The sequence below is a fragment of the Marmota monax genome, unplaced genomic scaffold (assembly GCF_021218885.2).
Source record: "Marmota monax isolate L192 unplaced genomic scaffold, Marmota_monax_Labrador192_F-V1.1 WCK01_AAM20220418_F8-fsc00010, whole genome shotgun sequence".
Taxonomy (NCBI): Eukaryota; Metazoa; Chordata; class Mammalia; order Rodentia; family Sciuridae; genus Marmota; species Marmota monax.
Window position 1 is genome coordinate 8,350,699 of NW_026692321.1, and position 72,089 is coordinate 8,422,787.

Consider the following 72,089-nt stretch of genomic DNA (forward strand, 5'->3'; position numbering starts at 1 on the left):
AGACATGAACACTAAATACAATCTGTACTCCTGAGTTGGATTCTGGACTAGAAATGGGACATAATACAATCTGTGCATAATAATCAGATTGTGTCATTATTGTTCTTTTTCTGGATCAGAATACAGTTTAGGAATGAATGTATTGTATCATGGTTATTTTCCTGATTTGAGGTTTCATAACTGGACATTCAAATGTTTATAATGTATACGTGGTTAAATGTAGGAATTTCTTTTAGGTAGATGCATTATTGCATGAAGGGGTGTCCATAGGCATCGCATGCCTTACATGGAGTACCTGGGCTTCAGAAGAAGGTATCCTAGTAAGCAGTAGTTCTGAATTCTGTCTCCCACTTCTCAGATCAGTGCTATTTCTTCTATATTCTATTTCGTAGAAACATTCAGGCCTTAAAAATGTATTGTGTCCGTTAAACACAGGGGCTTTAATGAATTAACAGAAGCTAGGTTGCTTAAAACAATGGACATTTATTCATTTTCAGTTCTGAAGGTCAAAAGCCAGATGAGTTTCACTGGGATAAAAAGTGATAGCAGAGCTGTGCTCCCTCCAGAGGCCCTGGGCAAGAATCCCTTCCTGAGTCCTGTGCCGCTTCCAAAGCTGCAGGCCTTGCTTTCCTTGGTCCTACACCCTCTTCCTCCATCTTCAGAGCCAGCATCTTCCTATTTTCAAATATAGGCTTCCCACAATATTCGCTTCCCTTCATTTACCTTCAAACCTCCTTTGCCTCACTCTTATAATAACCCTTGGATTTCATTTAGGACCAGCTTGGATAATACAGGATGATCTCCTCATTGTAAAATCCTTAGTTGAATGGCAGCTATAAAATCCCCAATGCCATATAAAGTAGTGTTCACGGGATCCCGGGATTAGGACATGGATATCTGTGGGGGTCTTTATCCAGCCAGCCACAGGCATAGAAAAACATCCACATTTTTATAGGATTGTTATTTTTCATTCATAGATTCAAACAGGCATTGATTGCTATTCAAGCTGCAGCTAAAATTAATAGTTGGGAAGCAGATAATTCTGAGTCATTTCTCTATCAGGAAAATGACATGGTCTCATAGTGAGAGCACATAAGTTCTGAAATTTTGGTAATCTGCTTACATGTTTAACTGCTGAGCCTCTTTAAGTGCAGATGCTTTAAATGTTTCATATGTCTTCAGTATGGTAGGCTAAATATTGTCTACAAAGATATCCAGACCCTAATTCCTGCAACTTATGAGTGTTATCTTCTATGGCTAAAGGAACTTTCACCATGAATAAAGAATTTTGATATGCAAAGTTTATTCTGGATTTATCTGAGTAGGCCCTGAATGAAGTCACAAGTGTCATCACAAGAGGGAAACAGAGGAAAAGAAGGAAAATGGACACAGAAGTGTAAAAGCAACATGAAGACAGGAACATAGGGTGGCAGGATAGGGTCACAGGCAAGGAAGAGCAAGGCCACTGGAAGCCAGAAGTGGAGAGAAAAGATCTCTCCCGGAGACTCCCAAGGGAGAATGGTCCCACTAATACCTTGATGGACTTGTGTGTCAGACTCACTTTAGCATTCTGATTTATGACCTCTAAAACTGTTTGACAATAAATGTTAGTTATTTTAAGCCAGGAAATATGTGGTAATTTGTTAAAGCAGTAACAGGAAACCAATGTGTCTAGAAAAGCACCTGACACATAGTAGGAATTCAGCCATGCATGGTAAATTTAGAAAGAATATAAAAAGAAAGGGAGGCAGGGGGAATGGGTTAAAGAAAGTCAACATTTTGGATATTAAATTAGCATTTGCCTTATTTCCCTCGAATGGGGAGATAGAACTGACCTCCCCAGTGAGGACACTTGGGATTCTTTCCTCTACTCAATTATGAGGTGCTGTGTTTTCAAACTCCACATCTGGGACTAGCAGGGTAATGCCAGGTTTCATCTCAAGAAGACTTTGCAGCTAAGCTAAGAACTTCTGCAAGAAGAGACTGCAGAGAAAGCTAGACGGTCCCTTTTCTGCAAGAGACTGACCAGCCTGCTACAACAATGGGAAAGTGGGTGGAATTCAGAGGTGGAGGCACAGCCCCTCACTGCCTTAAGGGACCCATTCATTTATGTCTGAAATTTTTAGGCTAAACACCACATAACCCCAGGCAATGTCATTTTCAAGATGTCTCCATTTCTATTAGCTGCAGAAAAACAATTAGTACTTGATAGATTTAGTGATACATGAAATATCAGAGTCCACATATACAGCTTTAGAAATAGAATGTGCTGACCTTATTGAACTCTTTAATCTGGTATTTAGTGAAAACCTGCAAATGACCTGAAGGGAGTGAGCTATGTCCATGGGAGTGGTTTCCATTGGGTAGTTCACTCAAGTGTTAAATTAAACAAAGCTGAAGATGGGAAGGTTGAAGCAATTAAGTTCTTATTTTGCAGACCTCCTTCTGTAGGTCCCATGCTAGAATTCAATTAAAATAGACTTTTTTTCTTACCCCAAATTACCATTGACTTATCGAGTTTGACAATACTCAACAATGCTTTAATGTCTGTGCAAGTGAGAAGAATCAGTGTTCTGTCACAGAGATAAACGAGGCAAACTCATTGAGGACCCAACTCAATAAGAATATTGATGACGTTCTGCTTGGATGCATAAACCTTCAGTAATGAATGACTTAGACATCCAATATGACTTTTTGTAATGGTTTATTTAAAACAACTGTAAAAAAAAAGACATCTAAGGTCCCCATCTTGTGATTCCTTCAATAATTTTTCAGTGTTTACAACATATTTCATTGTAAGTTGCATGAAATGAGTCAGTGTGTAAATAAATAAACAAGCAAATAGACTACTGAGCTGAATCCAGCTTGATTATTTGCTCTCTTTTAATTCAAATAATATCCATCATTTAGACTTTCAAACTATGCTCATAAACTATGCACATAGTACTTTCCCCAAACTCTCAAGAAAATAATTTAAACATTTTTTCTTTACACACACACATACACATATTTATAGACAGCACACAATTATGATAGCATGTGGATACATACTATTTCTTAACATGTAGTTGCATTTATTTTGCTTTTCAATTTGCCTACTTCCTTTTTCTTTCCTCTCTCCCCACCCATTTCACCTCCCTTTCAGGTAAAGCATGCAGCATCTTCCAGGGCTCTGTACTTAGCCATACCAACACACATCGCAAATACAGATGCATTTGGACAAAGACAAAAACCTAAATTTCAAAATGTGTGTACGTGTTTGAAACACGACTTACAAGAAACTAAAACACGTTATACCAATTTTTCTTCGTCTTGTTTTCTTCATCTTCTCAATACCTGACAAACATTCCTTGAGTAAACAGATATAATTCAAATCCTCAGTGGTTTTATCCCGCAGTAAAATTATGCCATAATTTATATAACCAATTATTTTTTTAATATTTTATTTTTTAGTTGTAGTTTAACACAATACCTTCATTTTATTTATTTATTTTTATGTGGTGCTGAGGTTTGAACTCAGGGTCTTGCGTGTGCTAGGCAATACCTGAGCCACAATACCAGCTCATATAACCATTATTTACTGATGGATATTTTATTAACATCTTTCTATCTGGATAATAATGCAAGAAAAATCCTTATTACATAGATCTTTGCTTACTCATCATTTGGTTTCTATAATGTACATTTCCAAGTATAAAGTATTGCTGGATTCAAAACTATATGTACCTTAAATTTTAATAATGTCTTCAAGATTGTTCAATAATAACAGGTATAACAATACATATTCATACCAGCAGGTGTTAGAGTGTGATTCTCCCTTTATTTCAGGGAAGGTCTAAATTCTTGTTGAATCCAAAGGAGGCCTATGCAGAATGGGAATAAAAATTCTCTATAAATTTTGTACCACTTTTTCTTGGTAGTTGTTTGATTAGTCAGGATTTGAACATCGATGCGAATTTTGAGGAAGTCCAACCAGGATAACCCTACTATTTTAAATCCATATACATAAAGAGTTGACTCATTATATCTATTTGCCGATTTTCAATTGTTTTTGCAAAGAGCTACAGGGCAAAAATCTGATTTCTTTCCATAGGAGCTCATTTAAACAGGAATTAGTGACATTTAGCATATTCAGAATTCTTTTCTTCTCTAAGTGTCTTCACTTATTTCAACTGTTCCTCAAAAGAAAATAAAGTCTTCCCACCACAGGTGCTTTCTGTTTTCTTAACTATTGGCAAATGTTAAAATTATTCCAAGATTTAAGTAAAAACAACAAATAAGAACATCACACGACTTACTTGTAAGGAATACTGATCGCTATTAGCAGGTTTCACCAGGTTTGTGTCTGGACATGGGGAACAAGACTGGCTTCCTGGGCTTCCAGAGGCAGATACCCCGACTGTGCTCCAAGCAAGAAGAACTGGAACTTGCAGGGGCTGGGCCCAAGGAGCCTGTGAGCTCAGCTTCCCCAGGTATCCCGTCCCACTCTCAGAGGAAAGGCCTGCTTTCAAAGCCTCTGTCCTTCTCTTCCCACCTGGGCTGATTTACGACTTCATTCAGCTGTCAGTTACCAGGAAGAAGAAAGGTGCTAATTACCTATTAAACATCTCCAAGTGACTCTGTAAGAGTGACTTTTCTTCTTTTCCTCCTGAGCAGGCTGCATTTTGCTGCTTTGCAGGAACCTCAACCCCTTGAGTGCTTTATTCCTGCTGTGAGACTCTAGTTAAAATAAAGGTTTCTTTGCATCTTAATTGACTTGCTCCCACTCTTTCCTTAGGAATATTTTTGTAATTTTGCAATTGGCTTCTTAAAGGTATCACACACATTTTAAGAAAAGTTGATGTGCAGTAGCCAAGCTATCTGAAGAGCAAACAAAACCATAAAGGTTTTGTCATAAAAGCAAATGGCTTCTTAAAAGCTGATGAATGAATCCCAATTCAAGCTTGAAGATGTGCAAAAATATATTCTGATGTGCTTCACATTACATACACAGGATGACTTTAGAAGAACCCGAGTAAAGATCTCCTTCAGTGTCATTTTGGCCTTCATTCTTCTCAATATTCAGGCTTTAACTATTTTAAGGCACTCTTTTTCATTTATCTATGTTTTCCAGGTCCCTAACAAATATTACCTTAGCCAGCTAATAATTGAGAGATTTCCCAGAAATTAAACATGAAATTTGCCACAGTCCGGCTGCAGCAAAATAACCAGGGGGTGACAAACAACTTGTGTACATTGATACAGCAGGAGTGGGAGCCGTTTATTGTAGGACAGGAGGGGTATATATACATTCCACACAGCTTATCTTAATTAACATAAACTAGATACAGCAGTCAACCAATAAGGAATCTCCACACTTAATGGCTCGCTGGCGTTACTTCACAAACCACTCCCTCTGGCAAAATGCCAGGCGCCATCTTGACTTGTTTACAGACCCTAACAGAAATTAAGGTTTTAGTGGAGCCAGTGCAGAAACTAGGGGATCAATGTTTCTAGATAGATATTTACTTTACAGACTTATCTGCAGTGTAGAGGACTTGGAGTTCAGATTTGAGAAACCTGGTTTCCAAAGGTTCAACAAAGTTCTCTAGGTGTAACTTTGTGAGTCCTGAGTTCTACTTCCCTGTCCATAAAGTGCAATAACAGTTTCCTCCCATCACAAACATTAGAAATGAAAGTAGTCACAATTTTTTCACTTAAATCTGGAATCCCAGGTATCAAATCTACCCACTTCTGCTAACTCTTCTACACGACGGAAAACTTACACAATTCTCGTCATGTCAACTTACTTAGGCAATCTTTAAAGCACTATGCGAATGCTTAAAGAACAGGAAGTTTATGTTGACCAAATATATATTTAACCTCGAACACTGGTTAAATGAGATCAAAGATTCTGCAGAAACCGACCCTGACATGAGGATCTGTATGCCAGTGATTCTGAAGAAAGTGCCCTCTGGGAAACAAGTCTGGACATGAGAGATGGAGGACAGAAGGTGGGAGAAGTCCAGCAAGGTTGAGGTTTCAGGTATAGTCCCAGCAATAGCCTAGGGAACATAGGGATATAAACAATTACCCCTTTGGAATTTGTTCAGCCTGGAAGCAGGGAAACTGGGCTTTCTTACTTCAACAATAAGCCTGTCTCTGAACAAGGGACGAGGTGCTTAATGAGAGACATGACCTCACAGGCACACAGGCTTTCTGTGAGTATACTTGATCAAGAGGTTCCAGGAGTCCAAGGGTGTTCCCATGAAGAGAGTGTCAGGTACGAGGCAGGAAAAGCAAGCCACACCTTCCAGGGTAAGGAACCTAGTGCCCAGAAGAATAGTAAAGCTTTCAATATTTTAAGGCACTCCAGTCATTAATCTGTGTTCCCCAGTCCCTAACAGATCCCCAGAGGGATCTGGGTAGAGCCGCTTGGGTTTGCAAATGTCAGTACTGAGACTCATGACATTAGGTAGCATCCCTAAGTTCACAGCTGAGAGTAGCACACCTGTTCTTCCAGCTCAAGACTCCCAGCTCAGCTTTCCTTCCACATCGCCAGAATGCTGGTGGCTCTCCAGTAGTATCACTTCTGATGTTATGCACACCTTCTCTGTCCTTAACCTTTTATTCTTGTCTGGAAAGATACTCCACTCCAGTACAAAATTGATATGTACCCACCATCACAACAGGCAACTGTTAATAAGGTTACAAATAACTCAGGAAATAGCTGCTGAATGCAGATCCCCCTGAAAACACTTCACTGACTAGAAATGCTGTCCTTGTTATTAAATAATAAAAGACAGAACAGTGCATGTTCCCTTGAATGTAAGAATTTTTAAAAATCAGTATTTATGAAACAATTGCAAGGTTTTATGTGTCAGGCATTTCCTTACCACCCATTAATATGGACCAAAATCATTTCATTAAAAATGAGAATGGAATCCTCAACATATTGAACATGAACAAATAGCCTAATAATCTTGCTGCTTGGGAGAACCAAATCCAGTTGTTTCATATTCAAAAAAAGAATGTAATGATTACTTCTGATGCTGAAGGGAAAAGAACAAGGTTTCTTTTTTGATGACAACACTAAAACAAATCAAAGATTTGTACTGGTCTGAAAAGAGGGAAGCAAATTTTCAAGACAGATTTTTTTTCAGTGTTTTCCTGCACTGCTCCAATAACTTGTCCCGAAGAAGCAGCAGTCTGCAGGATGCCTACCAAATGGTCGGCTTCCTCCCAGTGTGCCAAGGTGTGTCTGAGATCCTGGAGCAGGCAAGATGATGTGTATTTAATTACAAAGGACAAATGATTATGGAGTCTATCTCCAAATATTCACAGAAGAATCACAATCAAAAGAAACTCAATTGAGAACCATGGGTCATTTTCCCACATGGCTGGATTGACCACTCTCTTCTGAATCTTCTGAATTGTGCCTTCATTTTCCTTCATCCAATGACAGTTCAAAATTGAAGAGAATAACTAATGGTGGTACTCTAAGAGTCAAAGGTTACTACATTAGAGAAGAGACGGATACATCTTCTTTCCCTCCAGAATCAATCAGACCAAGAGACAGTGGAAGGGAGAAACTGGTTTAAGCTCCACAGTATTGTGCTCAATAACTATGACCATTAAATAAAAAAACTGGGAGTTAGTCCCCCAAATTGTCCAGTGTATTCTCTACTACATGCTTTATATACCATTACTCAACAATTCTCCAAGTTTTCCTATATCCATTTTAAATAATGAGTAAATAAAAATTGCAACCGTTTTCTGGATATGAATGCCCCAAATCTCAGTGCCCCAATATCCCCTATTCTCTGCAGTGCAAAGCCAGGTCCTGAGACATGCTTTCTGATGTGGAATTAATTTTCTAAAAAGAGACTTTCAGAAAGAAGCAGAAAAAGTGAGTGTTCAAGCACAAGCAGAATGCTTCCAAAACAGATTCAGGTGGAAAAAGAAAAGAAAAGAAAAAAAGAATCATTGTCCATGTCCCATCAGGGAAGGACTTGAAAGAGAGAAAAGCCAGGAGGAGGATGTGGCCATTAGAAAGAAACAACCAGGACCTGAGGTTGTGGCTCAGTGGTAGAGCACTTGCCTAGCATGGGTGAGGCACTGAGTTCGATTCTCAACACCACATATTAATAAATAAATAAATAAAGGTCCATCAACAACTAAAAAATATATCAAAAAAAAAAATAGAAAGAAAGAAACAACCAGTTAACCATCCTCAGAGTCTGTCCCCTCAGAGTCTATTTGGTTACACTTCAGAATACTTAAAAATGGATCAGCATCTGGAATGAGCAACACCACAGCTCTAAACCAAACAGGCACTTGAGCAAACAGAACAAGTTCTACTAACTTTTCCTGCCTACTCATGCAAACACACTCCACAGCAGGTGATGTTTGTTTTCTGTTTCCCTCAAATCAGCAGTCAAGTCAGAAGTTGCTCCATCATAACACCCTGGATTCAATCATGAAGCACCATCAGGGGGTTTACTCAGGAGTCCAAGCCCACAGCTATCCTAAATCCATTCCACACACTGAGTTTTCCTTATACTTGGATGGTTCCTACAAATCCAACTGAATTTTCTCAGTTCTCTCAATCCAGTCTCAAAATAAGTCTGTAGACTAGAAAAACCAGGGATATTAGGATCATACATTGTAAAAGCTATCTAGGCTAAGCCCTAGGTCAACATCATTCTAAAGAGAGAAAAAGTAAAAGCATTCCCCCTTAAAACTGGAATAAGATAGGGATGCCCTCTTTCACCATTTCTACTCAACATAGTCCTTGAAACTCTAGCCAGAGCAATCAGACAAAAGAAATTAAAGGGATATGCATAGGAAAAGAAGAACTCAAACTATCACTATTTGCTGATGACCTGGTTCTATATTTAGATGATCCAAAAAACTCCACCAGAAAACCTCTAGAACTAATAAATGAATTCAGCAAAGTAGCAGAATATAAAATCAATCACTGATGAATCCACTGCAAGAGAAATTAGAAAAACTACTCCATTATTAACAATAGTCTCAAAAAATACAAAATACTTGTGAATCAATTTGACAAAAGAGATGAAATATCTATATAATGAAAACTATAGAACACTAAAGAAAGAAATTAAAGAAGACACTAGAAGATGCTCCAAGCAGAATTGATATTGTCAAAATGGCCATACAACCAAAAGTGTTATACAGATTTAATGAAATTCCTGTTAAAATTCCAATGACATTCTTCATAAAAATAGAAAAAGCAATCACGAAATTTATCTGGAAAAATAAGAGACCCAGAATAGCAAAAGCAATGCTTATCAAGAAGAATGAAGCAAGAGGCATCACAATACCAGACCTTAAGCTATACTACAGAGCTACAGTAACAAAAACAGCTTGATATTGTCACCAAAATATACCTACAGACCAATGGTACAGAACAGAAGACACAGAGACAAACCCAAATAAATACAGTTATCTCATATTAGACAAAGGCACAAAAAACATACATTGGAGAAAAGACAGCCTATTTAACAAATGGTGCTGAGAAAACTGGAAATCCATATAAACCAAAATGAAATTAAACCTCTTTCTCTCACCATGCACAAAAATCAACTAAAAGTGAATCAAAGACTTAGGCACTAGAGCAGAGACACTGTGCCTAATAGAAGAAAAAGTAGGCACAAATCTTCATCATTTTGGCTTAAGACCTGACTTCCTTAACAAGACTCCTAAAACACAAGAAGTAAAATCAAGAACCAATCAATGGGATGGACTCAAACCAAAAAGCTTCTTCTCAACAAAGGAAACAATACTGTGAAGAGAGAGACTACCCAATGATAGAAAATCTTTATAATATGCACCTCAGATAGAGCACTGATCTCCAAGATTTATGAAGAACTCAAAATAATTAACACCAAAAAAAACCAAATAATCCAGTCAATAAATGGGCTAAGAGACTGAACAGACACTTTACAGAAAAAAAAAATACAATCAATCAACAAACATATGAAAAAATGTTCATCATCTCTAGCGATTAGAGAAGTGCAAATCAAAACTACTCTAAGATTTTATCTTACTCCAGTCAGAATTGTAGTTATCAAGAATACAAACAACAATAAATGTTGGCGAGGTTGTGGAAGAAAAGTACACTCATATACTGCTGGTGGGACTGCAAATTGGTGCAACCACTATGGAAAGCAGCATGGAGATTCCTCAGAACACTTGAAATGGAACCACTCTTTGACCCAGTTATCCCACTCCTCAGTTCATACCCAAAGGACTTAAAATCAGAATACTATATGGACACAGCCACATCAATGTGTATAGCAGCTCAATTCACAATAGCTAAAATGTGGAACCAAACTGAATACCCTTCAATAGATGAATGGATAAAGAAACTGTGGTATAGATACACAATGCAATATTACTCATCCTTAAAGAAGAATGAAATTATGGAATTTGCCTGTAGATGGATGGATCTAGAGAATATAAGTGACATAAGCCAAACCCATAAAATCAAAGAATGAACATTTTCTCTGATAAACAGATGCTAATCCATAATGGGGGGTGGAGAATGAACAGACTTTGGATTGTGCAGAGGGGAGTAAGAGGAGGGGAGGGGGTGTGGGGACAGTACAGACAATGGAATGAGGTAGACATTATATCTATATCTATCTATATATCTATATATCTATATATCTATATATCTATATCTATCTATCTATCTATCTATCTATATATATATATATATATATACACTACAGGTGTGACTCTGCACCATGTTCAGCCAGAGGAAGAAGTTGTGCTCCATTTGTGTACAATGTGTCAAAATTCATTCTACTGTATGACTAAATAGAACAAATTTTAAAAATTCTCTGATTGGGCTAGATATTTTTAAACTGGGGCATTTTGGGCAATAGAAAGCTTTATTACCCTTTAACATGGAAATAAAATTTCTTAACTATTTTAGATCTGACTTGAAATTCCAGCATTGGTCTGAGAGTCAAACTGTTTTCTGCACACTGTTTATACATGAGAGTGGCAATGGCCAAAATGTCTTTACAAGTGTTTAACACACGACTGAAGAATTCAGAAATGCACAGGGCTATCTAATCCAAGTCCCTCTTACCCTTGACTCTTCACTAAATTGACTCAGGACTTTGAAGTTGGAAGGAATCAAGGAAATTGACTTACCCACATCTTTGTACACGTAAGATAAATGTTGAGAGTGGGAAAGAGACTTCCCCAAGGTCACAGGGTGACATGGGGACAAAGACCTGAAATCTAGGTCTAATTCTCAGTCCACAGCTTTTCTCCCACCACTTCAGCTCTCCATGTCCACGCACCTGCATTCCCTCCAAACACTTTCAGAGGAAAAAAGACATTCTGATCTGAAAATAATATTATCATTCCCTACTCAGCAACTCAGTTAAGAAAATACCATCATCCTTTGGCTTTTCTTTTACAAATAATTCCACCAAGACAAATGAAGCTCAGGACTTAAGCAGAGCCAGCCCAACCTGGGTATTGTTGATCTCCAGCCCTCCCATTGTGTGTCTTGGAGGTTTACATCTGAAAATGACCTTGTCCAGTGCCTGACTCCCAGAGTATGTGGCACGGCCTGGGGAAAATGTGTATAAAGATACAAAGTACTGGTAGTTCCTGCAGTCTCCTGTATTTGATTTAACCAGCCTGAGATATGCGAGATGATTAGAGTATCAAGATGGCTCCCAGCATGAGCACAGTTTATCTAAAATCACACCTTAATGAGATCTGTGAAATTTCACTAAGACCAAAGCTGAAATATCATCTCATCAAAAAAAAAATTCATTTCTGAAATTCAATCTATTTTGAAAACTTGCTTTTATTGAGAGATGAAATGAGATTAGAAATTTGTCACTGGTTTTTATCCTAATACCCATAAACAAAGCAAATAAATCTCCATATTCTCCCATGGCTACTGGTCAAGACCCTGAGCCTTTTCTAGTCTGGAACTTTCAAGCAATTTTCTTGGACCTTGAGACATCCCCGGGCTGTTTCTATACCTTGCCTTATTGAACAGTTTACATGGACAAAGCATTGAGGATTTCTCCCCAGGCTCCCGCATCCACCCACTGCCTTTAGACTTAATAGGGGAGTAAAAGTCATACTATAGGCCAAGAACTCTGAGTCAGACCTGGGATCAACTTGTGTCTGCCTAGTTTGCCTCCTTGTGAAAATCAACAAATATTTTGTTTTTGTATAAAGTAGGCAAAAAGTTACTTCATCGGCGATTATTGTAAGGTAAAACGAGAACGTGGTTTATAGATTTGCTCTTCTTAGTAGGCCCTGAATGCTCTGCACCGCAATCTCATGTGAAGAAGTCATATGAGAGTTGGAGGCATTTGGGAGAAAAATTACAGTATTTCGCCCTTTATTGGCCTTCTGTCTCCAGCCTAAACCAAAGGTTGGGGATAGCTGAGAAGAGGAAAGTACTCCTTTAAGAGAAAAGAACCCTGAAGTATCCAAAGCCTAGGGAAAGGAGCTTTCCAGAGACCCTTTAGACAACCTCCTTGCTCCGCCCGAAGAGACTGAGAGGTAGAGTGGGCTTGTGTTTAGCCACAGATAGACACAGAACAATTCAAATGGAGAGAATGCATCTGGCTAGCTAGGCTGACAGCAGGTAGCTGCAGTGAAATTATCCTTAATGTGAAATTGTCAAAGCAAAGGAATGAGAAGGCACCACTTGGGTCAGTTGTGTTGCTTCCTGGGACAGAGGAGCCTGTGTGAACACGGAGCAAGAGACCTCACCTCAGCAGAGAGAATGAGCACAGCTGAATGGCTAGCAGTCAGAGGAGCTGTAAGGAGCCTTTCATACAGAAGGAAATCTACCTGGCAGCATTAGGAGTAGAGTATGTGTGTTTCCCTGTAAAGGTTGGGAGCAGGTCTTAGAAGATCCACAAATGCCATCCTGTGTGAGAAAGAGTAATTAAACACCTGCCCAGCTCAGGGAGACGGATCCCAGCTCACAGCAGCACCAGAGACTCTCCACACCCTGCATGTTCCCTCCTGTATCATTCCCCCCATCAGGACCATTGACCCCCAGCACCCAACATTTAGAACAAGTTTGTTTATTTTTTTATTATCACACCAGATTGGACTGTTCCTATTACCTGAAAGTAAGCAGAAAAGTAATTCCACCTGCCATAAATTGCACTCATAAAGAATCTTCTGGGCTGGAAAAATTCTGCTTCTTTGCCACAGTCACTCTGTGATAAATCATTGAACTGTACAGTCCTGATTTCTCTATTTTTCTGTATTGGTTTTATGTTTGCAATAAAAAACAGAAAAAGGAGAATCGTATTTATTGTTAATTGTCATCACTGACAAAAATTCTTCATATCTCATTCTTCTTGCCTTTGCATTTACTAATTAATATTTCATTTACAAAATAATAATGATAAAAATACTCAAAGGATATTTACCACCTGCAATGTGTTACGCTAGATACTTTTAATGACTTATTTCAGTGATTCCTGGCAGTAATCTCAACATTTGGTTTACAAATGGTACATATTTCTTATTATTTTTCTACTTCTCATTAATATAATTAATGCAATATTGAAACAGTTTTGAAAATATGAGTTTGCATTAGATTAAAAAAAAACGACAATAAAACAAGCATTGTGAAATCCCTAATATTTCTAATTTGGGGATCCCAAAATACAAAAGGGGGGATTATAAATTCTAGAGAAGGTTATGATTGTCCACAGGTTGTTGATAGTATTGAGTGAGATAATTCAAATGAAGTCTTAATAATAGATTAATAATTCTACAAATTAGGATTTTGCCCAATTCTATTCAATGTGGCCATAATGTGATCAGCATGTGTATTTAACTAGCAGCAACCATATATAAAAGATTTGTTTTCTCTGCAGTGGAACACTGCTGTACCATGTTTGATTGGGTCAGAAAGCAAGGAAGCATTTGATATTGTGGCTCACTGGCTGGTGCGGAGGAAGACTGTATCATGTGATACTTCCACGAAGGGTTTGTGGTAATTCAAAAGCCAACTTGGAAACAGCAATACACAATTATGGTGAAAAATGTTATAAACAGACATATGTTACACATCAACAACCCTAATGACTTGAGTCCATCAACCCTCCAAAGAAAAAGCATGAATATAAAGAAGAGATGAATAAAAAAAAGTATCCAAAAATTAAGTATTTGAAATTTTAGTATTAACAGCATAGGATTAAAAGCAGATTAAATATCTCAAAAGAAAAGATCAGTGAACTTGAAGACAGAAATAGGGATTGAAAATGAAGTGTTAAAACACACACACACACACACAAGAAAAGAGAAGAAAAAGTTGGACAAAGTTGTGAAAATACCAGATATTTGCATGAGCATCCAGCCCAAAAGGGGAGGGTAGGACACCCCCTGAGAAGCAGTGGTTGAAAGTTATCAGCATGTAATGGGAACTGTATCTCCAAGAAGTTCCATGAGCTTCATCAAAGAAGCCAAGAAGTTCAAATATAATCACATAGTTGAAAATCAGAAATAAGAATAAAATCTTAAAAACAACTTTCTGAGCAGAAAGACAAAGAGAATAATAAGCAAAAAAAATGTGAAAAGAAGACAGTGGAATCATTTTTAAAGTGCTAAACATCAAAAAAAAATTAACAAGCCATTATTTTATAGCAAGTTTGACATATCTCTCAAAAATGGAGGTGTTAAATTATATTGTTACATTGTGTGCATGTACAAATGTAATGTAATAAGGCCTTCCACTCAGTGCCTAACTATACAGTATTAATAAAAAAGAAAGAAAAGGGAAAGTATGGAGTTTTTTTTTTTTTTTTCAGACAAATAAGAGCTGAGGCACTTTATTTTCAACAGATCTGCATGGCAAAAAAAAAAAATCAATCACATTAATTGAAGTTGCTCAAATCAAAGGAAAATGCTATCAATTGGAAATCAGGATCCACACAAAGAAAAGAAGAGTGGAGGATACAATAAACGTGTAAGACTGAGATTTTTTTTTCATTTTAAAATTTCTTTACAAAGATCACTGAGTTTTAAAAATAATTATAACAATAATGTACTGTGGAGTTTATAACATCTGAAGTTAAAAACTATGCAACAATACCACAAAAACTGGAGACAGAATTGGAATTGAAAGTCTATTATTGGACAAAGAAGTATAATATCCTCTGAATATAAAAATATTACAAATCAAAGGTGAATTTATTGAAGATTATAGCAATCAGAAAACAATAAAATGAAAAGTTACAAGCAGAAAGTCAGTGGTAGTGATAAAATATAATCTGAAAAAAATATTGAAATAATCTTTTTGGCAGAAAAAGAAAAAGATCAAAGACCGGATGGGGCAAGTAGACAGCAACCAGCATGCTGGTGGTTATAAATCAAATAGATCAATGATTGCACTGAGTAAAATTGTCTCCGTGTTCCAATCAAAAGACGTATCTTATCAGACTGGATACCAGGCAAGGTCCAGCAAGCTGGCTACATGATAGCCAAAGTAAACGTAGAACTGCAACAGGCTAAAAGTGAACACGTAGGAACAGGCAGTCAGTCCACGCACCACCAGGACAGCTGGCCACCTGCACTAGAATGACAGAGTGAACCTTGGAGTCAGAAAACGCACCAGCGCTGAGCGGGAGAGTTCTCAAGGTAAAGAGAGGCACTCACTGAAGGACAGACAACTCCACACTTTTCTGCCTTCCATATTCATTCATTTTTCCGTCTCCCTTGATCATTACAAGAGCTGTAACCTAGTCAGTTTGTCCTGATTTGAATGGAATCACAGGGTGGTACCCACAGGCAGGAGGGCCTGGCTGTGGGAAGGTTGCTCACCAGGTGTGCCACTGGTCACACACCTTGTCCCTCTGGCTTGTCTCTCTGTCTCTGTCTCCTGGCTGAGGCAGCTTCCCTCTGTGGAGCCCCCCAGCCATGATGCTCTGCCTCACCCAGGGCCCAGAGTGATGGAACCTACTCATCATGAACTGAAATTCCTCTGCATTGTTTTGTTTGGTATTTTGGTGACAGCAATGAAAAGTTGACCAACATGGGATGTTTGTAGAAAATCTTTGAATTAAAAACAATTCTAGTAGTCATCAATAATGTAAAAATATATAACTCAATTATAAGATAATAAATTCAATTAAAAATTACGATTAAAAAATCTTAATATTTCTCAAAAGCAGAAACAGTGAGTAAACTTATGAAAAGATGTTCTCCATCATTGGTCATCCAGAAATTAATTTAATATCACAATGAGATACCCCTCCACATGCAGAAAATACTTATAAAAACATTTGCCCAAGAGAAATGAAAATATGTTCAATAAAGAATGATGCATAAATATGCATATCTTGAATAATAGCCCCAAAGCTAGAAGACAGCTAAATGTGTTAAATGGAGAGGGTGTTGACAAACGAATAAACAATTTGTGCTCATAAAAAAATTACTCACACACAGGCTCACACCTGTAATCCCAGGGACCCTGGAGGCTGAAGCAGGAGGATTGCAAGTTCAATGCCAGCCTCAGCAAACTTGGTGAGGCCCTACGAAACTTAGCAAGACCCTGTCTCATAATTTAAAATAAAAAGCACTGGAGATGTGGCTCAGTGGTTAAGTGACCCTGGCTTCAATCCATAGTACCAAAAAAAAAAAAAATTACTCTGCAAGAAAATGCTTCATGAGGGATTCCACCTCTTGGGTCCCCTTCTTCCTCAGGGAGAAGTCTTTTCTGCTGTCCTTTAATAAACTTCTAATTTCTACTCTGAAAAAAAAAAAAAAAAGAAAATGCTTCATGAGGGAACCCAGCACCAGAGTACACATTCTATGATTCCATCTGTGTGAAAGTCTACATAAGAATGCAATCCCTAGTAACTGGAAGGAGGCACAAAGGGAGTGATTGGGGTGATGGAAGTGTCTTCTCTCTTAAATTGGTAATGGTTTCACAAATTAGCAAATCACATTGAAATATTCACGTAAGCAACGAATTTTGTGTTTGTTGCTTACAATTCAATATAGTTGATTGAAAACAGTTTTTAAAGCCTGGATATGCTGCCCAACCATAAATCCAAGATCCTTTCTGATTCTCCAGAACAGGGTGACCTTCAATTGTTCATAACAAGAACAAATGAGTTGCTTTAACTTACTTCCATCTGGGTAAAGAGTTTGCCCTTTAGTGTGATTTCCACTGATTAGAAACGGCTAAGGATCTGTTTATCATGCTCCTCTTGTTATGGTCTTTTTGTTTCCTTTGAGGTACAGTAAACACTTGTATTTTAACCAGGTATTTGAACATTTTCCACTTCTTTTTTTTTTAAAGAGAAAATGTTATAGAAAAGGTAAAACATCTGCATGTAGGAATATGCATTGAAAAATTATAATTAAAGATCTGGCTCTGAAGTTATCATGCATTATCAGTGGTCAGACCAGGTATCGATGCACATTTTTCTTCATTACAGCTGCCTGTTCAAGTCTTTTTGTCTGCCTCTGTGATAGCACAGGTCTGGGGTGATTTTTCTGAAAGCTTTCCTGTTTGTGCTGCCTGTATATAGGTTTGTGATCTCTTTATCTCCACCATTTGACCCAGCTATCCCACTCCTTGGTCTATATCCAAAGGGCTTAAAATGAGCATACTATCGTGACATAGCCATACCAACGTTTATAGCAGTTACCCTTTTCTCTTGATGACCTTGGTTTCAGCAGAGCTCCTCGGGGCAGCCTGACTTCCGGAATTCTATAACTTACTTAATTTTGATCGCAGACTGCCCTGGCACTTTGCCACAATCTGGCATTGTAAGAGGTAATTTGAGGGATGGACCATGCCATATCCGACTTCCACAGAAAGTCCCCAAATGATATTCCCTCTGCCTAAGTATATGCATCATTTTTTTCTCTTTCAATAATTAAGGGAAATAAATCTGACTTTTAAAAATTAGAGCTCTGATTCCCAGTTTTGATCAATTCTAGAAGAGAATTTTCTATTTTTAAATATTTTTTTTCTATTTCTGCAGGATGCCACTTCTGTCTTTCATTTTGTTCTATTTCTCAACCATGTAAAACCTAAATGTGAGTAAACATGTCCTGGCTTAATTATCACCGGTCGTTCTCTACTTATATTCCATTCCTCAGAAAATGTATAGGAGCTAAAATTTACAGCCAGGCTTAGAAAATTACTAAATATTCTTATTATGGATCCACTCTTGGGAACTCTTATAAACTGTTTAAAACACATTTTCTTTGGAAATAGTCCAATTGAAGCTCTGTGCGGACATATTTATTGCACATCAGCACTCACAATTTGTGTAGATGAGTGAGGTTGGACTAGTTTTGTGATAAGGAAGTTGAAGGATACAATCAAAGAATAAAGAAGAAAGACTCTGGCAATAAGAAACACAGTGAAGAGAAATCAGGTTGCTCAGAGGGGACATAGGACATGACTTGCCACTTAGTCCAACTAGCCAAGGGATGTACTAGTCTCACCTGTGTTCTGCTGTGGCAGATTCCACAGTGGTCCCACATCCTTCCTACTCAAGCTGCTTTACGTGAGGTTTCGAGCTTTCTCCCTCCAAGAGGCAGAGTTTACCTCTTCACTCCTTGTGACTCCTGCTTTGATTAATATCAGGAAATAAGATAAAAGCAGAGAACTAAAACACATCTGTGCGAGGTGCATACCCTTCTCTTGATCATGGATCTTTGTAACCAGGTGAAAAAGCTCCAGCTAGCCTGTTGGATGATGAGAGAAATGTACCCGGCTGTCCCTGTTACTCTGGCCAACATCTTGTGTCATGTTAACACACACATGAGGCTGTCACACGTCATCCAGCCATCACATCATCTTGACCTAACAGCTCATCATGAGACCTAATTAAACCAGCAGAGCTCCATCGAGCTGCCCCAGACCAGAAGAACCACCCAACCAAAGTCTGAATTGCAATCTAAATAAATGATGGATGATGCTGAATCAGCAGCAGAAGCTGACCGATACAAAACGAAAAAGTCAATGATCCCAACTGACCATACAGGTCAAGTTAAGCATTTCACTGAGAAACACTCATATAATCTAAGTCCTATAACCTCTTCTCAATTTAACAAATACTTATTGTTACCTAGAAAATGTACAGTTAAATCATAAGACAGACAAGTTATAGCATTCTATTTGCATTAATATAATATGAAGTATATCCATTCTTTTACTTTTTATTCATTTTTTATTTATTTTTTTTTAATTATAAATGACAGTGGAATCTATTTTGATATATTTATACAAACATGGTATATATCTTATTCTAATTAGGACCACAGTCTTCTGGATGTACACAATGTTGAGATTAACTGCTGTTTATTCATACACGTACATAGGAAAGTTATTTCAGATTCATTCCACTGTCTTTTCTATTCCTAGCTCCCTTCTTCCCTTCATTTTTCTTTGTCCAGTCATCCGAACTTCTATTCTTCCTTTCCCCCAACCCCTTGTTGTGGGGTGGCATGCACATATCAGAGAGAACATTTGACTTTTGGTTTTCTGAGATTGGCTTATTTCACTTAGCATGATAGTCTTCAGATCCATTTACCAGTGAATGTCATAAAGTCATTTTTCTTTATGGCTGAGTAATATTCCATTGTGAATATATACCACATGTTCTTTATCCATTCATTTGTTGAAGGGCATCTATGTTGGTTCCATAGCTTAGGTATCGTGAATTCTGCTGCTATAAACATTGTTGTGGATATGTGTCACTGTAGTATGCTGTTTTTAACTCCTTTGGATATTGTGTCAAAGAGTAGTATAACTGGGTCAAATGGGGTTTCCATTCCTAGTTTTTTTGAGAAATCTCCGTACTGCTTTTCAGACTGGGTACACTAATTTGCAGTCCCACCAACAACGTATGAGTACATTTCCTGAATTGTTTTCAAATATATTCTAAAATGACTTCAAAATAACAATCTATATTAAAGATCTGCTTGAAACACTAGTGAAAATGTTCACCTGTCCCATGGCTTTGGAAGAGAGGAGGTAAATGGGTGATGTTGCTGGTCTCCCAACAGAGACATGTGTGTTTTGCCTAGAGATGGTATTCAATATGGATACAGCTGCCTCCATTATCAGGCACACTTATCTTTCATGAAAGTGGAGAAGCTGTTTAGAATGTGAGTGGTCAAGTTCAAGCAGTACAGCCTCACCATCATCCTTTGTGCCTCTTCTTGGCATCACCAGAGGGAAGCTGGAAATGCCAATTGTCAGAACCTCTTCTCTCTCTCCATTTCAGCCAGGGCAAGCCACTAGAAAGATATTTGGAAACAGCAAGAAAGAAAAGCTCTCTGCCCACTTCAGCTGCAGGAAGGCCTTGACACCCATGTTGGATTCCTTGGACACCCATGTTGGATTCCTTGACACCCTGAAGTCCTCCCTGGGGAGAAACAACAGAGACCACATCTACCCTTCCCATGCAGAATGGCCTCACTTGGCTTCCAGGGAACCATCCACGTGGGTCCTGGGCTCAGCTGGAATCCTGGACCACAGCTCCCTCTAAGCCTGGTAATTCTGAATTTCTTAAAAAGCACACTCTGACCTTCACCCCCGAAATCTTTCTAATGATTGTATGAGTTTATAATTTTATATGTCAAATTTATGTCCAATAAAATTACCTAGTATGTTTTTCTTCATGAAATGTTTCAACTCATGTTTTTTGTTACTGTAACTGTTTCAGGGAAATGGAATCTTTAGAAGAATATAGGAATCAATCTTCCTACCTGCTTAGAACCAAAGAACAACCACACAGAAATGGATGGCAACCTACTTATAATGTCACGGCCTATGTTACCTCCACGTTTCCCTACAAGGCAGAGCGTACTGAAGGCAAGTGACAGAGAGATCAAGTTGCTCATGATAGACTGCTATAAAGTGACCACTAAGTGGGCCGCTTCTAGCTGCTCTCAAGAGCTCAGAAAACAGGTAGTGCCATAGCTGCTTGAAAATGTGTGTGAGCTACTGATTCTCACCTAGACTGGTTTCAGGGCTCACACAGATAAGAAATATGACAATTTCAGGAGCAAGAAAATTCAGAGGTGATTATGCAAGTGAGAAAAAAATGCATTTTTTTCTTTTTTTTTTTTTTTTATGTGTGTGTGTGTGTGTACAGGGATTGAACTCAGAAGGCCTTTACCACTGAACCACATTCCCAGACTTTTTAAAATTTCTTTATTTTGAGACAGGGTCTCACTAAGTTGTTCCCTAATTAGCTGAGGCTTGCCTTAAACATGAGATCCTCCTGCCCCAGCCTCCTGAGTTGCTAGGATTACAGGCATATGCCACCATATCCCAGTACAGCTTTTGAAAATATAAGATTAACCAACCTCTAACTCCAACGAGGCAGCAGCAGATCTAGATTTATATTTTGCCTTTGATACTAACAGTGGGTATACGAACTTGAGGTTATTACTTAATATTCCTGTGACTACTTTTAAAAAGTACAGAGACAAAGGTAGGCGGGTCCTTCTTTGAACTCAGAAAGAGAACTTCAAAGGGATCGAAGAAGCATCCCCAGCCATGAGTTCCAACCGGAATGGCACTACCAAGTGTTCCCCAGAGGGCAGATTGCACTTCTCACACTCGTGACCACCCTTCCCTTCTGGCTTGCCACTCCTGACAGATTAATCCTCTAGGAGCGTAAAGCCTCTAAATCATTTCTCTCTTCAAAACACACAATGGTTTTCTGCTGAGCACAAAATAGGCCGTAACTCTGCATCCTGGTGTTTAAGGTTTAAAAGATGGAAATTACTGGATTGAGGCATTATTATCCAAACTAGCTTTGGAATATAGCCACATATTAATTGGTTCTCTCAATAATCTATTTAATCACTCAAAATACATTCATTGAATGTCTCCAATGTGTCAGTTACTGTGTGAAATACTAGGGAACAGAGTCAATGAAGCACAGTCTCTGCCTTCAAAGACTGGCCTCCAGGTGAGCATGGAGGGCAGAAATACAGGGGGAAGCCATCCCACAGGGTGACCGTTGTTATGACGTAGGTGTGCACAGGAAGTGACAGGAGACAAATGGAGAATATCTAGCAAACCACAGCAGCATGTGAGAGGGAGCCTGGCCAGGGCCAGAGGTTTGAGGTACAGAAAGGGGGCACCAGTAACCCCAGCTACTCAGGAGGCTGAGACAAAGACGGCAAGTTTGAGGCCAACCTGCCCAACTTAGCAAGACCCTGTCTCAAAAGAAAACAAAACTAAAAGGGCAGTGGTAGATTGCTTGCTGAGCATGTATGAGACGCTGAGTTCAATTTCCAGTACAGAAAAAAAAAAGAAAGAAATAAAAAGAAAACAGCAGGGAGCAGGGTGTCAGGTGGGAAGCTGGATATTTCTGAGCAGCTAGGTTATGACATTTGTAAAACACAGAGGCCGGAGGATTCTGGAATGTTTGAGAACGACTTCATCGTGGCTAGAATTCAGGACACTAAAGGGACCTGATAAGAGGAGAAACCCAGGAACACTCTCAGATATACAACATAAAGGCTGCAGCGTGTACGTTGGGTGTCTGAACTCGGTGGTGAAGGTAACAACCAACCATGCCATGGCCCCAGCACACAAGCGCTCGTCGGGCTCCTGACACCAAAATATTCCATAGCAATATGGAAATTAATCTCAGGAGAGGGATGCTGAAGAAAGATGGAGAAATTGAGATGCTTTCAACTATAGGAAAGAAACTAAGTCTTGACAATTCCACTAAGGATGGAAGAAAGAGGGCTACCTTTCCCTTAGCCCTGGCTCTCGGCAGCCACTGGACCCCTGCACTGCTGATGGCTTGGGTGCCAAGTAGCTGCTCAGTCCACTCCACTCCAGAGGACACAAGTGCATCTTTTGTGACTCCCCACTCCTTTCACTACCAAAGTCCCTAAGCCTTAACATATATCATCTGCACCGCATTCCTGCCAAGCTTTAACAGGTAATAAAGGAGGACCGGTGCGATTTATAGGACTAACATAGACTGCTTAGGCACTCCCATTGCAAGCCTCAAATCATCTGACCCCTCCTCCTGCCTACTGAATTGTGTTATGAGCAAGCTGTGGTACAGTATCTCAGAACACTAATCCCTATCCCCACATCAGTCGTGAAAATATTAAATTGAGAAAAAGGTTGGTTTGGGGGTGAGTAGAAGAAATCACTCAGTTAGAAAGACAGCAGCAATTGAAGGAACCCAAAACTTTGAGTTATTTAATTCCTTAGAGGAATAAGAAGACCATCTGTAACTTTTAAAAATAAAAAGCATTTTGAACCCATCACTCAAATACCATAGCAAGTCGTACACTAAGTTTAGCAAAAGTAATTAATTAAGAAATCTGTTAGATGTTGGAAGCTTATTTTGAAATAATATCATTATTTTATTATTCTTAAAGGATATTGGGAATCTGAAGTCCATTTAGAAGTAGGAATATATATATATATATATATATATATATATATATATATATATACTTATGTGTGTGTAGACATATATGTATATGTGCACACACACACACATACACACACACATACACACATACACACACATACCCATCAATTCAGTACTTTACCAGATAGGACTGGTATTTGAAAATGTGTAATCTTGTATTGCAGTTGCATCTAAGGAACTAAGGAGATACAACTAAGGATTTCTGAAACCTCAAGTAAAAAGCACAGGTAGACTGGGCTTAGTGACCCAAAGCTGTAATCCCAGCTACTCAGGAGGTTGAGGCAGGAGGATCATGAGTTCAAAGCTAGCTTCAGCAACTTAGCAAGTCCCTAAGCAACTCGGAAGACCCTGTCTCTAAATATATTTATTACAAAGGGCTGAGGATTTGGTTCAGTGGCTTAACGCCCCTGGGTTTACTCCCTGGTACTAAAAAGAATGAAACACGAAAGTGTACCAATAAAGAAAAATAAAATAAAAAACACAAGTACCAGAGAGGTCATGAACTTCAACTCTTTGTCACCTTTCCACATGGAATGTATAATTTTATTCTGAACAACAAAACTTTCCCTCCATATTTTCTTGTCATCAACAGTGATCTAAGTGCACGTGCACTCTAATCAACATAAGTGGTGAGAACATCAAATATGTGGGCTAGAGTCACCTGTGCCTGAGGGCATGGCACTTGGGTAAGTCCATGACAGGTGGCTGGACCAAGGATAGAGCATTTGTACACTTCCAGGTTAAGACTGGAGGGGTATTCCTCTGATAAAGACAGGCACAGGAAAATGGTGCAGACGTCAGATAGGCACCTTTTCCACGTCAGAGCTTTAAGCACGAGTCACTCTCCACACTCCCAACTATGGATCTAACTTAGAACTTTGCATTTTGTTTGATAATATGTCTCCTTTCACTTTTTTATATTTTCGTTTCTGAAAAGCATATCAGAATCAGATAGAGGTTGGCAAACTTCCCTGGACAGTTAGCAGGACTCTGCTCAGTCTCCCTTCTACCTGTCTCAGGTATACGATCAGATCATTTGCCTTATATAATAGACAGAATGGGCACTCGTAACTGTGAGTTGAATAAATGTATCAATTAACACATTAAGTAATTAAATTTTTGGCAAAGTGAGAAAGTGTAAAAATGTAAATGAAAATAAGATAGAAAGATAGTTATTTCATTCCAAGAAGACCCTTCAGCAGTTCATGGGGTCAACTTGAAGACTTATCCTACACATAAGTTCTAAAATGCATTGACTGATTTCCTCAAAGCTGATCATAGAGTCTGGAGTCTCAGATTATGGATATAGTATGTAATATCCTTGTGATTTCTGCCATCTTTGGCTAGTCCTGTTGGGGAAGAGCCTCTTTTACAGAATGGTTTTTCCAGTCTTTGTCCAAAATTTCACTTATATGCTTCTTTGAGTCTAAAAGACTCACTAAATGATCATCACAGACATGGTCACTCACGGCAGAGTTCCCGATGGCAGAAGTTCCTTCCACTCTCCAGATGTTTTTGAGTGAGTTTATAGTTCACCTTTCCCATAAGACATTCCCATGAGAGGGAGGGCGTCCTAGACTTTGGGTCTTTGAGACACAAAGATGGCCACTGTGGGACTATCCAGCTTCTACTCATGTAAGCCAAACTAATAAATCCCCTTTTTATAATTATATATAATACCCACATATACGATGGTCTTGGTGATTCTGTTCCTCTATAGACCCTGATATACCAATCATTATCATTAACTCTAAAAATTTTAAAAGCCACGTTATCTTCACGGTGACTCCCTAGAATGATTGTATCTGATACTCAGCACCTTCCTGCACACATGCCATGGCTTCCTGGCCCCTCTAAGGGGAGATGAAGCTCTCACAAGGCTCTAAATGAAACACCTAATGGCAGAGCCGGTCTGCTGGCTGCTGTCCAGTGCTCCTGCTCTTCAGCATGTTTTTGCCATCACCCAAGGAAGAAAAGCACCTCATCTCCCGAATGGTCCGTGGACATCTGGGAGGCTGAAAGCACTGCAGAAAGCCTGGAAGAAGCACAGCAGAAGCCCCAGAATGAGATAGAATAGGCCCATGTCCACAGCAGGGAGGGCCACTGCAGATCCTCTAACTGATCATTTGTGCACATTTTCCTCAAGGGCAACTCATTGCTCAAGTGGAGGCCTCCTGCCGGGGTCACAGGTGATCCAAAATGAACATCTTTAATGAGACTGACCCCCTGGTGGGAACACCAGACAGCAATGGAGCCAAAGCAGGAAAATACTGCATGCATGTGAACTCTCAATTCTCAGAGCATCCCAGTGTGGCAGTCCTGTCAGAGTCTCCTTCTCTAGATGAGGAAACAAGAACAAAAAACTAAGCACGTGCTCAACATCATATATTGTGTAATTGGCAGAGTCCCGCAGAATTCTTCCACTCGCTTCTTTTATTTCTGAAAAAAAAAAAAAAAAAAAACCCTCCAAATAGAATCACAGCTGCAAGATGCTATGTATTGGGTTTGTGTGATTCAGAATTTGCCATCACAATTGTTCACTCTAGTTTTGTTTGTTTGGTTTTTAATTTTATGGGTTTTTCAAACATAGCCTGATGGTGTCTAGGAAAAGAATTCCTAGAGTGTTTTTTTTTACTATGTTCAATAAGCATTATAAGTAAAAAAAAATTAAATGTTAAAATTTTTAATTTATTATAATTGAAATCTCTACTTATTAAACAAAATATTACAAAAGTAGGTATTGCAAGACTAAGTTCCTCTGACACTCTCATGTGCTTTGTCCAAGGTCCTTAACAACACTGAAGCGGACTGAGTTCAGAACTTTGGGGTGCTCATGCGTGTCTCAGGAGCTAACTCTTACTTGGATATGAAAGGTCCATGTCTAAGCTGCTGAGACTGTCATGTGTACCAGATTTCCTCACTGGGCTAACGCAGTGCTTTGGAGGGTCTGAGTTTATTAATGCTTCAGTTACAAGTAAGGAAATACAAAGATAAAGGAACCCAACGTGGCCAGGCCCTGAGGAAGGCACGGCCCAGAGAAAGTGGTGAAAGGAGAGTCGAAGTGCGTGTCCCGGGAGAAAGCTCCTCCACATTTTGAAGATTTGTAAGTGACTCTGAAAATCAAATTGTGACTTTGAAGTTGAGAAGGAATTTTTAATTTGACAGCAACTGTAGCAAGTGATGGAGGTCAGAGAGCCCAGGTTTGAGCAGGGGACAGGAACAGGTAGAATGGGCATCAGAGGTAGAGAAGCAATCAGGAATCAAACTGTCAACCCAACTAAACAATTTGGGAAGTGCGGAGACCCAAGTTAGACACAGACTGTGAAGAAGGAGTTATCAAAGAGAAGCTATGGATTTTTTTTTTCAGGCCTTCTTTTTTGAAAAAAAAAAATTTAGTTGTAGATGGACACAATACCTTTATTTATTTATTTTTGGCGCCGTGCTGAGGATCGAACCCAGTGCCTCACACTTGCAAGGCAAGTGCTCTACCACTGAGCTCCAACCCCTGCCCTCAGGCCTTCTTTTTGATAATTCCTTCTTGAGATGTGTACAGGTAAATAAAAACTATTAAAGCCTTACATGACTGTCACCCCTATTAGACCTATTTTAGGTATACTTCTGCTACTTTTTTAACCTCTTAATAAAGTTTGTATCTTCCAGACTGCAGTACTTGCATTGGTAAGATGAAGGTAAGGCAAAGATCCCAACCCATATCAACTGAGATACAGGTGATCAGGCAGGCAGAGGCTTCATTTCCCTGGCTAAGCAAGGTCATTGCTCCTTGCCAGCTTGAGCAGCCATGAAAGATGGATCTTTTCCCTTCATCAATCCTTAGGAATAAGAGATTGCAAGTCTTGGGGGCTGGGAAATGAGATAGGAACTTGGGAAAACAGAAAAAGAAAGATAGTAGACTGAGTCTCAAAAGAGAAGCTCTTGTAAGTCATTGGAATGCAGAAATGGATCTTGGAAATGCAAAGCAAGCATTCCTCAGCAACCCAGTCCAAGTCCTTACCCTCCACCCATGGCCAGTGCCCTGGACCCATGTCTTTGCATGCAAAATGTAATGTGTTAATACGTAGGCAAAGGGAAAAAGAAGAACTTTCAGATAGAGCCCCTATGGCAGGTTTAAACTTGCTGGAACAATTGGATCCTATTGAACTTAATTCTTCCCTATAGGTTAGAGAACGCAGCACTCTATAGTTATATAAATTATAACTAACATTCATCTAAAGAAAATTTGTTTGAAACATGTGAGATCATAAGTATTAATTGATGGGTAAAGATGTTATGTTGCAAGGCATTGAGAAAATTATATAAACTACCTGAAGAGATAAGGTTAGGGGGAAAAAAGACCTTGGTGAAGCAGCATCAATTTGAGGGAAAGTAACAGAACATATAATATATTCAGGTGAAAATAGAATCCACATTAAGAGTGATATCAGTTGTAATGTCTTCTTAAACATCTTTTACCTCAGGATTTCTCCCTTATTCCTGCTTTTCTAGGAGGTTGCATCATGGATGAATGTTGACCTTTTTCAAATAGTTTTTTTTTTCTGCATCAATTGAGAAAATCATATTGCTTTTTCCTTTATTCTGTTAACATGATGAATTATATTAAATCTCAAAATTCAAACCAACCTTGCATTCCTGTAATAAGCCCTTCTGATCTTGTTTTATTATCTGATATATATGACTTAGATTTATCATTTTATTGAACTTTTAAAGCCATATTTGTAAAGAATATTTGCCTTTTGTGTATCCACTCCCTTTTGTTCCTTTTATTTCACAATGTCCATGCAGCATTTTATCATCAGTGAAAAGAGACTCCTAGTATGAATCAAAGGTTTTCATTGTTCTCCATTTTCTGAGTTTTTGAAAAGATAGAACAGTTTTTCTTCCTCAGAGGTTTGATAGAATTCACCTGCTAAGCCATCTGAACCTCAGAATTTTTTGTACAAACATTTTCTTTGTGGATTATCAATTGATGTATTTCTACATTAATACAATTGAACTTAAGTTTTTCATTTTATTATTAGTTATTCATGATTTAGTTCCTGTGTTTTCCCTCCTTTCAGAGTTTGGAATTGAACACTTTTACAATTTCATTTTAATTTATCTACTTTTTAAACTATACTTTTTATATGTTGATTATTGCTCTAGTATGTAATATGCATATTAATATCTATAATATGTGACATTATTTATTTCCTACTCCAGAGTCAGATTATAGTTAACATTGTAACACTTTCTGCAAAACATAGAAACTTTTCAATCATATATGTCACACAGGTCCAATCTCCTCCATTATATCATAGTTGAAAAATATTATGAGGTTCCTGGTAGGCATAAGCTTGAGAAATAAAGAATACATTGTGTATATGTTACTGTATCGATTTTCAGAGAATTGGTGGTAATTCCTCCATTTGACAGATTCGGGGAGGTAAGCTGATTTGCCCAACACAATGTGGTTAGCTACTTGTTGTTGATGACTCTGAATCCAACCATTACCAAGGTTTAATATTTGATAAAATGCTACAGAAGCAGTATCTCCTCTGTCATAATAGGAAGTGAAGAATAAATAAGAATTCGAACTGTCCAGAGGTGGAGAGAACAGTAAAACAAGGACTACATCTGCCCACTTGAATGTGAGTTCAGGAATCACATCTAAACATGCTCTCAGGGAAGAGAATGGGCTCTTTTGCATGGCATGTTGTGGTGAATCCGTTTATTTTATGATGTTTTTGCTTCTCTTTTGTCCTCAACAACAATATGAACAGTGCATTATATGGGACTACAAAACATACTTGACCATGATAGAGTATCATAGAAGAAATTGGAATGATTGTACCTATGTTTTTATGGTTCTCAGAAGATCAAACCTTTGCTTAAATTGTTTCCAGGTACTTTGAACAAACAAGGCAGACAGTTTTTACAACCTGTTCTTTCTTTTTCCTTTGCCCGTTATTCATAGTTCACAAAATTGTCACAATAAAACAACAGGGAATATAGATGGTGCCAACTTTCTTTTGCACCTGTGGAAGTGGAATGTATTATTGAAGAAGCAGGGATACGAAGAAGCAGAATGGATCACGGGGAGCACTCTGTCAAGAAGCAAAGTTTCCAATTGGGTTGCAGCAGCTCCTGAAGGTAGGTTTCCAATAAAGATTGCAGGCATCCAGAATTTTTCTCTCAAGCCTTAGCTCACATACACCCAAGAGGAGTTCTCTGCTTTGCCAGGGAATGGTTGACCAATTTTTTTCCCAGAGAAAATCAGGGGATTTCAACACTCTCTACAGACCATAACTACACCTGTTGAGCAGTGTCTAAATCCTAGCCTTGGAGAGGAAATCCTCATTTCCTTCTAAGTTTGTTCTTCTCACATTTTTTCACTCAACTATGAAATAGTTCCCTGTGCCTCTTTAAAGCATCTTCTTTATAGTTAACAATAATAATACTTTATATTAAATTTCTCAGTTCCAATTACTCTGTAGTTTCTTTCTCTTGATTGGACTCTGACTGATTCAGAGCCGCAGAACTAAGATTAGCAAATCAGTCTTGATTAAAGCCAGTGACTGCCAGGCTATTTACAGAAAAGTATTATAGGAAAAAAAATTCAGAGTATAAAATTAATTCAAGAAGGAGAAGACAAGCAGTCAAAATTTGAGGCTCTTAGAACGTAGCCCAAGACTGTAAAATGATCAGGGGAAAAAAAAAACAAAAAAAACCCTTCAATCAAGTTCAGAATTACAGTTGATGTAGTTAAGTCTCAGAAAATTGAAGATGCGTTCTCAATTATCAAGGTTTTTTCCCCGACCAATGCAATAGGATTTCCTATATTTACCAATGACAGACATAAATAATTACCAGTTAACAATCAGAAAATAAAATTGTCTGGCATGAAAATAAAATGGAATTAAGTGTTTTGTACCATGGTTGGAACACAAGTATACAATGATGTAGAGATCTTTAGCAATAGAGAAGATCCAAACCAGCTCTGGCTATCTGCGAACCAATCATGGAACTCAACAATGTAGTATGAACTTCTTATGTTTTTTATTGTTATCTATTTATTTTTTATTATGAAGCAGATAGCTTCTCCAAACCTGTTATAATCATGCAAATTATCTGCCTTTTTTGATATGGAAGCACTCTTGTGATTTCAGAAAGACTAAGAATCCAGTCACAGTCCAGGTCCCCTACTGCCAAGAGTAGAAGTTAAGATTCTGTAGTTATAAATAATGATGGGTGACCTCTGAAGGCAGGGACACCTGAGGATATTCACAGTAAGAAATTACACATCTGTCTCTTGGAAACACTACTGGAGCTGGTTTTAAAGTCAACTGAAGGACAGAAATATAGATTTCAGCCTGTGGATTTGTAACGTGGCAACTTTCTGAGCTTCATTTGAAGTAAAATAAATGAATGCCAGCAGATTAAGCACACTGAGAAAATAAGCAAACAGATTTTTATGGCTTCCTTCTACCTTGAGGAAAATACACTTGCATTTCCTTCTCAAAACTTTATTTTTTAATTTTTTAGAGATGTGTCCTTCACTGTCATCAATTTCCACAAGAATATTCGGAAGGGGCTTGATAATGCCCTTTCATATGTGATTTCTTGGAGTCATTCATGTGCATGCCTGGTAGAGGTGAATGCTGAAAATGTTGGAAGCACTGATTTCTGTCATAGAGCCACTCTCCCCTTAACCAATTTCATTCTGAACAAATGTTCAAACCCTTGTCACTGGAGCCATCAGGTGATCAAAAATATCCCAGATGTTGAGCTTCCAGTTAATAACTCCATGGGGTATAAATTTTGTCACAATATCAACTGGGAGGATTCTTTTTATTATCTCCTTTATTTCTTTTTCACATACAGACATTTGATGGGAAAAAAAAATTAACCTGAGTGTCAAGAGACCTGGGATCACATTTTGTCTCTGTTGCTTCTGCAATCTGTGACCGTGGGGTCCCCTTACCTCTCTGGGCCTCAGTTGCCTCAATTAAATGTCTGCACAGTGATGACAGTAATGCTATCTTCACATCATTATAGTGAAAAAGGCTTTGGAAAGCACTTTTTAGCCAAGAAAACCAATCCAAATCCAATTGCATAAGACTTATTATGCAAGGAGGAAAGGTATCTGGAGAGAGAGAGAGAGAGAGAGAGAGAGAGAGCAGAAACTCTACAAGTTCACACATCAGTGGCTCCCAGTCTCTCCTCACACTCAGGTAGCAGCAGGATCAACTAGGGGTAGCAGACAGGGTGGAAGGGTGCTTTTTTTGCTGCAGATGGACCACTGCCCATCTTCAGGGAGGTTTGGTCCTCACAAGGGTGACTTGGACAACTCACGTGGTGGTAGCTTCAGAGGCTGCACCACCTGCCCAGTGTGTGTCATTCAGACACTGGCTAGAAGGCATGGGGTCTCCCTAGAGTCGGCCTTCCTGCCAGATATGCCCACCCTTTATTGTTTCTAACTGCAACGCAGGTCTGTGTCCACTCAGAACATCATACCAGCCCCCGCTTCTTCCCTGACACCCGGCTCCGTCTTTCTTTGTGGAGAATTCCTCTGTGACACCCTTCCACACACATATACGTGTGCAATTCAGTCTTTACAAAATTGCCAAAGAGCAAAAGAGAAAGATGGACACACACACAGAGTGGGCCACAATAATCCAGAGATCACAAGCAGAAAGGACAAAGTCCAGGTACAAGAATAAAGAAATACCCATAATTTCATATGTTATAACACAGTGAAATGAGCAGAGCCTTTGACTCAGAAAACATTTCATTATATCCTTCACAGCAGTGCTCCGCTGGATGAGTTAATTAACTTACAGAGCTGGCTAACTCATCTGTAAAATGGAGATGATAATGCATGCTATCAGGTAATTTGGGGGATTAAATAAGATATTTTACAAAGTATCTAGGATAGTTCCTGACATTGACAAACTGCTCATAAATACTGAACCCTTCTCCTGTTTTGTTTTTTTTTTTATTCAAAGAAACCTGTATTCTGTAACAGGTAAGTAAAAATATCCTGCTATAATGCAAGTGATAGGTTATTATATCATAAGAACAAAGTATTATGAGAATAGAAAAACGAGGGCCTTGAAAAATGAAGTCTCAGTGGTGAGAGAGAAGTGTGACATCTGGTGAAGGGAATAGAATGAGTGAAAGCCTTAGGCAAGGCCAGCAGCACTGAGAGGGTCCTGATGGAGATTTGGGTTGACTTGGAGTGGGATAGGGATTGGCTTGGGAGTGGGGTTAAGAGACTGGCTTGCAAATGCACACAGTTCTACAGGCTTGGGATCCTCTATAAAGGACCTCAAATGCACCATGGAGACATGGAAAGGCAAAATCAAAAATATGCATGTCCAGAGGTTATGAAACAAGACACACAAAAGATAAATAGCTTCAAACTCCCCGTTTTTCTGTGTTCTAATCACTGAATCTTTGGCTTGTGACCTCTATGATTAATCTTTAATATAGTCTTGGTGATTCATGCATGAATTATGCATTTCCTTCTTTTCCTTTTCATTCTAGCATAATCACTTGACTAAAATTCACTTCTCAGATTTTACCATACCATGATTTGTCTAAAAAATTGTCATTTTTTTTCCCCTCATTTAAACCAGCCCCATAGAGTTCGGTATATAAAAATTCTTTTATTTTTAGGACCTGGTAAAAAGTAAAACTGATTGAATATAACACAAATACAACTTTATATTTTGTAACTTTTGTCGTAAAAAATATATTCAGCAAGGAAATTCTTCACTTGTCTGATATAAAAATTCAGGTGCTTCCACAAATTTTCTGATTACTCACAGATAATACACAGGTTTCATGGTCATTTTTAATGTCAGCACAATAGTAATTATGTGAAAAAGCTAATCTCTTCTAATTACAATTAATGACTGGCAGTTTAATGAATGTTTACCTGATAAAGATGGAAGGGAATTTTTTTTTTAATCTTCTTTCTTTATTTCTCAACTTTCCAGCTGCTAAGGCTGAACCTCCTGAGGTTACAAAGTCAGACACAAACAGGGTGAGGAAAGCCAAGTCCCCGGTGTCATATAGGACCTCATGGTCTCAAGGCCTGGCTCCTTCGCAGTCTACCATTTCTCCGGTAGATTCTTGGCTGGGCCTCTTGGAGGATCCTTTCCTGGGCATCTTTGTTAGCCCTAAAGTATGAGTTCTGGAAACTCCTGGCTGTGGAGGTTTCTTCTGCCTCTGCTCTCGTGAAATTGTACTGAGAGTTCACTGGGTAAATCATGTGAATGGAAGCCCTTTGGGAAAGAGAGGAAGTAGAAGAATAATCCAAGAGGGTGTCAAGATGGATAGAAGGGAGGCCTGAAGTTGAAGACCAGCTGGAAGACAGCTGGGAAATACAAAGAACTGATGACCATCTATGGAGGATGCCCTGCATCTCGGGTGTTCTGTTGAGATCTTAATACTATTACCCATTGAAAATCATGCAAGAAGTGAAGGAAGTGCTCGCTTCGGCAGCACATATACTAAAATTGGAACGATACAGAGAAGATTAGCATGGCCCCTGCGCAAGGATGACACGCAAATTCGTGAAGCGTTCCATATTTTTCAGACACTAGTATGGCAATTTGTAAATCAATGGATGTGTAACTGATGTGAATCTGCAATCTGTGTATGGGGTGAAGGTGGGAGTTCATAACCCACTTGAATCAAAGTGTGGAATATGATATGTCAAGAAATTTGTAATGTTTTGAACAACCCACAATAAAAAATTAAAAAAAAAAAAAAGAAGTGAAGGAAAACAGATTTTAAACAGGGGCATTACTCGCCAGATTTTTTCTTCTTAGCCAAAATAACGTGGTATTTCTAAAATACGAGTTGGATCATTTTATTTCTGTGTTTGGAGTTCTCTATGCTCATAAAAACTCAGCCTTCTTGTAATGACACAGAAATTCATGATCAATTCACTCCAGAACATAGAACGAGACATCATCTATGATGGCTAAGTCTACTCATGATTTTAAAAAAAGAATTAAAAGAATAAATCACTTTAAGTGAACAATAAACTATTAACTCTCTTTATGGTTAACTTGTCTTCCTGTTATTCTCTCTCCATGACATTCCCTTCACCCACTGTATTCCATCCTACCTGCACAATTCCAGTTTTTCCTCTGCGATATAAATTAGACTACTCCTAAATGCATGCATCGAGTTCTGAAGACCACACTGATTAAGTTTCCTGTAATTTAGAATGTTGACCTGCAAAACATTTATGTATATGGTTATAATTGCCAATCTATCTTCCCATGATCTTCCCATGGGACAGTATCAACTCACTGCCTTTCTGTGGAGAGGACTGGGGTAATGGTGACCATTTTCCTCAGCAGCCAGGACACTTCCTGGCAAGTAACTTGCATCCAAGAAACATTTCCTGAATCAAAGGATCTTAGACACAGTTGTGTTTAAAAAATTTTGGCTCTGTCACTTATTTGCAATGTGATCTTGTAAAAGATTCTTACATTTGTTCAAGACTCCATTTCCTTAGTATGAAATGAGAACAAATAGCATCACTTTAAAACTTGTAATGATTTCAACCAATGTGTGAATAGTATCTTTCTGCTGAGTATATATTAATTTTCTCTCATTCCTTTCATATCCCCTTTCTGAAATCTGGGGGCGAGAAATCACCTATGTTAAGTGCCTTACAAGTTGTCTGACACATTGTTGATGCTTATTAATGCTGGTGCTCTTCCTCATAGAAATGAGAGGGGATTTATAATTCCAGGATGTTGTTCAATAGATGTGAAGTCTTTCTTCAAGATTATTAAAGGTACATTGACCCAAACATTTGTATTAATTTTATACAAACAAAACTTGGGATATATTAATATATATATATATATATATATATATATATATATATATATGTATTAACATACATATATATTAATGTATGAATTCATAACTTTAATAACAAAGTGATAAAATCCACTTTCTAACAAAGCCCATCCAAAATATATGTTAGTTTTGGCCAATGTATTATTATTCACTACAATCTACATGCAGAATATGCCACTCCTGCTTCATAGTCTGTTTTAGCTGGTAAAGCATGTGTTGGAACTAATTATAGTACTTGGCCCAAAGCACAGAATGTTTCCCTCAGCTACCTTTGAACTATCTTGCCTGTTACATTTTAATTATGAATCTGTACCCACATTCAAATCTCCTTCTGCACCTTGGACCCTGCTTATGCAAGAACACTGAATTTCCTAAATGCCATAGCTACTGTTTGACTGATTATATGTCGCACTGAAAAATAGTGGTGTGCCAAGCGTTGACAGGGGCTAGATAGGGAGTAAGGGAGGATTTGTAGCTTTTGCTAATATCCATGATGTCCAAATTCCTCTCCAGGCTGTTCAAAGGTACCAACATGAAACCAATGTAGACAGTTGGGAAGGCACAGTGCACACCTATGGCATTTCCATCACAGGATACAAGAACTCAGACTAGCCAGGCATGGTGGTGCATGCCTATAATCTCAGTGGCTTGGAAGGCTAAGGCAGAAGTTTCACCAAGTTCAAAGCCAGCCTCAGTAACTTAGAAAGACCCGAAGCAACTCAGTGAGACCCTGTCTCTAAATAAAGAATGAAAAGGGTTGGGAATGTGGCTCCATGGGTAAGCCCCTCTGGGTTCAATCCTTGGTACCAAAAAGAGAAAAAGAACAAAAAAGAACTCCCATTGTCTCAAAAGCATGTATAATGATGCACGCAATAAAAACCAGAAAGGTGAACATGGGGTTTCTACAGAAAAGAAGGAGAGAAAGTAAGAATGCTGTGTAATTTCTTTCAAGTTTGTAATACAAAGCAACAATAACAAGGGTTCAGAATATAGCTCAGTTGAAGAGTGTTTGCCTAGCAACCCTGGGCTAGGTACCTAGCACCAAAAAAAAAAAAAGTGAAATAATTATTAAAAAAGGCTCAGAACTTGATAGAAAGACCAGATCAATATTTTGGCAGAAAATTATGAAAGAAGTGCTAAATAAGACTCAAGAGAGATCTGCAAATGCCTAAAATAGAGTTATGAAAGCCATCAACAAAATCATACTATATATTATGATTTGTAGCTAAATGTATAAAAATACATTTTCCATGAGTAAGGTGTAATAATTGCATATCATTTAACAACCTTCTAGTACATATAGACAATAGGCATTTATATTTTTAAAGAACTTCAGAGGTAAAGGAACATTGTAGCTCCTCTAGTTCCACCTCTTCATTTTGATGAAAACCACGCACTAGAGTAGAGAAACAATCTTTGTCTCAGCTTGCTCAGAGGCTCAGAAATGGAGCTACAGTCAGTATAAAAAGTCCTTTGCAAGAGACAGAATTGCTTCTGTTTACATACATACCAAACTCAAGGCATTTAAGTGACAAGTCTTTTAACTTGTAGGGGATAGAATTACTTCTATTTACACACGTGCCAAATTTAGAGTCTAATTAGCTGGTTTAACACTACTGAAGATTATAGCTGTACTCAAGGTTAAGGGCCAGAAACCCAGAGTATCACTTCCTGATTCCCTGCTATCAAAAAGTCTTCATATGTCTCATAACCCACCCCAGGATCAGTCAACATTATTTACCACATGCATCTATTCATCCATTAAATGAATATGTTGTTCACTTGTCAAGAACCAAGGGGAGGACGAAGAGAATCAGAACCTCCCCTTGTCCTTCACAGCACCGTGCACACCTGCACTAGGGTGAACGTGCAAGGCCAGGAAGGTCTAGTCCTGTAAGGCTCCTCTGGTCATTGAAACTCTCAGCAGTGTCTCTCCTCCTAACCAGACTCCATATTTAGCTGTCTAAACATTGTATCTAAAACTTATCATTATTATTGTATCTCAAGCTTATTCTTGGGACTGAAAGTGGAGGAAATGTTGCACTATCCTCTCTTTATAATTGTATTTCATTATTGTTGATGACATAGTAATTGTACATATTAATGAAGTACGTGGTGATATTTCAACCCAGGCATACAGTACACAGTGATGAGGATAATCAACATTTCCTCCATCATTTGTTCAAGTTTGGAAACTTCAAGCTCCTCTCTTCTAGATCTTCATAAAATATGCAGTAAGCTATTGTGAACTGTGGCCATTCTCCCACTGCGCTGCAGAGAGCTCATCCTTCTGTCTGTGTTGTGACACTCGCTATCCAGTCCCCCTCCACTCCCTGCTCCCAGCCTCTGGTAATCACTAGTCTACATTCAAATAGACTTTGTTTTTAGCAAAAGTCTTCTCACCACTAATGCCCTAGCTTCATCACCCGAGTACACAGGACTTGGTTAGCCATCAGACTTGTCTACCCTGGAAGGGTCCTATGGGAATTTATATTTTGTGTCTGGGATTTCACTAATATGCTAGTCCTTCCTCCTTTCTTAAGACTTCCTTCTCAAGATTTCCTCCCAATCCTTCCAAACCATATACCAGAAGGCAAGATGATAAAATGTCTACCTCCCATGTTATACAGAGATAGCATTATAGACTGAGACAGGAAAATAATAAGGAGAAAATATATTAAAGCAGAGCCATCAACCCTCATTCACCCCACTCTCCATACCCCTTCCGCCTTTTGCACTAAGGATTTTGTCAACCTGAGATACTCAAATAGAAAAATGATTCATGAAAGATTTAAAGAATATGCTTCTATAATGAAAAGTAAAGCATCTATTGAAAGAAATGAAGGGAATCCTTTATGCATAATGAAAATAGTCAATCAAACCAAACAAATCCAACTTCACAAAGAGGTGAAATCTATTGACTAGAGGCTAATGAGTGAGAAACAATGTCATATCAACAATTGTCTCAATTATCATTTACTGTTCATAGTCCACATTTCAAGGAATACGCTAGATTGAGAAAGCTCTGTCTCCTTTACATTGTTATCTCTGGAATTTATCTACTGTAGAAATCAATAATTGAAACTTCTGTCCTCAGGTGACAACTGTGCTTCAGACCTATTCACTCAGCCAGGATCACTGCACCTGGACAAAGCCGCTACACACCCTTAATCTATTCACAACACTCACCACATTTACAAGACTAGCTGATGCTGCTCATTGTATGTATATGTATATATATATATAGATGGCATAGATGATGTATGCATAGATTATATATAGTTCTTTCCCTCAAGATCCTAATGGTAGGATGCAGAACAGGTAAATGTAGGTTCTACAAGATGAAATAGATACAAGGTACAAGTTCATATAGGTCATGGTGTAAATCTGTAATCCATATGGAACACAAAGAGAAGTAATTTGACCTCCATATGTGAGATCCACCAAAAATATAATGAAGAAGCTGATTCTTGAATTTGGAAAGTTTTGATATCCTTGAGAGGGATGATGAGAGTAGGCAGATTATTCCAGACAGACATGAACACAGACAACAGCACTGAGAGCTCTGATATATCAAGTGAGATGTGAGAAGGTTGGCAGAGCCATGAAAATTCATTAGGCAGCAGAAAGGAAATGACTGCATGGAGAAAAGGGAGAACTACCAGTTATAGTAAGAACCATCAGTTACGTACTGGAGATAGTCTTTGAGATGAGTCTTAAATACCAGTCTCCTGGAGGAAAATGAGTAGAGGCATCCTAGAGGACAAGAACAGCAAGTACCAAGAAATAGAGGGTATGAAAAACTAGGGTGCAATTGGACCACTCAGGGAAGGTAGAGCTCTGTGTGTAGCTAAGAAGAGGTTCTGGTCGGGGGAGTGGTGTGAATGAAAACAGGGTAGACTCGAGAGGGACGAATTCTGAAGCAACTGATGTAATACTAAGGAGTCTGGGATCTGCTCTGAAGGAACTGAAAATGACCAGATAACTATAAGCCTAATGTCATATTCCATTTGTGGATTCTTTTAAGAAATCTATATAACATGGGTAAATAGATCAAAATTTGAAGGAGAGAGTAAGAAAAAATAACCAAGAAGAGAATAAAATTAATGAGTGTCTCACCCAAGAAAAAGATCTGAGGGTGAAGTTGAAATAGAAACTCTAAAAGTAGAGAACAGAAGTATACTGGGACATGAATGAAGTAACATGGAAAAATTCAGGGGCAACATGGAGAGAAAGAGAAAGCTGAGATTTTGGGGGGTGAGTAAGTTTTATTTTATTATGATTATTATTATTATTAGTTGTTGTTGTTATTGGTTGGTACTGAGGATTGAACCCAGGGGCACTTAATCACTGAGCCACATTCCCAGCCCTTTTTATATTTTATTTTGAGACAAGGCCTCCCTAAGTTGCTGAGGCTGACTTTCAACTTGTGATTCTCCTGCCTCAGTCTCCAGAGTGGCTGGGATTACTGGCATGTGCCACCACGCCTAGCTAGATTTCAGATTCACAGAAGACAATGCCATATTTGTGTCTGGAAACATCATCCACTAGACTGTTTTTTTCTGTTGATTATGAGATTCTTTTTCTTTTTAATTTCCTTTTTAAAGTATCTTTACATTTCATAAGTATTAATTTTAATTGGCAAGTTATAGAGTACCATGTGTTTTGATACACACATACTTTGTGCAATAATTAAGGAAGGTTAGTTAACATTTTTATGACCTCTTTTACCTAGTCCAGGGTATAGAATGTTGTTTACTGTTTTCAAACAGCATCTTGTTGTAATATATGCCCCCAAACACTATTTTTGATAGACATTAACTTTCTTTTGATCCCTCAGTCTGTTTCTTCCTTTATATTTCCATGTTCACAGTTGTCACAATGATAAAGACCTTATCTCGACGTCTAAGGTCAGTAACTGTGACTTTAGTACCTGCTGGTATATTCTCAGGACCTGAAGGAAGTGTCTTTCCTATGATAACTGATAAGTGATCAGTGAATTAACCCACAGGAGGATGTGAGCAGTTGGTGAAACTGGTACTAAATCCATATTGTGTTTGCAAAATCGCTTGAGAATGTTTCATTTCAATTCATATTCCAATGAGATTGTAGATGCATCATGAGTAAATAGAGGATAATCCCAAACAAATACCAAGTGTCTGAGTGGGGTAATAAACTAACATCAGAAGGTCCTGCCACTGAAGGCTAGATGCCAACATCGAATGAGTAAAGACAGGCGCTTGGAAGCAATGAGACCCAATTCTTCATCCTCAATTCCCTGGACACACAAGAGACCTCTTGCCGTCCCAGCTTGCCCCAAGTGAGTTAGCCAAAATCCAGCAAGAACATTAAAAAATGTAGTGACTATAAAAGAAGTAAATAAATATTTGAGAGAATTTGGGTGGTGGAGGGGAAAAAATAGCCAGAAAAAAAAAGCACAAAACCCAAGACCCCAATTCATTTTATATCTGCCTATAAAGAATCTCTGAATAGTCATCAAATACAATCACTAGTCAGTCAGAGAAAAAACTTCTTCAGCCCATATGAGCTCCATCCTTGTTCAAAAAAAATGTATGTTCCCCAATCAATTTCAAGGATTCTTGGCCATGAAGTGGTACAGGTTGGTATGCCAAGTTCCATGATCATTCTCTTTATTCGCATATGCCTTTGTTTGGATGAAAACAGATATATGAATTTTACCATATTTATTGCAGTTGCATCCTGTACAATGTAAATTTCTGTTATAAACCACACTGCATCATATAGAGATGGAGGGGGAAAAACTGTTAAAAATGGAAAGAGGAAAAAATCCTTAAAATGTCTATTCACCTCTGATTTTTTGACAACGAGGGCATTTGATCCAAACACACAATTTAGTAAGAAATAATGTGATTAATGAGAAGTGCCACATTCTCAATTTCAGGGCACTTTTGAGTACAATATAATGCACATATGATTTTTACAGGATAAGTTGCAGTGATTAAATACATGGAATTTTGAACTCTAGGAAGATTAACTAAAGTTATTGAAACTAAAATATTTCATGTCTTGTGAAAGATTTTTCTCACATTCTTTAATAGTAAGTAACACATGAATGTTCCTAAGTTACCCCAGATAGTCCTATATATCTTCTTACTCCCATAAATTGCTTTTAAGATAATATTAAAATATTATAATATTGAAAACATTATGTTTTTAGTATACAAATTAAACCATATATATTCATGTTTTATGAAAATTATAATATTGTCTATAAGATTAACGTTTCCTTAAATGCACTCAGGTTATATGAAAAAGATGGCCACGGTGTGGTCAGCCTCTTTTTAGTTTCTACTAAAATAATAAATTCCCCATTACTGTGTCTGCACTTGCCCTGTCCTTGGATTGGACATGTGTACTACCCAACCCTTCAGATCCTCCTCATACATCACTGCTTGATCCTCTCCCTATCTCTGCTTGACTATTATAATTGATAATTTATAACCGTTCTTTGCCTTCTTAGTTTAAGATGTGATGGGTCTCTGACATTAGCTAATTCCTGCATAGGACTTTATCTATCTCCTCATTGATTGATTGACTGATTTTTGATTCAACAAAAGTAAGTGAATGCTTATATGTTAGTCACTGAGAAGAAAAGAAGATAAATGAAACACTGTCCTCTCCTTGATTTTCTCATGGGAGTACAGACCTGCATATAAACATAATTAGTCTGCTTTGTTATTGTCAGTAGAACTAAATTCAAATGCTATTCCTGGGTCATGAGTTCAGAGAGATTATTTCTTCCTTGAAGAGAGGGAAGTGGAAATTCTTCATTTGAGACGTGGCATTTGAGCTGAACCTTGAAGACCCAGTTAGAATTTTTCAGGGGCAGAGGCATTAACTAGAGTGTTCTGGGTACAGGAGAGTACGGACCAAGGCATCAAAGCTGAAATTTTGTATCTCATTCATAGATTCTGAATTGCATTCTCAAACTGAAAGAACAGAGGCTAGAATAAAGGATGCTATCTCTGTTGAGGTTGCAATGCTTTTACAAATACATAAATCCATCAAGTATGAGATAGATTTATATGTCTATCTATCTCCAAGCCCTCAAAACCAACTCCCCTGCAAACTATGTGGATGCCTTGAAGTTCTCCATAATTTTCTCCCCATGTGCATTGCAGAACAGTCCTATTTGCCTGAATGACATATTGACTAGCATGCCATTTTCTTTTTTGGAATTGGCATCCAAAATGTTACCCTAGATTGAAATGCTTGTTTCTATGACAGGGATTCCTGTCATCACATGTAGTCATACATTTCAAGGGTAAATAAGTAAAATGACATCAAAGTCACACTTATAAGGTTCCAAATATGATAAAGTATCCACCTTTACTTCTTGTTTGGAAGAAATTGTTCAGGGAGAAAAAAATACCACAATATTAATATTAATTACCAAATTCTGCACCATGTAAACTATAAAATTTCAAATCCTTAAATCTTCTCTGAGCTATATATCATTAATTACATTTTTTAGATTAAAAATAACTGAGGTGCAGAAGGCTAAGGAATTTGCCAACATTGCAGTTTGCAACTAAGCTAAGCCAGCATTTGGAAGTGGTCCTCTTTGATTCTGCATCATGCATCAACAGTTCATGGACTTTCCAGGACAATGTTATCTGTATTTATAAGATAAATACACATTTCTTGCAGTGCATTGTTCCCAGTCATTGGCCGACATTCTCCCTAGTTCTATGGCAGATAATATTATATCTTGGATATCATTTCATCTTTATACCAGCCCTATTTAAATGGCAGCTTCCTTGATCATCATTAGGAAAAATCAAGCTTAGTGAATTTACATGGCATGGCACACAACTCCACACTTGAGATTTGAACACATCTGATCTCATGTATCTAAAGCTCTTTTTTTTTTTCTGGAGTATCACCAAAACTTTTTCTCCCAAAAGTTAGATAAAGCATGGTTAGTGAGAGTAGTCAGCCAGAATTGTCTACTCTTGGAACTGTTAGGAAGATAAAGTATTTGTTTTCCAAGAATTGTACTTACATTCTGTATATGAAAAAGTATTGACCTTCAATAATGAAAAAGAATGCAAGTATTTGTCTATTAGGGAATTTTAGTGGATGGTCGGGCTTGCAATAGAGTGAAGGAAATGAACTTCATGAAGGAAATGAACTTCATGGCTTTTCTTTCTGTACTTAATATGACACAGGATTTGCAGACAAATCGCCATGACCTGGCTTTAACTTAGCTTACTATCAATTATTCTTGCATTCAGTGACCTCTCTGCTGTGCTATTCAGAAATGCTACTTGTTTTTGTTTTCATACCTTATGTCATTAATCTCTAAATTCAAGTTGCTCTGTATTATAGTCCCCATCTCTGTTTTGCAAATAAACTGAAGTTGAGAGGAGTCCCATTTCTGTCTTAGGTAACGTAGCCACTGATGGAATCGAAAACTCATTTCAAGACAGACCTTTAAAACCAAAATGCTACATCTCAAAATATCCACAGTATGTTGGGCAAGCCGCTTAGCTGCTGCAAACTTATGTTTCTCAGCTTTTATTATCTACTCTGAATCTCATTCAAGTAAGAAGGAGAGCCTGAGAGGAGCAGCAACTCTTAGCAGCCCTTGTGTCTTCCCAGTGTCTAAACCGGGAGAAGGCAGCATGTGCCCAGAAACCTGGAGGCCATCCTCAGTACCTCGTCTAGGAAAACTGCTGACAGCAGAAGAACCTCACCTTCCATGAATCTGTTTTTGACACCAGCATAAATATGTAACGTGGACTTGAAATGAGGAGCAGGAAGCACCGGACAGAGAGAGAAGCAGGTAAGTCCTTGCTGTGATCAGGACAACGCACAGGACTCTCAGTGGATCTTAAGTCTCTATTTGATCTCCAGGACACAGGAGGCATCTCCTAGACGTGACTGGTTAATGAGTAGAGAGGAGCCTCGGCTGCTTCCTGTTAGAACTGTTACATTCCAACAGAACCTGGACAGAGGATTAGGCAAAGACCATGTGGGGTATATATGCAACCGAATACCTTAAAGGCAAACAAAAGAAAGCAACAATAACAAAGCCCAGATCCTATCATTTATGGTAACACCGTGGGACCTGGAGATCACTATGTTCAATAAAATAAACCTCAAGAAGAATGACAAACTCTATGTTCCCACTTCTGGAAATTACAAAGTTGATCTCACAGAAAAAGGAAATAAAACAGTGGTCACCAGAGGCAGAAGGGGAGCAGGGGAGATAGAGGGGAAGAAGGTAATGGCTGCCAAAATGCACAGGATGGGAAGAAGAACTTCTAGTGTTCCTGCAGACCTTTAATTTACAACATTGCTATATGTTTATTAAAAAAAAAAAAAACTAGAAGAGAGTCATGTGAAAGCTCCAAACACAAAAACAATAACTGTTTAAGAAGATGGAAGTGCTAATGACCCTGATTTGATCCTTACATTTCATATGCATGTACCAAATCATAACACCATGTACCATAAATATATAAGCTTATCATGTATCAATAAACTTTTTTCTAATACTTGAATAAACAAATAAAAACCCACCCCCTAATTCCTCAGGACATCTGTGAAACACCTTCTTGGATAAGGGATCTGAGAGTAAGTAAAACACTATAATTTCTGGGGTCTCCAATTCACCTGTAGGCAACTCTGTTAAGGATTGGTACTCACGAAGGTTAACTCCAAAAGACTCCTCTGGGTTTTTATTCAAAGTTTCATGAATTATGAATCACTGAGAACTGGGTGTTAATCAAATCCTACTATACCACTTTCCAGGAAGATGACCTTGAGAAAATAGTTCACATTTTCAAAACTTCAAGGTATTTTAGATCTATAAACTTATGGTAATAACAACTCTTTCTCTGTTTTTGTTATAATTAATGAGGTAACACACACAGAAGAAGTCACTGTGAGGCTCAGGCAGTGCCACTCATTTCCGTTTTAACCCGTCATGCAGGTTCAGGCGTGCACGCCTTCTGTCCCACCTCCGTGAACCCCATCTGTGACCCAAGACTCCATCCAGGACACCTGACAAGCCTGCTACCCAAATCATCCATCCAGAACCCTGAACCACAGATACATCATCAGGACAATGGTGTTCTCTCCTCTGAGTTCTGTGTTTCAACCTGTGCCTCTTTTTTCCAATGCTACCTTCCCCATTGCTGACTGAATATCCTGGTACCTAACATGGCCAGTGCCGTGCCCTGGGCTCCCTGGATCTTTTCAGTTCAGATGTCCATCTTTTACACTTTGTGAAAGAAAAAGTTTCGATTGATTCCAAGACTGACCTTTGAACCTCAACAGCCACTCGCACAGAAGAGGTGAAGATGTGTCTCCATATGGGTTTCTCTAAGGCAGACCCTGGGCCAAGACAAACAGAGGGTTTGGAAGATGATACCAGAGAGAAGTAGGTGAGTGACACAGGGAAAGGGGGAAACCCAATAAGGACCAATGAGGGGTTAGTTAGCCAGTGAGCAGGTGGCAGGCAGGGATGAGTCTGCAGATGCGTTCCAGGATATGGAGTGAAGCACAGTTCACAACTGCCCATCAGCTCTACGTCCATCATCGTCTGAGGACCATTTCTAGAGGCTTTCTCTCTCTAGAACTTCCAGCTTGCCCTGCCCTTCGCTGAAAACAATCCACAGTTACTCTCAATCTGCCCCCTCCCGAGGGCTGGAGCTAATGCTGAGGGACATGGGACAGACACTCACAGTTATGCCAGGGGACAGTTCCTGCTGTACATCACTATCATCGATGTCGTTCTGAGATCTCACAGCACAGTAAATATCTGTCATATGTGAATGTCCCCAATGTCTTTCCAGGAAAAGAAATCTGATGACATTCTCATAATGGGCTTATGTGACCCAACTTGTCTTCTAAGCCGAGCTCTGCTACCAAGTTCACACAAAAGAGTATTATTTAACCACAAGGAAAGCATTTCAAACTTAATGACTACTAAGGAACTGTTTGAAAGTAAATAACATGATGATAGTGGCAACTGTTTCCATTTATAGCAAACATGAAAATAAAGGGGAAAATGGATGCCATCCAACCTCCACAAATATTTGTCTTCTTTCTACTTTATTTTTCCCTTTCTCAAGTCATGGCCAAGTTTGCAGAGCTATTAGGTTCCAGACTCTTTATATGGAACATTACCACAGTCTGGAAATAGAAGAAAAGAAATTTGAAATGATTTACTCATGGCAAATGGTAAAAGCAGCTTTCAAAAGTGGCCTCACTTTCAGAGCTCTATGCTTGCTCCACACTGTCCCCAGGGATAATGTCCACCACTCCCTTGACCCTGAAGAAATTGGCCAAATAGTCCTCCAGTGTGGGCAGCAGCTGCTCTGTTGTCACCGTGCAAAGGCACCAGCAAGACCTCTGCCTCTGCCACCCCCTGCTTTTCCCTTCCAGGGACTCAGCCCAGCTCAGCAGACAGGTTTCCCCTACGTGTGTGCAACTCAGGCTGGCACCTGTGCTGGGCATGCATAACCACCCACAGCTCCTGTCAGAAGCCCTCTCTCCAGGGAGTGAGTGAAAGCACACCTACCTGGCCGCTTCAGAAGACCTGGAACACCCAGGGTCCTCCTGCTGTGCTGTTCTAGAGCAGACACAGTGGGGGCTACAGGATTCTTCAGTTTGCCCCCTTCCTCTTATCATTTTCCCAGACGATAACTTCAGGCCCTGCAGTAGAAGGTGGGGTTTTGAGAGAGGTACTCATCTGGGGGTTGGCAGGGCGTTAAGCACCAGCAGAGCAGGCTGGGAGCCCGGATGATGTCAGCTCTAGGTGAGTCGTGTTGGGCCAGATCCTCTGATGCTCATAGAATCTGTGTTTGAGGGACTAAGGAGACGGTCCAGGCTTCACGGCTGCTCCCACAGGTGTTGATAGCACCGGGAATGGGAAGGTAGGGACTTAGCGAAAGTGACCTTTCATTCAAATATGAAGGTCTGCAGGATAACCCAAGTGAAATGTCTTCTCTCCGACCACAGCCCCTTCCTGGTCTTCAGATACAAAATCAGTCATTTCTCAGTGATTCTTGTCCCATGCAATTCTACCTCCATCAAATCTTTTCTCACACCTAGGCTCAAACCACAACCTGGCTATAATTTTTCCTTCCAGTCTCTTCATACATGAAATCTGCAGTTTTCCATGTGCTCCGATCACTGTGGAAACATTACCGTCTTTCTTCCCTCTCCCATGCCATCATTGCCCACACATGCATGGCTGTCAGCTTGTGGTTCCTTTTTACCCTCATCACACAAAGCCCTGGGTCCTGGCCCACCCTTCAAATGCATTTCAAGTGCCAACCTCTCTAGGAAATCTTTCCCAATTTCCCAGATGAAAGTGGTTACCTCTGCTTCTGACCTCGAAGACTACTTTATTTCTGTCTCTCTCATGCCGTTTCTCTTTAGAAGACTCTGGTATAGTTAATAATTAAATAATTGTTTTTATACATTTCCACTGGGGTAGGACAAATCCGAGCTTCATGAAATGTTACTGTTAAATAGGATGTTAAAAGCCATCCTGCTCTATCCTGCCAAGTGTCCGATGAGAACACTGAGTGCTGGGGAGATCACAGACAGAACCAGAGTCTTCTATTCCTTCACCATCAGCCTTCCTCTCCAGGTCTCCACTTGGAAGAGAAGGCCCTCAGCACGTAATTCTGAACTGATAAAAGAATCTAGGGTCACTGGCTGATCCCAATAAGAAGTCAAAATGATAGGAATGTAGGCTTTCTTGTGCTTACCACCCCCTCCCTGATCCAACCACGCAGCAAAAACCAGACCTATTTCAATGCAGCATCCGTAATAATGTCTTTAAATAACAGATGTCATTAAATCACCAACTAAATACCGAGCTATGCTAGGCATGGAATCTGGTGACTCCAGTTTATTATTCCATTCACTATTATGACAACCCTGCAATTGGAGCTAAAAATAATCTGATGTTTAGAAAATTAGGTAAAGAAGCAAAGATTAACTTCTTCATTCCATGAAACCCACCAGTGTTCTGTCTACTTCTTTTATTTTTACAGAACTCTGTATATGATAAATGCTAAATAAACATGGAAAGTGAATTCTCAGCATTTGTTGAAATACTAAATTAAATTGTAGTCTTGTGCATGACCAAGGCGCACAGTGAGCATTTGGATACAGTTGTACCATCCTGGCTTGAACTCAGATGCTCCATCAGAGAAGAAAAGCATTTACTCTGGATCTCCTTCCTCTTCTCCCTTCTATTTACATGAGATCTCCTTTTTAATTTTTTTTAACTTCTCTCTAGTTTTTGGATATGGGGGAAAACATCTGACCCTTGACTTTCTAAGTCTGGCTTATTTCACTTAGCATGCTGTTCTCCAGTTCCATCCATTTACCAGCAAATGCCATCATTTCATCCTTCTTTATGGCTGAGTAGAATTCCATTGTGTATATATATCACATTTTCTTCATCCGTTCATCTGTTGATGGGTACCTGGGCTAAGTTCATGTTCTTAATCCTCTGCCTTTTCCATTATGGTTGATGATTTTCATGTTGACTCCCAAAGGGATTGTTGTTTTCTATTTTCATCTGGAGAACTCCGGCGAGATGTGACATTCTTTTCCAGCAAATGACTTCTTCACTTAGCAGTAAAAGCAAAACAGGCATTTGACAAGAGTAAACACCACCAGGAAGAACTAGAGTTTGTGAAAATCTCCTGATCAGCAGAGCGGCACAGGTGACTGGGAAGGCAGGTGGAGCCTGGGGGAGGAGAGCCCTGCAAACTTTACACTGTGAGCAAAGTGCTTTCGTGCTGTCCTCACCACCCAGAAGACCCCAAACTCACAGGCAACGCAGATTCTGACACATTTTGACAAAGGTTTAAAATGAGTTCTTCTAAGCTAGTGGGTGGATATTGAAAAGATTCATTAACTTTTTCAGTCTTTTCTCCTGAAATACATAAGGCAAAAATGGTGAAATAGAGGTGTGCCAGAGAGGACAGGTTTATTAAGTGCTGAACCCCATCTTCAGTCAAGGAGATGAGAGTTCTCCCAGCAGGGCAGAAAAGGCTTCCACAGGGTCCAACAGACGAGTTCTCAGATTAAGAAAGTTATAAGCACCTTGATTTAATGAACCTGCAGAGCACTTTATGAGGAATTACTGGAAAGATCCAGCTCACTGTATTTTAAATTATAAATGGAGAAATTAATGTTTTCTTTAAGAAATAAAGTAAATATTCAATAAAAAAAAAACAACTTTCAATTCTAAATTATAGTCAAACTGAGATGGGGAGCAGGGAGGAGCAGAGAAAGGGAAGAACTCAGTTACAGAAAACTAGTAGGATAGTAGCAAGAAGTCCTTCCATTTGTGTGTTAATGCTTCATTAAGCTTAGATTAGCCTACATGTTTCTACTTATGCCATAATTTGGATATTAAGTGCCCTCACAGAGGACCACGGGACACCAGGCACTTCCTCTTCCTCTCTTCCACTTCTGGGCCCTGAAGTGAGTGGTTTTCCTCTACCCTGAGCTCCCGCCCATAAGGTGCTGCCTTATCTCCAGTCCACAAGCAATGGAGCCAATCAATCATGAACAGAAACTTCCAAAACCATGAACCAAAATAAACCTTTTATCTTTATAAGTTGATCATCTCTGATATTTGTTACAGTAACAAAGCTAACTAACACATATACTGTCCTCCTCTCTTAAACCTCTGGAGAAATAGGTCTGGAAGGTGATGAGATTCAATTTCAGAAATATGGAATGCTGTTCTCACCATCCCTTGCTTTTTTGGAAAGAGCATGTTAATAATCCCCTTGGCACATTTTGAGTTCCTCTAGGTCTCAACAAAAGGGTCTCTTTCTACAAAAAAAAAAAAAAATACTCATAATTCCTCCACCTTCTACCCCACAATTTCTTCATTGTCCTTAGAATCTCATACATGAAAGTGCTTTCTAGCAATTGTCACATTCCTTGGAAATAAGAACACTCTTCATTGTAAATTGTGCTATTATTTTATGTAACCCTAGGAAAGAAAATCTCTGTGGATTAAACTGTGACATTGTGCTTTCTCATCATTTGTAAGTCTTATTTTGTTCTTGTCATCAAAAGAGGCTTTTAGTTCCATGCAGAACAAGAAGGGGTGACAGTATGAATGCTCATGCTGTTGTAGGCGTCCAGAGCTGCATCTCATGGTCATTTGGCTGCTTGCAAATTTAAAACTGCATTCATAGTAAGAACTCCATGACAGAGATTAAAATATGAATCAATATGCCTCTCAAAATTTATAAAATTTGGTGTTTTTTCTTCTGTACCAGACTCTGAACACAGTCAGTGTTTTTCTTAAATCTGTTTTCAACATGTATCCTGTGAAACCTTGAAAATGACATTTACTAGGCAGTTTACTAGAAAGCTCTCGGCTCTGGCACTGCTTACCACCCCTTAGCCCTTTAGGCAAGTTCCACTTACTAGTATTAATGTTCAGTTATTTGAAATAAGGTTTATAAGTAGTTGAATTCTATGCCGGGCATACAGTAAGCATTAAAACATATCAGTTTGTTGGAAAATGAATCGACAACAGAATTAAGGGGTGGGGGGGAAATCCCTCTCTCTTTCATTCTCTTCTGTCACCATGCCTTGACATTTCAGACGCCGTGGGGCTGGAGAACTTGGCCTCATTTCCAAGGGTGTGCAGAAGGGTAATGGAATAAAGTAGTCAGGCCTGAGCGATCCCTAGATAAAGTTCAAAGTCAAGGCCACAGTTGCAGAGGAAGGAAGAATGTGTGGCCAGCACAGGAGGAGGCTTGCATGCTGTCCTCTAGTTTGGGAGACCTGTGGCCAGGGTCCTGTAAGGTTCAGTGGCAAAAACAAGATGACCAAAACTTACAAAAGAGGGCAAAGGAAGAAATAAAGGTCACTTTCCTGTTTTTTTGTATTTTTTTTAGTCTCCTGCTTTCCCAATGTAATCCAATTTAATGAGGTGTAGAAATCCAGAGCTCTTTAAAATTTTAAAGCAATTACAACACAAATGACACCAAAGCAAGATGATCTTATTATGTGGAGGCCATAAAATGCGAACTTCAGAATGTCAGGAGGCAGAGTGGCTCCTGGCTGGTGTGTCAGGATTTATGGGAGGCTGTGGAATTGCTGGCAACAAATTGTCCTCCTAGGATCGAGCCCTGCACCAAAGACAGCCTTACTTTGGGAATGTGGGCACCTTTCTTTGTGCATCCCCAAAAATATTTCTTTCAGAATGGTTCATAGTCAGAGGAGAGGGAAAGAAAGCAACAACAGATGGAATTTCATTCTCTGTTGATAAATTGGGCGAAAATGGCTTCTGAGAGTTCCTGTTGGCCATCCTGCCCTCCACTCTGTTTTACTAAGGCAGTGATTCTCCAAGTGTGGTTCTTGTGGGCATCGGCATCACGTGTGAACTTGGAGTCAGCAGCTCCTGAATTGGACCCTCTGAGGGTGGCTCCAACTCAGCCACGCTACAGTGTTCTCCCCCCACCCCAGGACCTGATGGGGTGCTGAAGCCAGAGAGCTGCAGCACCCATACACACACAGTGAGACTGGACTCTGTTCAGACCCACAAGACTGCTCCGTTGAAATAAGGGGAAAGCTATTTTCCCTTCCGCCAGATATCCAGTACCTCTCGAGGGGCTGAAACCTTTTTGGCTCCAAGCACACGGGATTTAGAGAGTTCTAGTGGGCTATGTCAAATCAAAACAGAAAAAGGAGCTCTCAGCCACGGGGGGTGTTCAGATGCTGCAGGAGGAGGCTAGAGAAAAGTTCATAATAGAACAGTATTCTCCAGACATAGCGGCACTGTCCAGGTAGCAGGGTCTCCTACTGTTGCCCCATGTCTGAGGCTCCCTTTTCCTATCATGGCTGGAGCTCCTGAGGTCTGAAGTTAGGGCCTCCCTTCCCTTTGCCATTTGCCCTCCAAAACCAAATCACAGGAAATTACTCAGCCCTGAGTTGCTGAGTCCTGAATCTCCTGCTGGCCTCCCCTACCTGCCAACAGATGACCCTGTCACTAACTCTGAAGTGTCTCCCTGGGGTGCTCCGTGGATATCCCCACCTACACTTTGGGGTCCTGTCATTGCCCCCAAGAGGCCTCCACGCTCATCCTCACTTGAATAACCACCTGACTTCGGTCACCCTTCTCTGTGGATAATGTGCTCAGCCTCTGTGACCGCACCCTCTGATGCGACTCCCCTGTTGGATCTCGGAGCAGCGTGGGTCAGGGTGCAGCTCAGTGCTGGCAGGTGTTAACAACAGCTCTCCAGAAGGAAATCCCAGTTGGTAGCATTTTCTAAATTTCTTGGTACAAACTCCCATGATGTCCAGCGTTGAAGGACCAACATGAAATCACAGGCACAGATTTGGGAAGAGGGGTGCACATGGGGCAAATCCCAGGACACAGTGGTTCAAGAAATCTGCCTGTCACCCCACAGTCATTCCTACCTCTGTCTTTGCATACGAAGACAGGACGCCCACAAAGGTAGTCCCTGAAGAAGAGACTTCTAGAGGCATAGCTTATTTTTTACTAAAAGAAAAGACTATGGAGTTGAGGGGCAGAGCACCTGAACAGGCTTTTATTGTCCAGGCTCAGTGTAAAGCAAACGTTTCCTTATGCCTTGTTTTTCCTTGCTGATGTTCACATTATCACTCAGATGGGTTGGCAAATCCTGAGAAAAGACCCAAAACGTCGAGTTCCCTGTTGGTGAAATGTTAATCAATCGGAGGAGACAAGAGGCAGCTTCACTGAGAAGCAGGAACCAGGTGACTTCATGGGACACTCCAGGAGCTCCAGCAGGGGCTGCTGAGCCAGTCGGCTTGTTGGGCCCAGTTGGTCCTTGATGCCGTAAGTGGCCAGCCTGTTACACAGATGTCATCAGAGTCTCTTCTCAGAGAGGGGATAATGCGTAAGTCCAGAGAATTAGAAGGGAAAAAAAAAATTTGAAGAGAAACAAGAAATTTACAGTTTCAAAGATTTACTCCTAAATATTTAATATTATAAAGAAAAGGGTTGCCTAGGTGATAGGAATTTGCAAGACTGTTCTGAACAATCAAATATCCACAGCAATGAGACCACCTGCTTAGGAGCTACTCTGTGTATCAAACCAGGATATGACTCAATGTATAATGCACCCTGGACAGAAATGTTTAATCTGAAAATATTAAAAAGAAAACAAACAAATGCATTTGGAATGTGAGAAATTCCACAAGAAAAGCTACCAGGACTCAAAACAGAAGAAAGAAAAGTAGAAAAACAAATGTTAAAAAGTGGAGAAACTGTTCTAGAATAAGAAAAGTAAGAGTCTGGAACCTGAATTGGGTTGGGGGGAGGGTGGGGGAGAAAGAAAGAAAAAAAAGAAAAGCAGAAGACAATTTTGAGAACATTTTGGAAATTTTAGTGTGATCTGTGCATGAAGTGATTACAGAGGCAGTGCTAGTCCTCCTGGTCTGATAGCCCTTCAGAGGCTGAGTAGGAGAGGGCCTCACTCTGAGGAGACAGTATTAGAGGAGTTAGTGTGCAGACTGTCCTGGTGTCTGATCGTCCCTTGGCGAAGCCTTCCTCCAGGCACTGAGCACAGGGTCCGCTTATCCACTGTTGATTGCACCCACCGAGGGCACACTCAAAGAGGGCCACATCTCACTTTTCTTCCTATTCACTTGGCATCCAGAACAGAACATGGAAGAGACTGGACACTCAATAAATATCCCAATATCCCTGAATCACTGAAAATGTCATGTCACCTTCTCAGATGCTGGCCCTGTCTTTGATTCTGGCACATAGGCTAAGCCTCATCAGTATCAGAAGCTTTCTGGCTGATATAGATAAACAGAATTAAAAGAAAGAATTAAGAGTCCAAACACAAGACCTCAAAAACTTTTGGGTTATTCAAAGAAAGCATTGGCTGTTGCATCTGCTGCAAGTCAATCTCTTTTTGAAGACTCAGAGCTACAAAATATTTTGCCCCCAACCAAGGCATGATCTAAAATCTATTGAGAAAGCACTGATTTATGAGTGAGCAATTTTTCCCTTTGAGCAATGAATGAACAGAGAATTTCTATGTAATTTCAGAAAAAAAAATATTTTCTAAAATTAATAAGATGGAGTACATGTAGACCCACAATATTTCAGCTTTAGGTGAATGTTGAATTTAAGCCTTAGAAGAAAGGTTTGAAATTGTTGAATTGTAAATTGGAGCCCCTCCTCACAGACTCAGCCCTGTTCTGTTTGGAAACTTCTATTACCAGTTCCTCTTTTTACCTATTCTCCTTTGGGTGATTAAATCCTGAGTGTTTACTGTTTGTATTTTTATGAAGATGGTGCAGAAGAATCCATTGTTCTAGAAATTAAAGTCTAAGCTTCTTAACAGAAACAGTTTCTCATCATGAATTCTTGATAGCCCCTGGTTGACTTGCTGAGTTTTCACAAATTCTACCACAATCCAGTAAAACTGGACATCTGTGTGTGCTTCATGAGAGATCAGGTGAGCAGTCAACTCCAAGTTTATAATCACTGAGACTGAAATTCATTGCATTTATTTGAGAATTCTTCAAAACGTACGACATGGTTTATTGAATTTCAGAAGACAAATCATGATTCTATAATCCACCTTTGAAAGCTTCTTGAATTTTCAGTCAGTCAAAATAGCACAATTTCCCAGTGAAATATGCTTTAAATATTTTTAAATAGTCTTGGAAATCAAACAGTATAGGTAAAACATTTTAGTAAAAAGGAAGAGAAAAATTGATTTCCTGCTCTGAGCGGAGTCTCTCTGACAGCGGATATTGCTGAATGAATCTGGCTTTGAGAGTGAGGTTCCAGACACAGCTACTCGGGAGCTGGAGCAAGCTACCACAGCAGCTTCATCCAAAAGTAAGGTCTGAATTTTCACAAGTTTAAGAATAATCCCCACAGGAGAAAAACCGAGCCAGGTGTTCACACCCCCAATCAGTCATTGATTAAGATAACTTCCTTGAATGAGATTCTAATCCCAGGAACTTCCTGCCACTGTGTTTTGAGGCCAGAATGGGCTTGTGTAGCCTGAGGACAGTGTTCATGGCTGGGAGGAAGACAGGACTATTGTGCATACATGTTTCACAGTCCCACAGATGCATACAAACACGCACGTGTATATACATTTAAACACACATATAATATCTGACTCCATGTGTGTATGTAAACGTACATTCAGAGAAGCCACAGGATCGCGGTGGCTGGAGGGATAGTGATATTTTTCGGGCTCACCTCCCTAGCTGAACGCCTCAGTGTACCTTCTTATGCTGACCGAAGATGTAGCATCCAGAGTCTTATCTGGCCGAAACAGAGTCCTGTGAAAAATTCCTTCTAAGCTGTGAAGGACTACCTAGCACATTTTGGACTAGGGGGACCCTAGGAAGGAGCACGACCTACCAAGTATGAGAGGGAGAGGAGGAGTTGCAGGGGTCCACCTGGTGCAGCCCTGGAAGGATTCACTGTCACTGCCGGGCTGCCTGTTCCAGGAAGACTCATTCTGCACCTTATCTCACTGGACTCAGGCAGAATGATAAAGGCCAATGCAGTGACCAGGTGACTCTGCAGCTGAGGACGTGCTGTCTGCCCTGACCCTCCAAAAACCAGTGGCTGCTCTTCCCTGAGTCCTCAGACTCCTTATCTGCCTTTCCTCCCGTCCCTGAGCCCCTGAACTGAGAGCCCGTGCACTACCTGAGCCCCAGGCTTGCCTTGGCAGGACCCTTATCTGCCCACTCCTCCCTCCCCTAGTCTGCAGGCTGCTGCTTTGCTAATTGCACCCAGGCCTGGTCTTTTGTGCCTGCCTGGGCCTGGACATCCTTTAATTCTGGACCTCTGAGTTCCAGCTTCCCGTGGGACCCTGTCACCACGCCCCGCCCTGGTTTTCCTGACTTTCATTAGGGAACTTGAGGCAGCTTCCACTGAATCACACCAGCCCCAGGATTCAAGGCTCAGGGCTACAGAGGTCCAGCGTGGACAAGGCAGGCGGGGGCAAGAGGAAACAAGCCAGACAACATTGGGACCAAGTCCCATGGAACAGGAGCAGCAGCCTTTGGCTGTGCCCTGCTTGCATGGCATCTCCCCTCCCCCATCCTGTATGGGAGGTACCCTAGGGATGGGCACACGCAACATTTGCTGAGGGTGAGAAGTTCGGATGTGATTGGCATAGGCACATGCTTTGCAGTCGACTTTTATTCCCAGAATTAACATATCCAGGTAAAAATAGATTTTCTTTTGAGAGCTTTACTTTGATGGCATATGCTCATCATCAGAGCTTTTAAAAATGAGACATTATGTCTCCCTTCTAATAGTGGTTTTAGCCCAAAGCTCAAATTCAATAGAATAAAAGTTATATTTTATACTTACCTAATTTTTTTAAAAAAATCTGCTTCTCAACCTAATTGCCAAGTTTGGTGGGGCACAAGCAGCGTCCAGTGGCAATTGATTAGTAAGACCTGAAGGAATTCAAGAAAGAGACTAAAGGCCAGTCAGTCAGTCTGGAAAGTGTCCTCCTGGCCATGTTCCCTCCTTGCTCTGCTAAAGAGGCAGTTGGCGGCAGACTTTTGGGGTCTCTGCTTATCTGCCTCAGCCCCAGGGAGCAGAGGTGGTAAAGGCTTCCAGCCTAAAGATTTGGTTCTGGACACTTCCCTAATAGAACTGGAGTTGGCCAGATGATTTCAGGGTCTGGAATTCCCTCATTGCTCCCAGGTAGCCAAGGGTGCAGCTGCTCTTGGCTTTCTCTCTTGGCCACCACTGTTCTTCCTGGGCTTCTGACCACCTTCAGGCCCTTCTGCTGTGAGCTCCTGCCCTGAGTCCCACTTCCTTACTCAGTGGCTTGAACATATTTCTTACTCAGCCTTTGCTAGATTCTCTCTCTAAGAGCTAGGTTTCTCTCTCGGGAGTCCACTCAGCCCACCTCTGTCTCCCTGTCTCTTCCACACACATAAGCTCATACGCACACCCACACACGTGCCCCACACAGATATCCACACTCCACTCTCAGGTGCCGGCCAGGGTGCTGACTGGGAGACAGACCACCAGCCCTGCACAGCCATGAGCACCCTCACTCTCTGCAGGACCCTGATCCTGTGAGCCATGACCTCCACTGACTTCCTGGAAGCCACACTCACTCCACTGCTGTGCCTCCTGGGGAGCGGTGAGTGGGACTCCTCCCCAGCCAGGCAGAGAACCAGGCCAGTCCTGTAGCTCAGCTCAGACTCGCTCTTTCCCAGAAGCCTTGTGGCTGAGCTCACATGCATTACGGCAGACTCTTCCTCTGTTGTATGTCTCTCGAGAACCTGATAGGACACCTTCTTATCTGTTCTGCACTTGATAAAACCAGGGCACAGAAAAATACTGCAGACTGCCTTAGGCCCTCATTGAGAGTCTGAGAGCACAAGCTTGTGTTGGAAAAATAAATCACTCGCAGCCATTTCCCACCTGAAGCCACCTGGGTCTTTAAAGCCAATAGATGAGAACTATTCCCTCTAGCAAAACCCACAGACCACCGGTTTCTATTAAGTATTTATGGGTGAAATCAAGTCTATCTAGAAGCAGACAGCCATTTCATATGCACAATCTGTTTAATTTCAGTTGGTTCATATCTCCTTGTCCTTCAACATCCGTTATTTCTAGGAAATATAAATCCACATATTGTCACTGATTTGTGTTCATTCAAATGGCAAGTTGGAGAAAAATAGCTTAAAAGAGCTCTATTTCATTTTTTAATTATGAAGTAAAAGTGACAGTTCATCTCGAACATTGTCAAGATGAGATAGGAAAAAATAAGATTGAGGCTTGGTTTCCAAAGTCATTTGGGTTGCAGGGGGCAGGGTGGCTTACTCTGAAACACACAGACATTGATGTTCAAGTGTTTGTACAGCAAGTTTTGTAACCAGTTGTGCAGTAAGTTGTGTAGCGCCCGAATCAGAGAAATCTGTCATTTGTTTGCATATGATTTTGCTTTGTATACTTGCAGTTTTGCAAGGCACGAATATAAGACACCAACATGGTACAAGCATCAGTTTCTTCCTGATCAAAGATTTTGCAGTGTAATATGTTCAGTCAAAAAGGAAGTGGGCTGGGGATGCTTTCTGTTGTCTTCTACCTAATTTCACTGCTTATTCTCAGATTAAAGTCTTAGCTGGAGAAGATACAATTTGCCTGAGTTACCTTTGATAACCAAAGACTGGGTATAAAAAGCTCTTTTGCTCCTATTAGGTGCAATGCTTTGTTAACAAAACCCAAAAGGAGTATTTGCCTCCAAGAAATTCAGAACTTAGAGGAGCAAAAATAAGCAGCCTATTGGGTCCCTAGGCAATGTGGTGAGAGTAGTCCTGGGGTGTGAGCCAAGGGCAAGTCACTGCTCAGCTGCAGCACCCTGGGAGAATGCTGCAGGACTACCTGGCACAGCTTTCCCAACACCCCTAACATCTTCATCAGGAAAAGCAAGTTGCAATAGGATACCATCAAAGGTCACTTCTGGCTGCAAGATAGCATGACACCAAGATGATATCATGGTGTCACAACAGCTTAATCTGAAAACACCAGTTCAAGTAGAAGTAGGATTGCACCCTTTTTAGATTTGACTTCTTAAAAATTCAAGCAAAGAGTGACTAGATTGAAAGGGCGGTACAGAAAAACACAGGGAGGAAAAGAATCAAACTTAGGATGAGAAGAGTGAAATGCATGTGGGTTGTCTATCGTCTCTGAAAGGAGAAGCTGTGGTTGCTTGTGTCCTTGGCTCCTCAAATGAATGGAATTAAATGTGCCATTTAGAGTTAAGTTCATATAAAAGGGGTCAAGGAGGAAAATAGGAAGGTCAGCTTCTAAGAAGGATTTTCTTATCTTTTGAAAATGCAGATATGTACCCTTTTAAAAAATTATTCGATTAAGAGATGCATTGATATAAATAAGCCATATCTGTGGCACTTACTGTGCCTCTGAAATGCTCACCCATGCAGAGTTGCCAGAAATAATGCAAGATTTGCTGGTGAGAGCCAGACTAGCCACAGGGAGCAACATGCCATGAATAGCCACAGTAAGTACTGTCTAGGGGTAAAATTCAAGCCTGGTTTCCTGTGTCTCGTCTGTTGATGCACACCAATATGGATAATAATGGCAGTAGCGGCACTTCCTGATTTTTAAGAAGTTACCTATTATCTGAGTTGTCCTTCACCACCATCTTCCTAAGCAGAAACCGCTGGCATGAATAACCCTGAGTCCCCTAAAGTTAAGGTGACTCGCTAAGGTCAGAGTGAGTGCTGGGAGTAGAAACATGGTCTCCTGATAGGAAGTCCAGAGCCATTAGACCAGGACTAGCTGGGTTCTTCCAGGGGAAAGACAACAGGTGAGTAAGTTTAGCAGGTGTGCATGCAGGGGTTAACCCAACTCTGCAGCCCTTGCCAGAGGCAAAGAAAGTGCCCACAATAGACAATCTCTTGCCTTATTTTCCTTTTTAAAAAGATGTCTACTCATTCAAGTCCACCTAAACGCATAATGATCAGTTTCAGAGTTATCACCACCACTTCCTTCACCTTGTGGAAACCGGAAGAATTTAGACCTTGAGTCCATTGGTATATTTTCTTTTTCTTCCGTTTGTTTAAGTAGCATCTTTATTGAGATGTCATCCACGCACCATAACATTCACCCACTTAAAGTGAGCAATTCCACAGGTTTATATACCATGAAATTCACCTATTCAAAGTACATAACTCAGTGGTTTGTAGTATTTTCATGGAGTGTGCGGCCATCACCATGCTCCGTCTGGGAACATTTCTACTACCTGGATAGAAGCTCTGTTCCCAGGAACAGTCAGCCCTGTTATCTCCCCAATTTGGCATCCCACACCGTGCAGTCACTCTTCTCCTTCCTGTCTCACTCGATTTCAATGGGTTTTCCTCTTGTGGGTGTTTCATTAAATGAAGTCCTACAATAGGTGGACTTTTATGATGATCTTCTTCCACTTAGGGTACTGACTTTGGGTTTGTCCATGTTTCAGAGTTTTCAGGGTATCATCCTTTTTCTTTGCTGAATAGCTTTCCATTATGTTGATATACTACATTTTTAATTCACTTGTCAATTGATGGGCATTTTTACTTTTTGTACCTTTGGGGCATTCATTGTTCTATTGTCTATTTCTTGTAGTGTTTGAAGTTCTCTTTTTTAGAAAGTTTTTTTAAGTGTATTCCTACATTTTATCAAAACTTTTTAGTAGACTGATGTGAAATTCACCTATATTTGGAAATCTGAGCTCATTTAAAATGACTATACATATTGGTTTAGATGTGAGGTGTCCCCCAAAACCTCATGTGTACGAGAGTGCAAGAAGGTTTAAGGGAGAAATGATTGGGTCACAAGAGCTTGATTCAATCAGTACCTCGACCCCCTTGATGGGATTAACTAGGGGTGACTGAGGTGGGTAAGGTGTGGCGGGAGGAAGTGGTCATGGGGGCGTGTCTTTGGGTCATATATTCTGTATCTGGCAAGGAAAGTCTCTCTGCTTCCTGGTGTGATGTCCTCACCCTCTTCCCTCCACCACACCCTTCTGCTTGAAGTTCAGCCTCACTGGACTCAAAAACCCCTGAAATTGTGAATCCTCAAATAAACTTTTAGCTCCTCTGCGGTTGTTTCCATCTGGTCTTTTGGTCACAGCAACAAAACAGCTGACTGAAACATGACGTATTCTCCAACCTATTTGTTATCCAACTTAGATTTAATTTCTCTTTAGAAATCACTTATTTTTTTTCTACTTCCAGAAAGCATACAAAATTCTTTAATGAAAAAAGTGATAATCAAGTTTTTCATATTTCGTCATCTTTTCATGGATCCCTTAGCCTATTGGAGGTCTCCATGAAAGACAGGACTGCCCAGAAGGTATTTGAGACAAGTTCTGGTCAAGGTCATTGATAGAAATATACTGTCCATGGCCACCAGGGCCACACAGATTCACTCCGCACTGCTTTTCCATCCTATTACATTCTACTCTGTTCCATCTTATTACATTTTTCTTCATTCTGGTCACGATAGACTAAGTTAAATTAATTAAAGTGATTCATCATTCAAAGAATAGTGGGTTAAAAAGTTTTAAAGAAATAACTATATATTTTTTTAAATTTTTTAAAACCAATAGAGAGTTCTTGAATATTCCCAACATTACCATTTTTAATGAACACAATGATCGAGCAATTCTTCATAAATCATACCAACTTATTTTTGTACTTTATTTCAGTCACATTTCTTCTTCCTTTAACTTTGATATCCACATTTATTTCTTTGGGTTTAGGGGTCCACTGGATCTTTGGTGTAATTTATTTTCATGAATAGTATCATTGGAAATGCTAATAGAGACTCCGAAAGAGAGAGAAAACGAGAGAATAATCTCCTGGTTTCAGAAAAACACACCATGACCAAGTTATCAAGTGTTTCATGTTACAAAAAGACACAATTAATGTCAGCACGAACACTAAAATCCACGCCATTTCACTGTCAGTACAGTCTACCCCACCAAGTTTGATGAATGAGTTTCTGATTGTATGCACAACCAGCAGACTGAGATCCTTTTGTGGGAAGAAGTTATTATTGATGTAGATGCTTCAAGGACTTTATCCTCTCAAAACTCTGTTTGCAACACTGGCTAAATTGAAGTCTACTAATAGGAAAACCATCTCCCTCAAGAAGGCACATTTATATGGAAATGGTAAGGAAAGAAAGTGAAGTAACACTTCGCTGATCCTAGGAACCTGTGTCAACACTGCTCCACGCTTACTTTCCTTCAAAGGCCAAAGGAACCGTTTTCAGACACGTTTTTGCCATTTCGTCATCATTGTTGTAAGGTTTGTTTTACCTCTTCAAGAAAATCGGACTGGATTCTACTAACGCGTGAACCATTGTAAGCTGTCTGCCGGGGGTTGAACTGCAGCCCTCAGAAAAAAGATGGGTTGAATTTTAACCCTCAGCACATTAGAATGTGACATTATTTGGAAAAAAATTGATATGCAAAAAATAAAGTTAAAATTGAGTCCTTAGGGTGGACCCTAATCCAACGCAACTGGTATCTTTAAAAAAGGGAGAAACTTGAAGTCAGAGACATGCACACAGAGAGAACACCACAGGAAGGTGGAGGTAGTGAATAGATAAAGAATATGTGGTATATGTGAGAGATGTTCTGCCAGCAGCAAGGGCCAGAACCCAGGGGAGAGAACCGAAGACTCTCTCCCACAGCCCGCAAAAGGAACCAACCCGCCACCTTCCTCTGCATCTTGGACTTCTGGCATCCAGAATGGGAGCTGCATATTATTTTAAGCCTCCCTCCCTGGTTTGTGGCACTTTGTCAGGGCAGTCCCTGTAAGCTAACACTAAAGAAGGGAGATATCCCTGGATGTGGTAATTCTCTTCCACGAGTTGGCCCCTGACCCTAGAGTTTCCATGGTTGAGATGTGCACACCAGTAATGGATGCTGAGTGCAGTCTCGGGGACCTCAGTGCCTCTGCACCTCCTCTCCAGCCAAGATGTTTGCTGTCACAATCTGTGGACCCCAAGCTCCATTCCTTCATGTCCAGGTGCTTACCCGATTTCTAGACCAAATGTCCTATCTTCACATATACGTCATTAAGATTAAGGGATGGTGATGTGGCATGATGATAGAGCACTTGCTTGCAATATGTAAGGCCCTGGGTTCAATTCCTAGCTCAAAAAAAATTGTAAAAAAAAATTTCTTTTTTAAAATTGTTTTTATTTGTTTTAATTAGTTATACATGACAGTAGAATGCATTTATGCACTTTGATATATTATACATAGATGGGATATAATTTCTCATTTTTCTGAGTGCACATGTTGCAGAATTACATTGGTCATGCCATCACATATATACATAAGGTAATAGTGTCTGTTCCATTCTACTATCTTTCCTATCCCCAAATCCCCTCTCCTCCCCTCACATTATTTCCCTATACCTAATGTAAGGTAACACCATTCAACCCTAGTGTTCCCCACCTTATTGTGAATTAGCATCTGCATATTAGAGAAAACATTTGGCCTTTGGTTTTATGGGATTTGCTTATTTCGCTTGGCATGATATTCTCCAACTTCAACCATTTACTGGCAAATGCCTTAACTTCTTTAAAACTGAGTAATATTTCATTGAGTATATATACCACATTTTCTTTATCCATTCATCTACTGAAGGACACTAGGTTGGTTCCGTAGTCTATCTATTGTGAGTTGAGCTTCTATAAATATTGATGTGGCCGCGTCACTATCGTATGCTGATTTTAAGTCCTTTGGGTATAAACCAATGACTGGGATAGCTGGTTCCAATGGTGGTTCCATTCTCAATTTTCAGAAGAATCTCCATACTGCTTTCCATAGTGGTTGCACCAATTTGCAGTCCCACCAGCAATGTATGAATGTTCCATTTTCATCACATCCTCACCAATATTTATTGTTGCCTGTATTCTTGATGATTGCCATTATGACAGGAGTGAGATGAAATCTTAGACTAGTTTTGATAGGCATTTCTCTAATTCTACAGATGTTGAACACTTTTGTACATACAAAAACATATTAAAAGGGTAGTGCACAAAGATCAAGTGGGACTCATCCCAGGGATGCAGAGTTGGTTCAACATACAGAAATCAATATACGTAATTCATCATATTAATATACTGAAAAACAAGAATCATATGATCATCTCAATAGATGCAGAAAAAACATTTGACAAAATACAGCACATCTTCATGTTCAAAACACTAGAAAAACTAGGGGGAGTAGGAATATACCACCACACTGTAAAAGCTATATATGCTAAGCCCCAGGCCAACATCACTCTAAATGGAGAAAAATTGAAAGCATTCCTGCTAAAAACTGGAACAAGACAAGGATGTCCTCTTTCACAACTTCTATTCAACATCATCTTTGAAACTCTAGCCAAAGCAATTAGACAAAAGAAAGAAATTACAGGGATACAAACAGGTAAAGGAGAGCTCAAACTATCACTATTTGCTGATGACATGATTCTATACCTAGAAGATCCAAAAATCTCCACCAAAAAACTTCTAGAACTAATACATGAATTCAGCAAAGTAGCAGGACATAAAAATCAAAGGCATTTGTTTTTCACAAGCCAAATAAATATATATCTTTGCTCTCAGCCTCTAGATGACTTCAACATTGTGATATATTTATACAAAACCCAAACCCTGAGAAGCCATGTATGTAGATTTCTTTGTGAAAGTTTCTTTTATGGAGAACGTCTAATTGCCTTATGTGACATACTTTAACACACTCACTATAACTCCTCAGCTATTTGTCCATAAACCTGCCTCTTTCATTTGATTCTTCATTCTGACATGCTTTCTTGTTTAGTTACATTACATTACAATGAGTGGGAATATTTGCTGATTAAATTAAATAATTCCTCCACAGAGTGACATTCTGATTCAAGTTTAACATCCACCCATTTTCTTCCCTTCAGAACATAGGAAGAAAATCTAACTTGTTTTCATCATGGTAGACTTTGATATATAATGATCAAATTTCCCTGATGCATCTTTTTCTTTCTAGGGAAGCACCCTAAGGTTTTCCAATTAGCCCAAGCATATAAAAGTGTTTATGAAAAATCTCTCACTTATAAACTTTTAAAATTCCTCCTCATCACTTTCACTTTTACATTGGGTAGCTGAAATCACTCTTCTTTTTCCTACACTCTGAACTTTGATAAATCAATTTCACATGAAAAATTCTCCCACTCAGTTTTATTTATTCCTTCTATAAAAGGATCATGCATATTTTCATGCTATTTGTCAATCAAGAATTGCAAAGAAGACAGTCCGGTGGCACTTTGTGAAGATGAGAGCCACTGTCCAACTTGGATTTCACCAGATGAATGTTTGAACCCACTGCCTGCTTCTTGTCCTTAGATATATCCTGAGGAACATTGTCAAATTTATTTTCCTCATTGTTGCTAAGATTCATCATGTTTTTGGAGAGAAAAACTAAAAACTGTGAGGATGGACTTAAATTTTCATTTCTCTTCTGCCAAATGCCTCCCTCTTTTTTTTTTTACTTGACATTCAATCCCTTGAATTCAAATGGGTTCTTTTTTTATACCTACATAATCATTCCCATAAAGCACTTACTTAAGGGTCTCTGTCACTGTGAGAGAATATTGATCCTAGGAAAGACCCTGATTTAAGTGTCTATAGTTTGTAGGATGGAAATGTCACTAAATTCCATTCACGAGGTGCCATCTCCTCTTGTTAGACAAGTTATCTTTCCCTTCCCCAAAAAGGAGATGATTGTATCTGCCTGTCAGATGGAGAAAAGACGTGAAATAACTATAGGGATGAATTCTCCATTGGAAACCCTTTTTGTACTATCAATGAAATATATGTCACATTTAGAGTTTTCTAAGAATGAAAATATAGTATGAAAGTTGAAGAGATTCTGCAAAATTTCTGGCTGTCTCTAATTGACTTCTACCAGTGTGGAGATGTTATAGTAGCAGTAACATTTGTCAAAGATGATTATGCCTAAATGTCTCCACCCATTCATTGCAGCAATTATAAAAGCCTATTCAGAACTACATTCAGTGCTATGAGAAATATAAAGATTAACCAGACACTGATTATATCCTTGAAGAAGCCACAGCCAATTACAGAAGATGAGAACATACACACTTAAATAAGATGATTCAAGGAAGACTATGCATATGCTTGAAGACCCAGTTGCACACAAGTGCCAAAGTTAGTTTTGCAAATAGAATAACATTTGATTGGTTGCTGATGTCGCAAGCCCTTCCAGGAGTGAACACAGAGGGAGCAAAATCTCCTCACAAAGAGCTCAGGGGCTCCTGATAGGAATTCAGTGCAATTACTGTAAGAGCTACCTGATGTTGAATAGTTGGGGCACAATGCTGTCATGCATCAAACGACATCCACATGCCAACATAAGAGAAAAAAATGACATATTTGTGCAAGAGATAGAGTGCAGTGAGAGCACTGGAGTATTGAAACCCATGACACGGAAAAAAAAAAAACACTGTGCTCATTCTTAGACTTCACATGAGCAACATCAGGCAAAATTCCAAATTCTTTAAACACTTCATTAGTTGAAACAGATTAGAATATTGTGTGAGTGTCTAAGTAATGCTTTTGATGTCCCCAAATATTTGTTTGTTTGTTTGTTTACTATGCTACCCTTAAGAAACTAAAATCCCTTCTGGGATAATTCTGAGTATGAAGGGTGGTCAGGCCCAGTTTTCAAGTATGAGCGGCCACTTATAAGCCCTTGGGACTTCCTCAAGTTATAAAACCTCACCTGGAACACAGGGAATCATCTCTATTCTGGTTGATCTTCTAACATATGTCTTTTTATAATGGTACAGAGGGTATCACCTTGCTGTAGATAGTAGGGATGCAGACAGGATCAGAAATGACAGAAATTCAGCCCAGCTAACTGGCATGAGATGCACGACATGCAGAAAATCCTGGGAGAAGACGGTATTTTTTTTCTTTGTTCTTTTCCCAGAGATATTTAGAGAAAGAAAAAAAAATGGCAGATATAGATTTATTGTTTCAGCTCTTGCTAGGGAGAGGAGTGGTGAAGTGAGTAAGCTTCGATGGCATTTTTGTCCATGCAACAAGTGGCTGAGATGACCAATGGCATCTATTAAACATGGATCCTGGAGACCTCAAAGGAAACCCCGTTGGCCTTTCCCATCCTCCCACCTCAGTGGCTTGGTACGCGTTCAGGAGAGTAGGCGGCAACATGGACAAAATGATGATAGGACTGTTGGAAAGCACAATCTGTCACCCCCAGGCCAAGTGAGAGAGAAGAAGTTTCAGAGACAGGCAGGAGACACCTTTCTGTGGGCCTGCCTAGCCCTTCTTATAGCGATCATATGTGTCTGAAGTGTCTGCTGGTTTTCTAACACAGCATGCTTCTCCTTATCCTTGGAACTCATTCATGAGTAAGGGTACTTTGTACCCACAGTCTACCTTCTGGGAAGGTAAGTCAAAGCCCTCTCACTTTCATAGACTTGAACTTATGTTTTATGAGTACAAAATATAAACATGCAATATTTTTAACTCATAAAGAACATCTTAATTCACTGAAGCATTAGGTTCTAAGATGCCCCTGAATATATCACATAAGACTGTCCAGGTCGAGGTCCTCTCTGGCTTCCTCCATTGGCTCCCCATGTCCTCTGTGTGAAGCATCAAAGGCTCTGCCCAGCTTCTTCAGCCAGGTTCATTTTCCACCACTCTTTCACCCACCATGGCCCCATGTATCATTACTTGACTTTTATTCAAACTGTTTCCTCTAGCTGGATTGCAATTTTCTCTGAATCCCCTGGAAAGACCTTTCTCTGACTCCACTTAAGCACCACCTCTGAGAAGCCTTCCCAGGGTCTCCAGGGAGAGGTCTTCAACGCCTGATGTACACTTGGTTCCACAGTTCAGAGCACTTTTTTCCCAGTTCCAAGCAATCTCCACGTCCCCTGGTAGTTCTGTCCCCTCCTCCCACACACGCCCCAGGAGCAGGAGCACATCTTCGTGACTTCCTTATTCCTGGAGGCTCCTGCGGTGCCTTACACAGAGTGACATTCAATAAGTAGCTGGTGACTGGTTTCAAGTCCCCTCCAAGGACCTCTAAGGTACTTCTCTCTGTCCTAACGTCACTAAGGGTAGAAGCAGGAGGATGAGTTTTCACAGATCCTCTTTCCACTCATAATCAATTTTTCGTTTTTTTCCCCAGGAACCAACATCATGAAACTCTTTGTTTTATCTCTCACTGCAGTTGAAATTCCTGTTTAGGAATAATTTTTTTTTCAATATCATCTCCTCTTCCATAAGCTAAGGGCAGATACAAATTTGAGTTCAAAAAAAAAAAGTAATGTATGCTTTGAATGACTTTTTTCTGAAGCAGCAAGGCCAGTTGATATTAGCTTGGCTTATATCTCCCCTAAAAGGAGCTGGGCAGCTTCGTGGGCTTTCAATGATCACCTCTACCCATATATCCAAATAAACCACTGATTATCTCACAGTAGACATAGGAGAACTCTCTGGACCCAACGGAAACAGGAAGGAAAGGGAAGGTAATGCTGACTTCTATTTCCCCCATTGACTGATTCATTTGTGCATTTAGCAAACATTGTTTAAATACTCCCAAATATTGGGCACTAGGCTAGAAGTTGAGGGGGGAATAGAAATGAATAGGTACAGTCCTCTCCTAGTCAAGAAACCTAAAATTCAGAACGAGGAGCAGGCTCTCTTATAAATATCTTCAGTGCAAAATATGTGTATTGGATTATGAAAGATAAGTAAAATTTTAGACATGAATAAGATAGATACTCTCTGATATCTTATCCACTCAAAAAAGAGTAATATATGGTCTTTAGAGCAATCACTCTGTTTTAAAAGCAGACAGACGACAGGACGTAGGTATGTCAGGGTGCACGTGAAGAGAGGACTCACCATGTTCTTATAATTTAGGGGTTACATGATGAGCTTCTAAAACTAGCAAAGTAGCAACAAGAATGGAAAGAACTTCAGAGATGATCTGTAAGGCATGGAAGTCCACAGGGCCACGTCTGGTTGAATGTCAAGGGTGGAGAAGGCAGAGCAGTCAACAGTGCTCCTGAGACTTGCAGCTGCCTCTGAACCAGAAGGTTCGAGGGATGAGGGAGACCTGAAGCGGTGATAATGCAGGCAGGTGAAAGGGTGTGGCGCCTGAGACAGAAAAAACAAGTAATTGTTGAGCAAGACACTTCTGGTCAGCTTAGAGAGCTAGAATGGGAAATGAGGCTAAAAGTAAAAAATGAAACAAAACAAAACAAAAAAAAGCTCATGAAACCAAAAGCTTACACCATCATAGCAACTTGAGATGGGGACGAAAGAGGGGAGGAAAATCAGCTCATGGCCCAGGCTGGGAATCTGGAGACCTGGAGAGGCCAGTGTCCTGTGATGCTGGCTCTGCGGAAGAGCATTTGTTGGCCTGTTGACATAAGCATGGACATCCCCCTCCTCTGTTGTTCCAGACTGAGACAGATGGGCTGTCTGGTGGGGGCAGAAAATGGAGTCTTCTTCCCATTGGTGGATCAAGCTCAGCAAAAAAGAATAGGGAGATAATTCACAGGACCTTGAGGGTTTGAGTAAGCTTTACTGTGGATAATTACTCATGGGGAGTAGACCACAGAGACAGGGGACAAACCATCCTTGAAAAACCAGCCTCACCTCTAGAAAGGCTGTACACAGGAGTGGGCAGATGGCTCAGGAGCCTGCAGCTCAAGGTTTGGGGAGAGGATTCCATCTGAGAAAGCAGAGCTATTGTTAAAGTGCAGGGCAATGTTGTGAGGATGTCCCAAGAAAGATCTAGAGAGTCAGACTGCTGAGCAACCCTGACTCAGTCGTGTGACTTTAAGATTGTCACTTATTTCTGCTGACTCTGTTTTCTCATCTGTAAGTTGGGAACAACATTACACTTCCTTTGAACAGGTAAGAAAATTAAATGAGACCTACAGGGGCTGACGCCATGCCTTACACATAGTCACTTCACAGAATACGTTGCTTCCCTTGATCATCTTCATGTATTTGACTATGTGCTGTCTGCATATGAACTGGTCTTTTCTAGGGTATAGAGATAAGCCTCTCACTGGAACAGTTCATAGATCTAACTCTGAAAAGAGGGGGCTAGGTAGACAAAGGCCAGGGCACTTTCATCATTGAGTAGACAGAATTGGAATATTCACAAATCAATGTATTATTATTTTTTAAAAAAAAAAAGGAAGGTAGATTTCTATTAACAAGAACGACGATGAGACCAGAAAAACAACTGGGCTTCCTGTCAAGTGTTCAGTGATGCAGTATCCCTGAAACCTGGATCTGTGGCAATAAAGGAGACTCAAAATAGCCAAGGCAGGCCGTTGGGCATGACCAACTCACTAGCCATCCCGAGACAGGACAATTACTCACATTACTGTGGACAGTTAATTGCTGAAGTCACAGCTTGATTGAAAGAGAGGAGAACATCCTCTTGGACGCCAGCTGTGTAATGAGGGAGCTGCTTGACTAAGCAGATTTTGGGTTAATGAAAAACAGACCCTCTGTCTCTGTGATCAGCGCCTGCCTGTGTTAAGATTAAATTGTGTATATTGCTGACTGTCCTACATTTTTACATCAAAAAGAGAGCGGAGGGATGACATTTGTTGTAATTTGGCTAAGGGCTATAGCAACCTAATTAGAAACGTTCAGTCCTACAAGTTCACAAAATTGTATTGTAGCAATCACTCTTGAAAAATTCATTTTAAAAAAATGCAATAAGCAAAACCCCAAACTGGTCGATGGTACATGGATTCTGAGGATAAGTTTTGTATTAGAAGCCAAAGTGCATAAAGCTATAGGCATCCAAAGCAGTGACAAAGGAGCCCCCTCTTCTTAGCCAGACTGTCTGGTCGGGGCCTGCCTGGTTTCTGGCTGGTATAGCTCACATGACCCCAGCCAGAGTCACTTGAGGGCCATGTGCATTCAGGATTTTTTTTCCATGTGTGTCTACTGGACTCCCTTCCAGACCCCTCCTCTCCTCTCTCTGAGATAGCAGTTCTGGAACTTCAGTTAGAGAACATGAGAATGACCTGGGATACTTGTCTAAAGTGCCCAGCATCTTTGGATACATTTCACTCATTCACTCAACATATGACTTTGAATGTCTTCTCTGTGCCAGATACTATCTTCCTATCAGATTTCATTACTTGAAGCTCCTTTCAAGAAAGACCACTATCAGTTTTCTCACTGTAGCTACTCCAGTGCCCTGGATATTGACTTGCCCATGATGGATGTGCAGTTACCATGAATTGATTTAATTTCTATACCAATGATTCTCAAACTGACTGTGCACCAAATTAAATCAAAGAAACTTCCAAAACATACCCGTGTTTAATATCCATATCAGAACAATCAAATTAGAGTTTCTGGGCAGATGCCTGTTATGTTTTAAAAGCTTCCCAGATTATTAAATGTGTAACCAGATTTGAGACCCACTGTGCTAAGTTTTTTGGTCTCAAACACAGAGTACAGAGAGGAATCTGACAAGTCAGTAGTTAGTACACTCCCCAGGCATCAGATCAAGACATTCTGATTCAGGAGGTCTGAGGATCCAGAATCCACTGTGCTATGAAACTGCTTCTGGTGCAGGTAGCCCAGGAAACACACCTTGAAAGCTATTTTTACACCAACCCTGACTAGGCAAGAGGCATTTAAGAGCTTGGGACAACCCTGAAGCCTCCACACAGTTGTACATGCTTCTCCTTCAATCTGGATTCATCTGCTCATCCTCATGACCCCAGTGGTCCAGTATCCTGTGTAGACATGTTGTGATGTCTTTTCCTCGCCATGACTAGTACATATCCCCCGTCTTAGATTTTTGTTGCATTGAGTGAGTAACATATTACTTAATATAATATTTGAGAATTTTGATTTTTTAGGCAGAGCTTTCCTCTTAATCTTTGACATCCTCAAAGACCAATTTATTTCTGGATGTTTAGCTCAGGGCTGCTTTATGGTATAGAGTAGGTGACTCCTAATTCACGTATGGGTGACTGAATGACTCAATTTGGAGTCAGGGTTACCTTATGGTTCAGTATCTTTCTTAAATCTAAAGCCCTGCCCAGACATTTTGTCAAATATGCTGTGACTAAGGCCTCAGGAGAACTTGT

At 39.8% G+C, this 72,089-nt stretch overlaps 1 long non-coding RNA gene and 1 other non-coding gene across 3 annotated transcripts; both read left to right on the forward strand.

Moving 5' to 3' along the window:
- The first annotated feature begins 15,523 nt into the window (after positions 1-15,523).
- LOC124090616 (uncharacterized) lies at positions 15,524-34,525 on the forward strand. 2 transcript variants are annotated; one of them, XR_006851177.2, is made up of 5 exons: positions 15,524-15,654; positions 20,268-20,536; positions 20,709-29,104; positions 29,431-29,606; positions 33,458-34,525. It is a non-coding gene; the product is annotated as an uncharacterized LOC124090616 (long non-coding RNA). The 2 variants fall into 2 exon arrangements; XR_006851175.2 differs by lacking the exons at positions 20,709-29,104; positions 29,431-29,606; positions 33,458-34,525 and having other exon boundaries at positions 20,268-20,669.
- Positions 33,950-34,056, forward strand: LOC124090888 (U6 spliceosomal RNA). Its single transcript, XR_006851272.1, has one exon. It is a non-coding gene; the product is annotated as a U6 spliceosomal RNA (small nuclear RNA).
- Positions 34,526-72,089: the final 37,564 nt, after the last annotated feature.